The sequence below is a fragment of the Arachis ipaensis genome, chromosome B9 (assembly GCF_059453495.1).
Source record: "Arachis ipaensis isolate K30076 ecotype BB chromosome B9, ASM5945349v1, whole genome shotgun sequence".
In the NCBI taxonomy this organism is placed as follows: Eukaryota; Viridiplantae; Streptophyta; class Magnoliopsida; order Fabales; family Fabaceae; genus Arachis; species Arachis ipaensis.
The window spans coordinates 82,833,169-82,905,257 of NC_142444.1; the positions used below are offsets into that span (position 1 = coordinate 82,833,169).

Here is a 72,089-nt window from a genome sequence, read left to right on the forward strand (position 1 = left end):
TTCCTGAGAGGAGGGTTCTTAGTTCATACATAAACCCAACCTCTGGGAATTGTGGTAGCAGCATCCAGAAACCACCCATTCAGGCCAACAATTTTGAGCTCAAACCACAGCTAATATCACTTGTGGAGAATCATTGTTCATTTAGTGGAAATGCTAATGAAGACCCAAACCAACATCTCAAAAAATTCCTGAGAATTTGTGACACTGTGAAGTCCAATGGAGTCCAGGAAGATGCATATAAACTGCTTTTGTTCCCATTTTCACTTAGGGACAAGGCAGCTAAGTGGCTGGAATCATTCCCAAGGGGGAGCCTAACAACCTGGGATGAGGTGGAAAGCAAGTTTCTGGCACGTTTCTACCCCCCACAAAAGGTCAATAGGCTTCGATCTGAGGTTCAGACGTTTAGACAACAAGATGGTGAAACTCTCTACGAGGCATGGGAGAGATTCAAGGATTTGACAAGGAAATGCCCACCAGACATGTTCCATGACTGGGTGCAATTGCATATTTTCTATGATGGACTGACTTATGAATCAAGGAAGGCTGTAGACCATTCATCAGGAGGTTCATTGAACAGGAAAAAAACTGTGGAAGAAGCCATTGAAGTGATTGAGACAGTGGCTGAGAACGAGTACTACTATGCATCAGAGAGACACAACACTAAGGGAGTCATGGAGCTAAACCATGTTGATACAATTCTAGCCCAAAACAAGGTGTTTGCCAAGCAACTAGCAGAGCTCACCAGGAAATTAGAAACAAAACAAGTGGCTGCAATTCACACACAAGATCAAGAGGAAGAAAGCACTGAAGGAGGTGATTGGGAAGAGGCCAATTATGTAGGAAATCAACAAAGGCAACCATATGATCCACATTCCAACACTTACAACCCAGGCTGGAAAAACCACCCAAACTTTGGGTGGGGAAACCAGCAAAACCAATATAACAAGTCCACATACCAAAACTCCAACCAAAGATCATACCAAGCCACACAAAACACTTACTCTCAACCACCATATCATAGCCAAAATAATCAATCTGCTCAACCTAATCCGAACCAACAATTTCAAGATCAATTAAACAGGATAGAAGGAATGCTTGCAACCATGAGTCAAGACATAACCGAATTGAAAGCTTTTAAGGAAGAAGTGAATTCTAACCTGCAAAACCAAGGAGCTGCCATCCAGAAGCTAGAAAATCAAATCGCTTATTTGTCTAAGCAAACCTCTGGGACAAGCGTTTCTCATGCTGCCAAGGCTATTGCAAGGGAAGAATGTAAGGCCATAACCCTCAGAAGCGGAAAGAATCTAAAGGAGATCTCAAAAGAAACCACAGAGGATGAAGCAAAGGAAAATGTGAGAGATAAGGAACAAGGACAATCTTTTACATCGTCTGCAACAAAAGAAAAAGAAAAAGAGGACCTGAAGCCTTATACACCTAAAGCACCATATCCTCAACGTTTGATGAAAAGTGAAAAGGATGGCCAATTCTCCAAGTTCTTGGAGATTTTCAAGAAGCTTCAAATCAACATTCCGTTTGCTAAGGCAATAGAGCAAATGCCACTCTATGCAAAATTCTTAAAGGAATTAATGACCAAGAAAAGAAGCTGGAGAAACGAGGAAACTGTATTGTTAACTGAAGAATGCAGTGCCATCATCCAGCACAAACTGCCTCAGAAATTGAAGGATCCAGGCAGTTTCCAAATCCCCTGCATCATAGGAGAAGTCATGGTGGAGAAGGCCTTGTGTGACTTAGGGGCCAGTATCAATTTGATGTCTCTAACAATTACGAGAAGAATGAAGATTGAGGAAGCCAAACCAACAAGAATGGCCCTCCAATTGGCAGATCGAACTTTTAAATTCCCTCATGGGATAGTTGAGGATTTGTTGGTGAAGGTGGGAGATTTTATATTTCCTGCCGATTTTGTGGTGTTAGATATGGAGGAAGAAGCCAAAGCTTCAATAATCCTGGGAAGACCCTTCCTGGCTACTGCTGGAGCCATCATAGATGTACAAAAGGGTGAACTCACTCTTAGACTACATGATGAGAAATTGGTGTTTAACGTATTCAAAGCCATGAGCTATCCATCAGAATCACTAAGGGAATGCATGAGGGTGGATGTAGTGGACGTTGCAGTACAAGAAACTTTTGAGAAAACAACAAAGGAAGTGGTAGAGGAGGAGTTCACCAAAGACATAGAAGTTAGTGACATCAAGGCTGCTGAAACAACCATGCCAAACATGCCAGAGATAGTGAAAGAAGAGAAGGAAGCACCAAAACCAGAGCTCAAAGCATTGCCCCCTAATCTCAAGTATGCATACTTGGGTAGTGATGAGAGTCATCCTGTTATCATTAGCTCTGCCTTGAGTCAAGAACAGGAAGAAGAATTGATCAAGGTGCTACAAACTCATCAAGATGCCATTGGATGGACCCTAGCTGATTTGAAGGGGATAAGTTCATCCATATGCATGCATAAAATCTTGTTAGAAGAGGATGCTAGACCATCCATCCAAGCTCAGAGAAGATTGAATCCCGTCATAAAAGAAGTGGTACAAAAGGAGGTCATGAAGTTATGGCAGGCAGGGGTAATCTACCCCATTTCTGATAGCCCATGGGTTAGTCCCATCCATGTAGTTCCCAAAAAAGGTGGCATAACTGTGGTGCCAAATGAGAGGAACGAACTCATACCCACAAGAACTGTCACTGGGTGGAGGATGTGCATAGACTACAGGAAGCTCAATGAAGCCACCAGAAAAGATCATTTCCCACTCCCATTCATGGATCAGATGCTTGAAAGGCTTGCAGGACATGCTTACTATTGCTTCTTGGATGGATACTCAGGCTATAATCAGATAGTAGTTGATCCTAGAGATCAAGAGAAAACATCATTTTTTTGTCCATATGGAGTTTTTGCTTATAGACGCATGCCCTTTGGATTGTGCAATGCACCTGCCACTTTCCAAAGATGCATGCTGTCCATCTTTTCGGACATGATTGAAAACTTTATTGAGGTCTTCATGGATGATTTTTCTGTGTTTGGAGATTCTTTTCCCAGCTGCCTACACCACCTTGCCTTGGTGCTTAAGAGGTGCCAAGAGACTAACCTAGTATTAAACTGGGAAAAATGTCATTTCATGGTCACAGAAGGAATAGTCCTTGGCCACAAAATCTCTAATAGAGGCATGGAGGTGGACAGAGCTAAGGTGGAAATCATTGAAAAACTACCTCCACCAAGTAATGTCAAGGCAGTTAGGAGTTTTTTGGGACACGCTGGGTTTTACAGAAGGTTTATTAGAGACTTTTCTAAAATAGCCAAACCTTTGAGTAACTTGCTTGTCTCTGATACACCCTTTGTATTTGATAAAAATTGCATGCTAGCCTATGAACTTTTGAAGCAAAAACTTTCCTCTGCACCTATCATTGCCCCACCTGATTGGAACTTACCTTTTGAACTGATGTGTGATGCATCAGACCTTGCTATTGGGGCAGTGTTAGGACAAAGGAAAGACAATTTGGTACATGTGATTTATTATGCCAGTAAAGTCTTGAATGCTAACCAAAGGAATTACACAACCACTGAAAAAGAACTCTTGGCAATAGTCTTTGCATTTGACAAATTTAGATCCTATCTCATTGGATCTAAAGTCATTGTCTTCACTGATCATTCAGCTTTAAAATACTTACTTGCTAAACAAGAATCCAAACCAAGACTTATTAGATGGGTTCTTTTGTTGCAGGAATTTGACATTGAAATCAAAGACAAGAAGGGTGTAGAGAACAAGGTGGCAGACCATTTATCAAAGATACCATGTGAAGAAGGAAGCACACAAAGCACACATATAAATGAGTGCTTTCCTGATGAACAACTCATGGTAATTCACAAAGCACCCTGGTTTGCAGACATAGCAAACTCCAAGGCCACTGGGAGTTGGCCGTTGGAATTTAACAAGCATCAAAGGAAGAAATTGGTAAATGATGCCAAATACTTCATCTGGGACGAACCATACTTGTTCAAAAAATGTTCCGATGGCATACTCAGAAGATGCATATCAGAGGAAGAAGGAAGGGAAGTCTTATGGGACTGCCATGGCTCCACTTATGGAGGACATTTTGCAGGAGAAAGAACAGCAGCTAAGGTGTTGCAGTGTGGTTTTTATTGGCCCACTATCTTCAAAGATGCAAAGGAACTAGTGAAGCACTGCCATGAATGCCAGAAAGCGGGGAACCTGCCAAGAAGAAATGAAATGCCACAACAATTCATTCTGGAACTTGAATTGTTTGATGTATGGGGGATAGATTTCATGGGACCCTTTCCCTCCTCATACTCAAATAATTACATTCTTGTGGCAGTAGACTATGTCTCCAAATGGGTTGAAGCAATAGCAACTCCAACCAATGATAATAAGGTAGTCATGAACTTCCTCAGAAAACACATTTTTGCCGTTTTGGGGTTCCAAGAGCAATCATCAGTGATGGAGGAAGCCACTTCTGCAACAAACCATTAGAGGCATTGCTTCTAAAATATGGAGTCAAACACAAGGTAGCCACACCATACCATCCACAAACAAGTGGGCAAGCCGAAATATCTAACAGAGAACTCAAAAGGATCCTGGAAAAGACTGTGGGAACTTCAAGGAAGGACTGGTCGATTAAGCTAGATGATGCTCTTTGGGCATATAGGACAGCTTTCAAAACACCAATTGGAATGTCTCCTTACCAACTAGTATACGGAAAAGCTTGCCATTTGCCACTGGAGTTGGAGCACAAGGCATACTGGGCCTTGAAACTTTTGAACTTGGACAGCAAAGCTGCTAGAGAAAAAAGGATGTTGCAAATTCAAGAGTTGGAAGAATTCAGAGCTGAAGCTTATGAGAATGCCAAAATTTACAAAGAAAGAGCAAAGAAGAAGCATGACAGCAACATAGCCCCAAGGAAATTTGAAGAAGGACAAAAAGTATTGCTCTACAATTCTAGGCTGAAGCTATTTCCACGGAAGCTAAAATCAAGGTGGTCTGGACCATTCCTTGTCACCAAGGTCTCCAAATATGGACAAGTAGAAATCATGGAAGAAAAGTCACAACGAACCTTCATTGTGAACGGTCAAAGACTCAAACATTACTTGGGAGATGTGGAGGAGAAGGACAAGGTTAAATATCACCTCAACTGAGGAAGCTGACCGTCAAGCTAATGACGTTAAAGAAGCGCTTGTTGGGAGGCAACCCAACCTGAGGTAATACCCTTTTGCTGTTTCTTTTATTTGTTTCAATAAAAAAAAAGGTGAAGTAGTTTCTGTGCATTGCAAAGAATTAAGTTTGGTGTTTCACACCAAACAATGAATTCGTGGATCAATAATTCAAAGGGGAATGTGTGACTCTAAGTTTGGTGTTCCACCATAAAGATCAACTGAACACAACAACCTTTGAATTATATGAAAGGAACAACCATTCTAAGCAGTCACAGAAATGCTTAAAACCCTTAGCAGCAACTTCATTCCAGAGAGAACTCAAGGATTCAAAGAACAGAGAAGTAAGTGGGAGACTAAGTTTGGTGTTCACACACCAACTTAAGACTCAGATACTTACCCACACATAATTGAGCTAACCAATCAAGTGCTTGAGAAGCAAGCAACTTCATCACTCTTTGCAGGAAAGGAAACAAGGATCTTAAAACATGAAGCAACAATTAGGAGAAGAAGGAGAAATCAAAGTGTTTCCTGGCAACAAAGAGAAAACAAGGAATTTCACAAGGTGGTATTGTTCCTTGATAATTCTTTAAAAAGGGCAAACAAAAGCATGCTTGTTCTGGTTTAAACTGTAAATGTTGAATCTTTCTGGAATGTGAAGTTTTTAGTATATGAGTGTCTGTTATTGCTTTGAATAAAGTGAATGCCTAGATGTTTGGATATAACTTCACCTTCTTAAACAAGTGCTTGCCATGCTTGTTCTGTTTCCAAAAATAAAAGAAAAGTTTGAACAAAAGTAACTTGGCTAAATTAGTGACAAATCAAGTAGAATTAAGTGGTGGTATGCATGCTTGATTGTTCAGTCAGATCACTGGAAATAGAGTGTAGAATTATCATTTTTTATGTAGAAATTGAAAACTGTCTATGGATCTTGATGAATAAATGTCTTTGGCCATGAAAAAGAAAGAAAAAGAAGAAGAAAAAGCCACTGAAAAAGGGCAACCAAAAAGAAAAAAATTTGAGAAAATAAGCTAGGCACCAATGGTTTGAACTTCTGAGACAAATGCCTGTGGTGTTCATGTATTAAGGATATGCTTGGATGAATAGGTTCTGAGGAGTGTTTCAACACTTGGTAACTTGGGTTAACTAACCCGGGATTATCAACCAAAAGACCATTATCAAGAGCAACCTAAATACAAAACATTTAGTCACACAAAGAGGTACTGGGCACCAATGTCTCAAGAAGAAATGTGAACTAAAATGCCTGAAGTGGATATGTGTAGTGCACTGATAAGAAAAAGAAAATGCCAAAGGCTTGTGCAACACATGACACCAAGCAAACAAGGAGCAAAGGAGCTCTAAGAAAAAGAAAAGAAAAACAAAGAAGAGAAAAGTGCCAAGGACATAAGAATAACAAGAGGCCATAGCAGTGTTTGATGGATGCAATGAAAAAGTGATGATCTTACTTGATAAGTATGGAAAAGTGATGCTGCAACTTTCTGCATAAAACCCTTCTGATGAACTTCAAATGCTTGCTAATATAGCCAATGTAATTGCTTTCTGTTTCATACTTTCTTCTCAAATAACTCAGGACTTGCTTAGGGACAAGAAAGTATTAAGTTTGGTGTTGTTGATGCCAAGGCATCTTAGGCTAGTTTCACTAGCATTTTTTTGATAGTTTTAGATGTTTTATGCATTTTCTTGAGCTTAAAGTAACCAAGAATGGTTAAAAGAAGAACAAAGCAATGAACCATCCAAACAGTATGATTTTGATGCAAATTCCATGAGTTTTTAGTTATATTACTTGAATGCTATGAATGGAAGATTTCTCATGAAATTTTGCAAGACTTTGATGCAATTGTTTGGATGATTTCAGGGAAGAAGAGGCTAGGCAAGGAAGCAACAAAGTCAATAAAGGAAGCTTGAATATCACATGTGGAGTTTAAGTTCCAGTTTAAGCCTAAACTGGAGCTTAAACGCCAGAATCATGAAGGCTAAGAAATGCTGAAACTGAAGTTTAACCTCCAGTTTAACCTTAAACTGGAGGTTAAACGCCAGAATGAAAGTCTCACCAAAGAAGCATTCCACGTTTAACCTCCAGTTTAACCTTAAACTGGAGGTTAAACGCCAGAATGAGAATGCCAATCAGGAAGCATTTCCACGTTTAACCTCCAGTTTAACCTTAAACTGGAGGTTAAACACCAGAAATGGGAAGTGCACCAGGGAGCCAGTTCCACGTTTAAGCTCCAGTTTGACCTTAAACTGGAGCTTAAACGTGTTCGACCAAGTTTTCTCCTCCAGGGTTGCTTTCTCCATTTCCACGTTTAAGCTCCAGTTTAACCTTAAACTGGAGCTTAAACGTGTTCGACACCTCCAGGGCTACCTTTCTCAGCTTCCACGTTTAAGCTCCAGTTTAACCTTAAACTGGAGCTTAAACGTGTTCGACCTCCAGGATGCCTTCTTCCATTTCCACGTTTAAGCTCCAGTTTAACCTTAAACTGGAGCTTAAACGTGTTCGACCTCCAGGGCTGCCTTTTCTATCTCCACGTTTAAGCTTCAGTTTAACCTTAAACTGAAGCTTAAACATGTTCGACTAAGTTACCCTCCAGGGCTGCCTTCTTCCATTTCCACGTTTAAGCTTCAGTTTAACCTTAAACTGAAGCTTAAACGTGCTTCCACAAAAGGCATCACTGGAAGTGTCTGGCGTTTAAGCTACAGTTTAAGCTTAAACTGCAACTTAAATGCCACTCTTGGAAAAGGTTTCTGGGCCAACAATATTGCGGTTTAAGTTAGTATTTGAGCACAAACATTAACTTAAACTTACTCTGGTATGAAACCCAATTGAATATCATGGTTTATGGGATTGGGCCTGAAGGATTGATGAGTCTGAAAGTTCAATTTATTGAGTCATGTGTCATTATTTGATTATCACTAAGTTGGCTCAATGAATGTTACAGATTTTGGATCAACAGCCTCATCAAGATTATGGATCATAAACCCAAGGCAAAAGGAAAGCAGGGAGAGGCCTCAAAGCCCAAGAAACACAACAGAAGCTCAATATAGAAAGTGTATAAATAGGATAGAATTTAAGTTAGGAAGGACTTTTACTTTTTCATTTGGCTAGTTTTCATATCTTTGTAATTGAATTCAGAGCTATGACTCACTAAACCCCCTTTCATTGGGTTAGGGAGCTCTATTGTAATTCAATGAATCAATAATAGTTTATCTTCTTCTTCAATCTTTTCTCTTGAATTTTGTTAGAAAGCTTCTCGATCTAATTCCATTGGGTAGTTGTCTTGGGAAAGAAACTACCCATAATTGGAATCCTTCGGAACCTTGGGAAAGGAATGGAGGATTCATGCTAGAGAAGCTTTCTCGCAGTGAATTGGATTGGGGTTTGGATGGATATTGTGACATGTAATCCTACCAAATTGTGGTTCATGAAACTGTGTGGTATAATCAGTGATCGAGCATCATCTCTTCTTATGAACATTTAAACCAAGGGATTGGGAATTTGTTCGTTTTTAGAGAGAATTGGTGAGCCAAGGGATTGGGATCCAATCATATAAGATTGCCAAGCAAAATTCAATGAACGCATTGGTTGAGGAAGAGATAAACATGTTTTGATTCGGAGATCTCAATATCTCCTATAACCCAATGAATTCCCCATTTCTGATTTCCACTTTCTCTTTACATTCTGCAACTCAATTCATGCAATCACCCCCATTCCCTTTTAATTTCAGCAATTTAGCTTCTGCTCTTTAATTCATGCAATTTAGCTTCTGCTCTTTAATTTTCTTGTCATTTACGTTTCCCGCCAATTTTACATTCCGCAATTCTCATCTAAATCTTGATTCTGCTCAACTAGAACACACTTCTAATCCGAATTGCTCACTCAACCAATCCTTGTGGGATTCGACCTCACTCTATTGTGAGTTTTACTTGACGATAACCGGTGCACTTGCCGGAAGGAATTTTGCCGATCGTGCAATTTCCTAAATCGTAGCATAACAAGTTTATTGATGCGCATAAACGTGTTATGCTACGATTTAGGAAATTGCACGATCGGCAAAATTCCTTCCGGCAAGTGCACCGGTTATCGTCGTCAAGTAAAAACTCACAATAGAGTGAGGTCGAATCCCACAAGGATTGGTTGAGTGAGCAATTCGGATTAGAAGTGTGTTCTAGTTGAGCGGAATCAAGATTTGAGATGAGAATTGCGGAATGTAAAATTGGCGGGAAAAGTAAATGACAAGAAAATTAAATGGCTGAATCTTAAATTGCATGAATTAAAGAGCAGAATGTAAATTGCTGAAATTAAAAGGGAATGGGGATGATTGCAAGAATTGAATTGCAGAATGTAAAGAGAAAGTGGAAATCAGAAATGGGGAATTCATTGGGTTTAGGAGATATTGAAATCTCCGAATCAAAACATGTATATCTCTTCCTCAACCAATGCATTCATTGAATTTTGCTTGGCAATCTTATATGATTGGATCCCAATTCCTTGGCTCACCAATGCTCTCTAAAAACAAACAAATTCCCAATCCCTTGGTTTAAATGTTCATAAGAAGAGATGATGCTTGATCACTGATTATACCACACAATTTCATGAACCACAATTTGGTAGGATTACATGTCACAATATCCATCCAAACCCCAATCCAATCCACTGTGAGAAAGCTTCTCTAGCATGAATCCTCCATTCCTTTCCCAAGGCTCCGAAGGATTCCAAGTATGAGTAGTTTCTTTCCCAAGACAACTACTCAATGGAATTAGATCGAGAAGCTTTCTAACAAAATTCAAGAGAAAAGATTGAAGAAGAAGATAAACTATTATTGATTCATTGAATTACAATAGAGCTCCCTAACCCAATGAAAGGGGGTTTAGTGAATCATAGCTCTGAATTCAATTACAAAGAAAAGGAAAACTAGCTAAAAGTGAAGTAAAAAGTCCAAGTCCCCATCAGGGGCTGGATTCCCCTTCAATCCCCCCCTCTCAAATGTAGAAACTAAGGCCTTTAAATAGGCTCCCTAAATTACAAAATGAAAATGAAATTCAAAGCAAATTACAATCAAATGAAAATAAACTATTCTAGATGATTCTTGTGGCCTTGATTTGGTGTTGTTGATGGGCCTTGCTTGCTTGAAGGGCTGAGTGACATAATTGATCCAAAAAGGATAATGATCCATTAAACTACACTCAAATGTTGCACCCCCTTTCTTGAGTCGTCACTTTGTTCTCTTGTCAACCTTGCCAATTTGATGCCAAATATAGACTATTATACCTTTTTGGAAAGCTATGGATGTCAGCTTTCTAACGCAACTGGAAGCACCTCAATTGGATCTCTACAACTCGAGTTATACTCCATGGAAGGTGAAGAGGTCAGCTGGCCTGATTGCATGTTGGTACTATGCTCTTCTATGCACATTACGGGGCTGTTTTCTCCCTCAATTTTTAGTATCCACCATGCATGCCATATATGCTTGGAAATCTCTAGATGTCTTCTTTCCAATGCATTTTGAATCACCTCATTTGGAGTTTTGTAGCTCAAGTTATTTATGTTTGAAGAAGGCATGGTCAAGCTGTTCCATATAACACGTTTAAGCTTCAGTTTAAGGTTAAACTGAAGCTTAAACGTGGATAAAGGAAGGGCAGCCCTGGAGGTCGAACACGTTTAACCTCCAGTTTGAGGTCAAACTGGAGGTTAAACGTGGAAGCTTAGAATGGTAGCCCTGGAGGTGTCGAACACGTTTAACCTCCAGTTTGAGGTCAAACTGGAGGTTAAACGTGGAGATGGAGAGAGCAACCCTGGAGTAGAAAAGCTATCGAACACGTTTAAGCTCCAGTTTGAGTCAAACTGGAGCTTAAACGTGGAATGGCTCCCTGGTACTCTTCCTGGTTCTGGCGTTTAACCTCCAGTTTGAGGTCAAACTGGAGGTTAAACGTGGAACTCCTCCCTGGGTGGCATACTCATTCTGGCGTTTAACCTCCAGTTTGAGGTCAAACTGGAGGTTAAACGTGGAATGCTTCTTTAGTGAGGCTTTTCATTCTGGCGTTTAACCTCCAGTTTAAGGTCAAACTGGAGGTTAAACTTCAATTCCAGCATTATATGGCTTGGTAGTTTAAGTTCCAGTTTAAGCTTAAACTGGAACTTAAACTCCACATGTGATATTCAAGCTTCCTTTATTGATTTTGTTGCTTCCTTGCATAGCCTCTTCTTCCCTGAAATCATCCAAACAATTGCATCAAAGTCTTGCAAAAATTCATGAGAATTCTTCCATTTATAGCTTTCAAGGAATATAACTAAAAACTCATGGAATTTGCATCAAAATCTTCATGTTGAATGATTTAAGACAAGCATGACTATTTGGCCCAAAATGATTACTTAAGGCTCAAGAAAATGCCTAAAACAACTAAAAATAAAAGAAAAAGGCTAGTGAAACTAGTCTAAGATGCCTTGGCATCACAACACCAAACTTAATCCTTGCTTGTCCCCAAGCAAGTTCTGAATTATTGAGAAGAAAGAATGAAACAGAAAGTAAATTCATTAGCCATATCAGTAAGTAATTGACATTGATTAATGGGGTGTTCATGCAGAAAGTTGTTGCAGCATCACTTTATTGTTTCTTAGGTAAGAATGTCACTTTTTATGTTTCCACTAAAACACTGCTTATGGCCTCTTGTTATTCACATATCCTTGGCAAGTTTCTTTTCTTTGTTTTTCTTTTTCTTTGAGCTTATTTGCTCCTTGTTGCTCAGTGTCATGTGTTGCTCAAGCCTTTGGCATTTTCTTTTTCTTATTAGTGCACTACACATATCCACTACAGGCATTTTAGTTCACATTTCTTCTTGAGACATTGGTGCCCAGCACCTCTTTGTGTGACTAAATGTTTTGTATTTAGGTTGCTCTTGATAATGGACTTTTGGTTGATAATCCCGGGTTAGTTAACCCAAGTTACCAAGTGTTGAAACACTCCTCAGAACCTATTCATCCAAGCATATCCTTAATACATAAACACCACAGGCATTTGTCTCAGAAGTTCAAACCATTGGTGCCTAGCTTAATTTCTCAATTTTTTTTTTTTTTGCTTTTTGGTTGCCCTTTTTCACTGGCTTTTTCTTCTTCTTTTTCTTTCTTTTTCATGGCCAAAGACATTTATTCATCAAGATCCATAGACAGCATTCTAATTTCCACTAAAAGTGACAATTCTAACTTTATTTCTTAGTGAGCTGACTATTCAATCAAACATGCATACCACCACTTAATCTTATTTGATTTCTTACCAAATGGAATTGAGTTACTTTTGTTCAAACATTTCTTTTATTTTATGGAAACAGAACAAGCATGGCAAGCATACATTTAAAAAGATGAAGTTTATCCAGACACTTAGACTATCACTTATTTGGAAATTAAACAAACAGACAAACAAAAACTGCAATGACTCAAACTTAAAGCAGGGGTGCATGCAAACTTCCAATATCAGCAATTCAAAGTACAAGCAATTAAGTGACAATACAACCTTTTAGCATCTTCTTTGTTGTTCATCATCCTTCCTAGCCTTGGTGTTCTCTTTGATGATGATGTATATTCCTTCCATGAGATTGATTGTCTTCCTGCAAAGCTATTAGAAGTTGCTTGTTCCCCAAGCACTTTGGGAATTGGTTAGCATGCATGTATGTTTGTAGGCCTCTGAACTTAGATTGGTGTGTGAACACCAAACTTAGTTCCTTGCCGTATGCAGCAATTTGGATCATATGCAGAAAACCTTATGTGCTTTTATTAAGAAAATAACTATGAACTAGAAAAAGAAACTATGAACTAGAAATTAAACTATTGGTTAAGTAGTTTCCCTGATTGGTTGGAGCTAGTGACTAGTCATGCTGAGGTAGAAATGTGCTTTTAATGAAGTTTTTGGTGGAACACCAAACTTAGAATCTCACATTCACCCTTGAATTGTTTTGGTGTGCAACACCAAACTTAGCTCCTTGCAATACAGATAAATCTACTTAACTCTTTTATTGAAATAACTAGAAAAAAAAAACTACCTTTGGTTGGGTTGCCTCCCAACAAGCGCTTCTTTAACGTCATTAGCTTGACATGCTGTTCCTGACTTTCTTCCTCTTCTTCCAGTTTGTTAAGAGGAATGACTTCAAGTGGATAAAGGAGCTAGTTAGTGCCCCTTGTTGTGAATGCTTCTTTCCAGCAAGCTTTCCCTTGTGATTGGCTTGAGTGAACTTGCTTGTTGGCTCAGGAGTTGGATTGTTCTTCGACCTTCTCTTCTTCATGGATATGATCCTTTGTTTCTCGGTCACAATCCTCATTTTGGTGCTTGTTTCTACTGCCTTCACATCCTTGATCTCAGAACTTGGTTGTTGTTGGACAGTTGGAGTATCCTGTTCATCAAAAGCTTCCTGAATTTGTGGTTCAATGAACCCTTCCTCTTTGCAACTCTCTGTGTCATTGGAGTGTGATCTCCCTTGATTGACTTTCTCCCTTTCTTGTTCTTCTGATTCCTCCCTTGGGTTTGCCATGGTATCACTAGAAGAATTGTGGGTAGGGATTTGCTTTGATAGATATCCAATTTGTGCTTCTAGCTTTTGAATGGCAGCACCATGATTTTGTAAGTTGGATATCAATTCTTCCTTAAAGCCTTTCAAATCGGTTATGTCTTGACTCATGGTTGCAAGCATTCCTTCTATCCTGTTTAATTGATCTTGAAATTGTTGGTTCGGATTAGGTTGATGAGGTTGATTATCTTGGCTGTGATATGGTGGCTGGGAGTATGTGTTTTGTGTGGGCTGATAGAGTCTTTGGTTGGCGTGTTGGTAGTGGTATGACTCTTGTGTGTAGTGGAATGAGTCTTGTGGATAGTGAAATGAATTGTATGAATTTGAGAAGGAATTTTGTGCTGAGAAATGCTCAAGTGATGAAGAATTTGGATATGTAAAACTAGGAGGTGAGGTTGGATAATTCAGAGGTGATGGCTCTTGATGAATGGGGTGTGAATAAGTGAAATCTCTTTGGTTTTGATCTTCCCAGCCACAACTTGAGTAGTGATCAAATTCACCAAAACATGGACCATTTTGTGGCTCTGGGAAGTACCCCGTTTCCTGTTCCTGATACTCCCACCCACCATGAGCATAATAACATGAATCATTCTGTGGTGGTGGAAAGTTTCTCATGAATTTTGATTGACCAAAAGATGATGGATACTCCTTTCTTTTTTGCAATGTGCTCAGTCTCAAACAATACTCATCCAAAGATAGTGGAAATCCCATAGTGAGGCAATATCACAAACAGCTAGTGGTTAGTATGCTAACAAGTGAATAAGCAAAGAAAACAAATTAAAATTTGCAGAAATTAGCAGTAATAAACTGAAACAAAAACTATTAACAAAAGAAAAGAAAAATTGCTCAATCTAGTTAACTTCCAATTGGAGAATTGTCAATCGAAAACCAATCCCCGGCAACGGCGCCATAAACTTGATGCGCATAAACGTGTTATGCTACGATTTAGGAAATTGCACGATCGGCAAAATTCCTTCCGGCAAGTGCACCGGTTATCGTCGTCAAGTAAAAACTCACAATAGAGTGAGGTCGAATCCCACAAGGATTGGTTGAGTGAGCAATTCGGATTAGAAGTGTGTTCTAGTTGAGCGGAATCAAGATTTGAGATGAGAATTGCGGAATGTAAAATTGGCGGGAAAAGTAAATGACAAGAAAATTAAATGGCTGAATCTTAAATTGCATGAATTAAAGAGCAGAATGTAAATTGCTGAAATTAAAAGGGAATGGGGATGATTGCAAGAATTGAATTGCAGAATGTAAAGAGAAAGTGGAAATCAGAAATGGGGAATTCATTGGGTTTAGGAGATATTGAAATCTCCGAATCAAAACATGTATATCTCTTCCTCAACCAATGCATTCATTGAATTTTGCTTGGCAATCTTATATGATTGGATCCCAATTCCTTGGCTCACCAATGCTCTCTAAAAACAAACAAATTCCCAATCCCTTGGTTTAAATGTTCATAAGAAGAGATGATGCTTGATCACTGATTATACCACACAATTTCATGAACCACAATTTGGTAGGATTACATGTCACAATATCCATCCAAACCCCAATCCAATCCACTGTGAGAAAGCTTCTCTAGCATGAATCCTCCATTCCTTTCCCAAGGCTCCGAAGGATTCCAAGTATGAGTAGTTTCTTTCCCAAGACAACTACTCAATGGAATTAGATCGAGAAGCTTTCTAACAAAATTCAAGAGAAAAGATTGAAGAAGAAGATAAACTATTATTGATTCATTGAATTACAATAGAGCTCCCTAACCCAATGAAAGGGGGTTTAGTGAATCATAGCTCTGAATTCAATTACAAAGAAAAGGAAAACTAGCTAAAAGTGAAGTAAAAAGTCCAAGTCCCCATCAGGGGCTGGATTCCCCTTCAATCCCCCCCTCTCAAATGTAGAAACTAAGGCCTTTAAATAGGCTCCCTAAATTACAAAATGAAAATGAAATTCAAAGCAAATTACAATCAAATGAAAATAAACTATTCTAGATGATTCTTGTGGCCTTGATTTGGTGTTGTTGATGGGCCTTGCTTGCTTGAAGGGCTGAGTGACATAATTGATCCAAAAAGGATAATGATCCATTAAACTACACTCAAATGTTGCACCCCCTTTCTTGAGTCGTCACTTTGTTCTCTTGTCAACCTTGCCAATTTGATGCCAAATATAGACTATTATACCTTGTTGGAAAGCTATGGATGTCAGCTTTCTAACGCAACTGGAAGCACCTCAATTGGATCTCTACAACTCGAGTTATACTCCATGGAAGGTGAAGAGGTCAGCTGGCCTGATTGCATGTTGGTACTATGCTCTTCTATGCACATTACGGGGCTGTTTTCTCCCTCAATTTTTAGTATCCACCATGCATGTCATATATGCTTGGAAAGCTCTAGATGTCTTCTTTCCAATGCATTTTGAATCACCTCATTTGGAGTTTTGTAGCTCAAGTTATTTATGTTTGAAGAAGGCATGGTCAAGCTGTTCCATATAACACGTTTAAGCTTCAGTTTAAGGTTAAACTGAAGCTTAAACGTGGATAAAGGAAGGGCAGCCCTGGAGGTCGAACACGTTTAACCTCCAGTTTGAGGTCAAACTGGAGGTTAAACGTGGAAGCTTAGAATGGTAGCCCTGGAGGTGTCGAACACGTTTAACCTCCAGTTTGAGGTCAAACTGGAGGTTAAACGTGGAGATGGAGAGAGCAACCCTGGAGTAGAAAAGCTATCGAACACGTTTAAGCTCCAGTTTGAGTCAAACTGGAGCTTAAACGTGGAATGGCTCCCTGGTACTCTTCCTGGTTCTGGCGTTTAACCTCCAGTTTGAGGTCAAACTGGAGGTTAAACGTGGAACTCCTCCCTGGGTGGCATACTCATTCTGGCGTTTAACCTCCAGTTTGAGGTCAAACTGGAGGTTAAACGTGGAATGCTTCTTTAGTGAGGCTTTTCATTCTGGCGTTTAACCTCCAGTTTAAGGTCAAACTGGAGGTTAAACTTCAATTCCAGCATTATATGGCTTGGTAGTTTAAGTTCCAGTTTAAGCTTAAACTGGAACTTAAACTCCACATGTGATATTCAAGCTTCCTTTATTGATTTTGTTGCTTCCTTGCATAGCCTCTTCTTCCCTGAAATCATCCAAACAATTGCATCAAAGTCTTGCAAAAATTCATGAGAATTCTTCCATTTATAGCTTTCAAGGAATATAACTAAAAACTCATGGAATTTGCATCAAAATCTTCATGTTGAATGATTTAAGACAAGCATGACTATTTGGCCCAAAATGATTACTTAAGGCTCAAGAAAATGCCTAAAACAACTAAAAATAAAAGAAAAAGGCTAGTGAAACTAGTCTAAGATGCCTTGGCATCATTTATGCGCATCAAGCATGCTAGTCTTGGAGCTTTGAACAGAACTTTTCATCACAGTGCTCCAAACTAAGTTTGGTGTCACCCCATGGTGCCGCCAATGGGCATATAAGGATACACAGTTAGTTAGTTAGTTGGAGTTCATGAATAAACAAAATATTTTCTTATTTTTTTTATTCTAGCCGTAAAGTTTAACTTGTTTTTTTATGATATTAATTCTTACTTTTCTTATTAGATCTTTATAGGGAAAATGAGAGGAGCATTGAAGGAGATTGATTGGACAATTAAATGAGAAAGGTTCGGCCACTTCATGAAGAGGAACTACACACTTATCTCAAGATGGAATGCATTGGAAAATGTTGTTGATGCCAGGGTATCTTGACCAGTTTCATTGACCTTTTCTTTACTATTTTTAGGGTAGTTTCATGCATTTCTTTAGGAAATAAGCAAGTTTTGGGTAGATATTTACCTACACCTTGATTCAAGCATACATTGTGCATTTTACATTATTTCATGAGGATTTTGCATGAATTTAGTGACAAATTGTATGCTGCATTACCCATGACTTGGACTAGAACTTTGATGCACTCTGTTGCTTGATTTCAGGACCAAATGAAGCAAGGAAAGGGAGGTAACTTGCAAGGTAAATAAGAAAAGTGATTGCCAATAACACTCTCAAAGCCATCATTGCCCATGTTAAGAGTCACGTTAACTAAGTTAACGTGCACTCTAACGTGGAAAAGGGAAGTTGAGCTAACGTTAGTGACACTTAACATTGTCACTAATGTTGGCAAACACTCATAAGTGGCCACGTTAGAGCCCACGTTAACCTAGTTAACGTGGCCTTTAACGTTAAAGGGGGAAGAGAAGCCAACATTAGTGACATTCAACATTGTCACTAACGTTGGCCTAAGGATGCAACACACAACGTTAACTTCCACGTTAACTTGGTTAACGTGGGAGCTAACATAAGAAGTGAGAGTTGTCGACAACGTTAGTGACACTCAACATCGTCACAAACGTTGGAAGCAACCACACAACCCCCAAGGAGCCACGTTAACTTCCACGTTAACTTAGTTAACGTGAAAGCTAACGATGAGGAATGAATGATGAGCCAACATTAGTGACACTCAACATTGTCACTAACGTTGGGATGGCTAAGAATGGCCATGTTAGAAGCCACGTTAACCTAGTTAACGTGGACTCTAACGTGAGATCTAGGGGCACATTGGAACGTTAGTGACAATGTTGAGTGTCACTAACGTTCTCGAAGTTTGGCAAGGCCACGTTAGAAGCCACGTTAACCTAGTTAACTGGGCTTTAACGTGAAGCAAAAAGGGGCACACTGGAACGTTAGTGACAATGTTGAGTGTCACTAACGTTCTCGAAGGTTGGCAAGGCCACGTTAGAAGCCACGTTAACCTAGTTAACGTGGGCTCTAACGTGAGGCAAAGGGGTACATTGGAACGTTAGTGAAAATGTTAAGTGTCACTAACGTTCTCGAACTTATACTTTCACTAAATGTTAACACCCCTAACGCCCTGAGCTAAAGTCTCTGCCCACTTAGCACTTTCTCTCTGCAAGTAAAGCCAAGCCTAAATGAAGAAAAGAACTGCTACAAACTCAAGATCCAAAGGCCCAAGACTTGAAGAGCAAACTAGAAGCTGAGAAGAGTAGTATATATTGGAGTAGCTTTGAATTTTTAAAGGAGTTCTGGAGGCTGCAAAAAGAGAACTACTCTCTGTATTTTACCTTCTCTGCATTTTCTAGTTTTATGATGTATTCTCCATATTTGTTTTCATTTTCAAGAGCTATGAACAACTAAACCCCTTTCATTGGGTTAGGGAGCTCTGTTGTAATTTGATAGATCAATACTAATTTTCATTATTCTTCTTCTATCTTTTCTCTTGATTTTACTTGAAAGCTTTCGATCTTCATCCCATTGAGTAGTTATCTTGGAAAAGAAGCTATTCAAATTTGGATCTCTTTTGAACCTTGAAAGAGGAATGAAGAGATCAAGCTAGAAATGCTTTCTCATGTTGGACCAAATTGGGTTTGGATGGGTATGTGACTATAACCCTCTCAATACTTGATTTGGGAAATGCATGTGGTATAATCAGTAACCATACTTCATCTCTTCTCATGAGCAATTGACCAAGGAATTGGCTATTGATCAAGACTTGAGAGATTGAATTGCAAGAAATTGTAATTCAATCAATTAAGATTGCCAAGGAGATCAATGAGTGTATTGATTGAGGACGAGATGAAAATGAACTTGATCCGGAGAATTGCAACATCTTCTAAGCCCAATGAACTCCCCATCTCTGATCTTACCCATTCTCTTTAATTTCTGCCATTTACTTTTATGAGCAAATCCCCCATTCCCATTTACAAATTCTGCAATTTATTTTCAGTCATTTACTTCCAGTCCTTTAATTCTAGCATTTACGTTTCTGTTATTTACATTCCCGCCATGTTATTTTCTGCAACTCTCAACCCAAATTCTGGATTCGCTCAACTAGAACATTCTTCTAATTAAGGTTGCTTGATCAATCAATCCCTGTGGGATTCGACCTCACTCTATTGTGAGTTTTTACTTGACGACAAATCCGGTACACTTGCCGAAGGGAGATTTGTTGAGAGACAAGTTTCCACACGTATCAAGTTTATGGCGCCGTTGCCGGGGATTGATTATGCATCAACAATGATTAAATTGGAAGGTCACTAGATTGAGCATTTTTATTTTTGTGAATTTCATTTTCTGTTTGAGTGATTTACTTTTTGTTTTAGTTAAACTTCTTCCCTTCCCCCTATACTCTTTTGTTTTTCTTTGTTATTTTCAATTCTGTTTGCTAACCCACTAACTGTTTGATATATTACATCACCCACAACTAACAGTAATTCTGACACAAATACTTTCTGCACCTATCTTTTCTTGCTTGCACTTGATGGTTGTATGACAGGGAGAAGAAGCGGGGCTTCAACTTCCTTCGATTCTGAACCTGAGAGGACCTTCCTTAGATTAAGGAGGGAGGCAAGAGGAAATAAAGTGGTTGGTACTGAGGAAGAAGAGGAATTCTGTGAAACAAACATGGAAGACAACATGAAAAACCATCATGAAGAAGAGGATCACAACCATGGGGGAGGAGGTAGAGCAAATCATGCTGGGGAGGATAGAAGAGTTTTGGGCTCTTACATCAATCCAAACCCAGGCAATTGTGGAAGTAGCATCAAAAAGCCAACAATCCATGCCAACAACTTTGAACTTAAACCACAGCTCATCACCTTTGTTCAGAACAACTGTTCGTTTGGAGGAGGTGTTCAAGAAGACCCCAATCAACATTTGACCACCTTCCTGAGAATATGTGACACAGTGAAGTCTAATGGTGTTCATCCTGACGCCTATAGACTGCTCCTATTTCCATTATTACTTAGGGACAAAGCAGCCAAGTGGCTGGAATCTTTCCCAAGGGAAAGCTTGACAACTTGGGAAGACGTGGTGAATAAATTCTTAGCAGGATTTTACCCTCCTCAACAAATCAATAGGCTGAGAGCTGAGGTCCAAACTTTCAGGCAACAAGATGGTGAGACTCTATATGAAGCATGGGAGAGGTTCAAGGACTTAACAAGGAGGTATCCACCTGACATGTTCAACAAATGGGTGCAGCTGCACATTTTCTACGAAAGGACTTTCTTTTGAGTCAAAGAAGGCCGTAGACCATTCATCCGGAGGATCTTTGAACAAGAAGAAGACTATTGAGGAAGCCATAGATGTTATTGAAACAGTAGCAGAGAACGACTACTTCTATGCTTCCGAAAGAGGGAACACAAGAGGAGTAATAGAGCTAAACAATGTAGATGCTCTGTTAGCCCAAAACAAGCTCATTACCCAGCAGCTGGCTGACCTTACCAAGAAGATGGAGATGAACCAAGTAGCAGCAATCTCCACTTCATCAACAACCCAAGAAGGAGTGAATGAAGAAGCAGAGGGGAGTCAGGAGCAAGCCAACTACATTCGGAATTCACCAAGGAAAAACTATGATCCATACTCCAAGACCTACAACCCTGGATGGAGACACCACCCAAACTTTGGGTGGGGAAGTGAGCAAGATCTAAACCAAGACCAGAGACATTACAACTCCAACAACAATGCAGCTCACCAGCAATTCACACAGAGGACATCTCAACACCCCACAACAACACTTCTCCACACGCCTATCAAAACCAAAACAGCACATCTGCTCCGAATCACTAATCAATTGATGACAAGCTCTCTAAGATTGAAGCCTTACTTGAAGGAATATGCTAAGAGATTCAAGAAAATAAGGTGTTCAAAGAGGAGGTGTGAGCCAATATTAAGAACCAGGGAGAGACCATCAGGAAGCTGGAATTCCAGGTGGGATATTTAGCTGAGAAGATTCCCAAACCTACTGATAGCTTTCCAAGTGACACGGAGAAAAACCCCAAAGGAGAAGCAAAGAAAGTAAGATGGGAAGATTGCAAAATGGTCACTGCGAGTGATCAAGAGACTGAAGACAAGCAAGGCAAACTTTGCAAACAACCTGAAGATAACTCAACAAAGGAGGAGGATAGAGATCGCCAAGAACCAGAAATCTCACAACAAGAGCTGCTGAAACTCTATGCACCCTTCCCTCAACTGCTCAATGGTGCTGTGGGAAAGAGAATATACTCAAGGTTCCTAGACTTGTTTGCATCTCTGCATGTAAACATACCATTCATCAAGGCAATTCAACAAATGCCTGCATTCATCAAGTATATGAAGGAACTTCTTCCCAAGAAAAGCTTACTCAAAGGAGGCCAGACTATAGTGATGAACAAGGAATGTAGTGCCCTTATTCAACCTGAGTTGCCTACAAAAAGAAGAGACCCAGGGAGTTTTCACATCCCTTGTGCCATAGGTGAAACTATGTTCGATAGAGCACTATGTGATTTGGGGGCCAGCATCAACTTACTGCCCTTATCCCTGGCAAAGAGGCTGCAGATCAATGAGATAATACCCACAGATGTAATCATCAGACTGGCTGACAAAACTCAAAAGCAAGCAATAGGAGTGGTGGAAAATGTGTTGCTAAAGGTTGGGAAATACTTTCTCCCAACAGACTTTGTCATCCTGGACATGGAAGAGAGTCACACTCATCCAATCATATTGGGAACACCATTCCTAGCTACGGCCGGAGCACTTATCGATGTAGAGAAAGGGGAGCTAATATTGAGAATCCATGATGAACGACTCAGCTTCAATGTTTTCAAACTCTCACAAGAAATAGATCAAGAGGACAAGGAACTAAGCACAAATGATAATGAGACACTGAAGGAGGAAACAAGCACTGAAGCACAGCCAGTTCATTCTGAGATCCCCTTAATAGATAAACAAGAAAAATAGCAATTGCCACAGCTCAAGGAAAAGTTAGAGGAACCTAAACCTCTAGAGGCAGGTGAAGACAGCATCACAACTCCTTGGAAAAAAGAGGTCACCAAGGGGAATGCAACCTCAAAAGAAATAAAGAAGAAGGTACCAAGGAGATGGAGGAACAAGAAGATCCATACGGAAGACTTCTCTCCAGGGGATAGAGTTGTCTCAGCTTACTTCCCAGATATTCCCCCTAATCTCCCTACTGTACCATCTCAGTTACCTAAGGTCTTCACTATCAACAGAGTTTTTTCCCTGGAACATGTGGAGATCATTGATCCAACCAATGGATATAAGTCCACAGCAAGAGGGGAGGACTTTAAGCACTACCAACCACCCTGATGAGGGAAAAACGTCAAGCTAGTGACGCTAAAGAAGCGCTTCATGGGAGGCAACCCATGTTTTATATGTTTTTAAAATAATGAATAAATCAATGTTTATGAATTTCAACCCAAACTTGACAAACACTTGGTGCAATCTTTATCATGCAGTATATAGTGAAGAACAAGTTTGGTGTTCAAAGCAAACCAAGATGCATGCTAGTCTTGGGAGCTTTGAACAAAACTTTTCATCACATTGCTTCAAACTAAGTTTGGTGTCCCCCCATGGTGCCACCAAAATGCATAAGGATACACAAGTAGTTAGTTAGTTGAAATTCATAAATAAACAAACTCTTTTTCTTCTATTTATTATTCTAGCCGTAGAGTTTGATTTTTATGATATTAATTTTCTTATTTTAAATCTTTGTAGGAAAGGAAAAGAAGCATAAAAAGGGATTGATTGGACAATTAAATGGGGGAGATTTCGCCACTTAATGAAGAGCACTACACACATGTCTCAAGAGGGAACGCATGGGGAAACGCTGCCATGCAACATTGGAGAAAGAAGACCTTGAAGACCGAACCAATCACTCTCATTAAGTGATGATCTTTGTCCTTCCTTCATACACAACCCCAACCGTCCATCAAGCAACAATCCTTGCAATCCACACCTTCCATCCACTCATGACCTCCCTATATAAGTGAACCTTAGTGCATGATCATTCCTCACACTCAAATTCCCACTCTCCACACTTTATACTTTCGGCTTGCTCAAACCCCTTCATCACACTCAGTCCTAGCCAACCTATTCCTCATCTCTCCATATCCTCCAACCTCCACCTCAAAACAGCAACTCAATTCATGGCATCATCAAGCTCAAAGAGGCAAATGAGGAAGGAACCCATGGAGAGTGTTCCTTTCGATGAAAAAAAATTCAAAACTGCCTTTCATGAACGTGAATTCGAACGGATAAGGGCGAGAAAGATATTGGCAGAGTTAATCTTCCAAATCAATGCAGATGAGTCACCACAAATTATGGAGAAAATCAAACAGAGAGGGTGGCAATTGCTCACAAGTCCAGAGGGGAAGATCAATGAAAACCTCATCAAAGAATTTTATGTGAATGTAGTAAGAGAGGATAAAACCAAGGCCTCAACCTTCAAAAGTTATGTAAGAGGAAAAGTGGTGGACTTTAGCCCAAATGCCTTAACAAGAGTTCTTCACCTGAAATCACCTCGGTTTGATGAGGAAAGTTATCAGGCAAGGATAAGTAGAAGCCCTGATAATAATGAGCTCTCAGAGATAGTGGCAGACATTTGTGTTATAGCAGCTGACTGGGAGAGGTACACAGATGGGAGACCCAAGTTCATCAAGAGAGGAGACCTGAGCCCTGAAGCCAAGGGGTGGTTTGAACTTGTGAGGAGGTCCATTCTACCAGCTGCAAATAATTCAGAGGTAAACATCAATCAAGCTACTATGGTGCATTGCTTAATACAGGGTGGGAAAATCAATGTGAATGAGCTCATCGCCGAGGAGATTCAAGATTCGGCTGAGAAGGTTGATTCAGGTGCCAGGCTTTGGTACCCCAGCACCATTCTCCGCTTATGCAACAAGGCCAAGGTAGTATTTGAGGACAGCAATCCAGACTGGGTGAACCCAGGGAGGCCAGTTACACTCGAGCGATTGGTTTATACTACACCTGCTCAACAACAAAGAAGACCACAAATAGGAAAACCAAAAGCAAAAGAAAGAGTTCACCAAGAGGAACCTCATCAGGAAGAATATCAATAAGGAGAGTATTCTGATCCAGCCAACTTGAACATGAGTCACCTTCTAAGAGCCATTGAGGATTTGGGGATGAGACATATGGAAGGACAAGAGCAAATACTGAACCTTCAAACCAACTGGCTGAGCCAACAAAAAGCATGGCAAAAACAACAAATGGAGCAGCAGCAGGAACACTACTACAGGCTCACTCAAGCCATCAACCAAGTGAATGAGAGGCAAGAGCTTCAAGAGAAGCACTTGCAAGAACTCAACCAGCGGCAGATAGCCCAAATAAAAACTTTCAATGAGTTCAGTGTACTCAATGAAGGAAGGCAACTACATAGGGAGGAGTTCTATGTGAACACTCAAGCCAAGTTGAACTACATGACTAGTAATATGCATCAGCTACACTATGCCATCCCTACATATGATGAGGTCCAAAAAGATTTAGTAGAACAAGAAGAGAGGAAGGTGAAACAGCAAAAGGAGACACTCAAGAAGAAGATGGAAGATGGTGGTTTCTGGAAGAAGCTGCTTGGAAAAGGCAAAGGAAGTGGGAGCACAAGCACTCAAGAGAGACACAATGAGGACAAGCAAGGATGGGAGCATGGGCATCCACATGAATGAAAGGTGGTGGAGTTCTTTCTAGTCCATCGTTTTCTATGCTTTAAATAAGGAAGATCTTGTATGAAATAGAACCTGCTTCCATGTTATGTTTAAACTTTTTAAATTCTGTCTTTTAAGTTTTCTTTCTAAATAGGTCCATGATTTCTGGTTTAAATGTCACTGCATCTTTCCCTTATTTACTTGTAAGCTTGTCCATTTTAAATCAAATGAAGAAGAGAATGTTTATGTTTTTTTAAAAGACCAGAGTAGAGTTCATAATGTGGAAGTGCATTCATGAATATTTGGGGTAGTCATAAGTTAGCTAAGTTGGTTCAACCACAAGGCTAGGAAGTGAAAAACAAAAGAAAAAGAGTAAGCAATAAGGCTAGGCACCAATGGTTTGGACCTTGAGACAAGTGTCTGTGGTGCTCCTGTGTGAGGGATCTACTTGGATGAATAAGCTCTTAGGGGTGCTTTATCACTTGGTAACTTGGGTTAACTAACCCGGGATTATCAGCTGAAAATCCACTATCAAGAGTAACCATCACTACAGAGCATTTAGTAACCCAAAGAGGTGCTTGACACCAAGGTCTCAAGAAAAGAAAATAAATAAACTATATGCCTGTGGTGTGTATGTATGGGGAGAGACTTGAGGGAGTAAGTCCTTAGGGGTGCTTCAACAACTAGCACCTTGAACCAACTGGTTCGGAAGTGTTGGTTGAAAGCTTATCTTAAAGAGTTGCCCCCTTATAGAGCACTTCGCCTAAATAACACAAATAACCCTTGAAATAACAATAAAAGGATCAATGAATAAAAGTCTCATGGGATATAAACAAAGTAAGTGTTTAGGGACATGATAAAAGTCTGAAAGCTAGTAATGGAATGAACCTAAGTTACTATGTATGAAACCACCATAAAATCAGTAACATGAATTCCACAAGAATGACTCATTCCTCTGGATATTCCATTCATCATTCTCTTGTTCCAGTACTTGCTTAGGGACAAGCAAGCTTTAAGTTTGGTGTTGTGATGCCAGGGCATCTTGGCCAGTTTCACTGACCTTTTCTTTACTGTTTTTAGGGTAGTTTCATGCATTTCTTTAGGAAATAAGCTAGTTTTGGGTAGATATTCACCTACACCTTGATTCAAGCATACATTGTCCATTTTACATTATTTCATGAGGATTTTGCATGAATTTAGTGACAAATTGTATGCTGCATTACCCATGACTTCGACTAGAACATTGATGCACTCTGTTGCTTGATTTCAGGACCAAAGGAAGCAAGGAAAGGGAGGTAACTTGCAAGGTTAATGAGAAAAGTGATTGCCAATAACACTCTCAAAGCCATCATTGCCCACGTTAAGAGTCACGTTAACTAAGTTAACGTGCACTCTAACGTGGAGAAGGGAAGTTGAGCCAACGTTAGTGACACTTAACATTGTCACTAACGTTGGTAAACACTCATAAGTGGCCACGTTAGAGCCCACGTTAACCTAGTTAACGTGGCCTCTAACTTTAAAGGGGGAAGAGAAGCCAACGTTAGTGACATTCAACATTGTCACTAACGTTGGCCTAAGGATGCAACACACAACGTTAACTTCCACGTTAACTTGGTTAACGTGGGAGCTAACGTAAGAAGTGAGAGTTGTCGACAACGTTAGTGACACTCAACATCGTCACTAACGTTGGAAGCAACCACACAACCCCCAAGGAGCCACGTTAACTTCCACGTTAACTTAGTTAACGTGGAAGCTAATGATGAGGAATGAATGATGAGCCAACGTTAGTGACACTCAACATTGTCACTAACGTTGGGATGGCTAAGAATGGCCACGTCAGAAGCCACGTTAACCTAGTTAACGTGGAATCTAATGTGAGATCTAGGGGCACATTGGAATGTTAGTGACAATGTTGAGTGTCACTAACGTTCTCGAAGTTTGGCAAAGCCACGTTAGAAGCCACGTTAACCTAGTTAACATGGGATTTAACGTGAAGCAAAAAGGGGCACACTGGAACGTTAGTGACAATGTTGAGTGTCACTAACGTTCTCGAAGGTTGGCAAGGCCACGTTAGAAGCCACGTTAACCTAGTTAACGTGGGCTCTAACGTGAGGCAAAGGGGTACATTGGAACGTTAGTGAAAATGTTAAGGGTCACTAACGTTCTCGAACTTATAGTTTCACTAAATGTTAACACCCCTAACGCCCTGAGCTAAAGTCTCTGCCCACTTAGCACTTTCTCTCTGCAAGTAAAGCCAACCCCAAATGAAGAAAAAAACTGCTTCAAACTCAAGATCCAAAGGCCCAAGAATTGAAGAGGAAAATAGAAGCTGAGAAGAGCAGTATATATAGGAGTAGCTTTGAATTGTTAAAGGAGTTCTGGAGGCTGGAAAAAGAGAACTACTCTCTGTATTTTACCTTCTCTGCATTTTCTAGTTTTATGATGTATTCTCCATCTTTGTTTTCATTTTCAAGAGCTATGAACAACTAAACCCCTTTCATTTGGTTAGGGAGCTCTGTTGTAATTTGATGGATCAATACTAATTTTCATTATTCTTGTTCTATCTTTTCTCTAGATTTTACTTGAAAGCTTTTGATCTTCATCCCATTGAGTAGTTATCTTGGAAAAGAAGCTATTCAAACTTGGATCTCTTTTGAACCTTGAAAGAGGAAAGAAGGGATCAAGCTAGAAATGCTTTCTCATGTTGGACCAAATTGGGTTTGGATGGGTATGTGACTATAACCCTCTCAATACTTGATTTGGGAAATGCATGTGGTATAATCAGTGACCATACTTCATCTCTTCTCATGAGCAATTGACCAAGGAATTGGCTATTGATCAAGACTTGAGAGATTGAATTGCAAGAAATTGTAATTCAATCAATTAAGATTGCCAAGGAGATCAATGAGTGCATTGATTGAGGAAGAGATGAAAATGAACTTGATCCGGAGAATTGCAACATCTCCTAAGCCCAATGAACTCCTTATCTCTGATCTTACCCATTCTCTTTAATTTCTGCCATTTACTTTTATGAGCATATCCCCCATTCCCATTTACAAATTCCGCAATTTATTTTCAGTCATTTACTTCCAGTCCTTTAATTCTAGCATTTACTTTTCTGTTATTTACATTCCCGCCATGTTATTTTCTGCAACTCTCAACCCAAATTCTGGATTCGCTCAACTAGAACATTCTTCTAATTAAAGTTGCTTGATCAATCAATCCCTGTGGGATTCGACCTCGCTCTATTGTGAGTTTTTACTTGACGACAAATTCGGAACACTTGCCGAAGGGAGATTTGTTGAGAGACAAGTTTCCACCCGCATCAGTTGCCATGCAATATTGAAGAAAGGAGACTCTTGAAGACCGAACCAATAACCCTCGTAAAGTGATGATCCTTGTCCTTTCTCCATGCACAACCCCAACCGTCCATCAAGCAACCATTCCATCAATCCACACCCTCCACTCACTCATAATCTTCCTATATAAATGAGTCCTAGTGCATACTTACCCCTCACATTCAAATTCCTACTCTCCACACTTCACACTTTCGACATCCAAAACCCCTTCATCACACCTCGTCTTAACCAACCAAATTCCGCATCTATCCTTACCTTCTAATCCCCTCAAACAGCAACTCAAATTCATGGCATCATCAAGTTCCAAGAGGCAAAAGTGGAAGGAACCAATGGAGAACATTCCTTTCGATGAGAAGAGATTCAAAACTGCCTTCCATGAACAAGAATTTGAAAGGATCAAGATCAAGAAGATACTGCCTGAGTTAACCTTCCAAATCAATGAAGACGAGTGCCCACAGATTCGGGAGAAAATTGAACAAAGAGGGTGGCAAAGGCTCACTTATCCAGAGGGGAAGATCAATGCAAACCTCATCAAAGAGTTCTACGTAATTGTGGTTAGAGAAGACAAAACCAGGGCCCCAACCTTCAAAAGCTATGTAAGAGGAAAGGAGGTAGACTTCATCCCAAATGCTATAACAAGAACTCTTCACTTGAAATCACCACATTTTGATGAGCCCAGTTATCATGCAAGGATAAGTAAGAGCCCTGACAATGATGAGCTCACAGAAATCGTGACTGACATCTGTGTCATAGCAGCTGATTGGGAGAGGTATGCAGATGGAAGACCCCGGTTCATCAAGAGGGGAGACCTTAGCCCGGAAGCGAAAGGGTGGTTTGAACTCGTAAGGAGGTCCATCCTCCCAGCTGCAAATAATTCAGAGGTCAATATTAATCGAGCGACTATGGTACATTGCCTAGTACAGGGTGGAGAAATCAATGTGCATGAACTCATAGCTAAGGGGATTCAAGAGTCAGCTGAGAAGGCTGATTCTGGTGCCAGTCTTTGGTACCCTAGCACTATTCTCAGACTATGTACAAAGGCTAAGGTGGTCTTCGAGGATAGTAATCCAGACTGGGTGAACCCTGAGAGGCTAGTTACAATCCAGCGTCTTGTCTATACTACACCTGCTCAGCAACAAAGAAGGCCACAAATAGGGAAGCTAAAAGCGAAAGAAGGAGCCCACCAAGAGGATCCTCATCAAGAAGAATATCAACAAGAAGAGCATCATGACCCAGCCAACTTGAATATGAATCACCTTCTAAGGGCCATTGAAGATCTAGGGATGAGACATATGGAAGGACAAGAGCAAATACTAAACCTTCAGTCCAACTGGATGAGCCAACAAGAAGAGTGGCAGAAACAACAAATGGAGCAGCAACAAGAACAATACTCCCAGCTCACTCAAGCCATCCACCAAGTTACTGAGAGGCAAGAACATCAAGATAAGCATTTGCAGGAATTCAATCAGTGGCAAATAGCTCAGATGAAAGCATTCAATGAGTTCACTATACTTATTGAAGGACGGCAACTACATAGGGAGGAGTTCAACGTAAACACTCAAGCCAAGTTAAACTACATGTCTAGTAATATGCATCATCTACACTATGCCATCCCTACATATGATGAGGTCCAAAAAGATTTTGTAGAACAAGAAGAGAGGAAGGTGAAACGGCAGAAGGAAACACTCAAGAAGAAGATGGAAGATGGTGGTTTCTGGAAGAAGCTGATTGGAAAAAGCAAAAGGAGTGGGAGTACGAGCAATCAAGAGGGACACAAGGAGGACAAGCAAGGAGGAGAGCATGGGCAACCACATGAGTAAAAGGTGGTGGAGTTCCTTCTTTGGTCCATCTTTCTCTATGCTTTAAATAAGGAAGATCTTGTATGAAATAGAACATGCTTCCATAGTAGTTTGAACCTTTTTAAATTCTGTCTTTTAAGCTTTTTTTGAATAGGTCTATGTTTGCTAGTCTTTATGTTACTGCATCATCTTCTTACTAACTTGTATGCTTGTCCCTTTGAATCAAATGAAAAAAAAAAGAATGAGTGTTTCAAAAGACCAGAAAGGAGTTCATACTATGGAGTAAGTTCATGAGTTTATGGTGAGATCATAAGTTAGCTAAGTTGGTTCAACCACAAGGTGGGAAGACAACTATCTGTCATGAATACTATGCTTTGAATACACCCCATGAGACTAGCTAAATAAGAAGATCGTAATAAGAAAAAGGGAAAGAACAAATAAAGGTTGAAAAATAAAAGAAAAAAGAGTAAGCAATAAGGCTAGGCACCAATGGTTTTAATCTTGAAGCATGTGTCTGTGGTGCTCCTGTGTGAGGGATCTACTTGGATGAATAAGCTCTTAGGGGTGCCTTGTCACTTGGTAACTTGGGTTAACTAACTCGGGATTATCAGCTGAAAGTCCACTATCAAGAGTAACCTTTACTACAGAGCATTTAGTAACCCAAAGAGGTGCTGGACACCAAGGTCTCAAGAAAAGAAAATAAATAAACTATATGCCTGTGGTGTGTATGTATGGGGGAAAGAGACTTGAGGGAGTAAGTCCGTAGGGGTGTCTTAACACCTAGCACCTTGAACCAACTGGTTTGGGAGTGTTGGCTGAAAGCTTATCTTAAAGAGTCGCCCCCTTACAGAGCACTTAGCCTAAGAACACAAGTAAGCCCTGAAATAACAATAAAAGGATCAATGAATAAAAGTCTCATGGGATGCAATCACAGTGAGTAATCTAGGACATGATAAAGGTCTGAAAGCCAGTAAAGGAATGAATCTAAGTTGCTATGCATGAAACCACCATAAAACCAGGGACATGACCTCCACAAGAATGACTTATTTCTCTTGGCATTCCATTCATCAGTCTCTTGTTCCAGTACTTGCTTAGGGACAAGTAAGCTTTAAGTTTGGTGTTGTGATGCCAGGGCATTTTGGCCAGTTTCACTGACCTTTTCTTTACTGTTTTTAGGGTAGTTTCATGCATTTCCTTAGAAAATAAGCTAGTTTTGGGTAGATATTCACTTACATCTTGATTCAAGCATACATTGTGCACTTTACATGATTTCATGAGGATTTTGCATGAATTTAATGACAAATTGGATGTTGTATTTCCCATGACTTGGACTAGAACTTTGATGCACTCTATTGCTTGATTTCAGGACAAAGGAAGCAAGGAAGAACCACGTTAGCAGCCACGTTAATCTAATTAACGTAACTCCTAAAGTGGAATGGGAGTAACTTGCAAAGTTAATGAGAAAAGTAATCGCCAATAACGCTCTCGAAGCCATCATTGCCTACGTTAAGAGTCATGTTAACTAAGTTAACGTGAACTCTAACGTGGAGGAAAGGAAATGGAGCCAACGTTAGTGACACTTACCTTTGTCACTAACGTTGGACCAAGCTCATAAGTGGCCACGTTAAGAGCCACGTTAACTTAGTTAACGTGACCTCTAACGTTAAAAAGTAAAGGGGAAGCCAACGTTAGTGACATTCAACTTTGTCACTAACATTGGCCAAGTCATAATAAGCCACGTTAAATTCCATGTTAACCTAGTTAACGTGGAAGCTAACGTGAAGAAAGTAGGTGATCGACAATGTTAGTGACACCAAACATTGTCACTAACGTTGGGATTAACCCACACAAGCCCCAATAAGCCATGTTAACTCCCACGTTAACCTAGTTAACGTGGAAGCTAACGTGAAGAAGGAAGGTGATCGCCAACGTTAGTAACACCTAACATTGTCACTAACGTTGGAAGGAGCCCACACAAGCCACAATGAGCCACGTTAACTCCCACGTTAACTTAGTTAACGTGGAAGCTAACGTGAGGAGGAGAGATGATGAGCCAACGTTAGTGACATTCACCTTTGTCACTAACGTTGGAGATGGCTAGCACAGCCACGTTAAAGGCCACGTTAACCTAGTTAACGTGGACTCTAACGTGGGAGCTAGGGGCACATTGGAACGTTAGTGACAAAGGTAAGTGTCACTAACGTTCTCGAAGGTTGGCAAGCCTAAATTAAGGAGCCACGTTAACTAAGTTAACGTGGACTCTAACGTAGGGAAGGAAGAGGCTTCTCAACGTTATTGGGAATGGTAAGTCCCAATAACGTGTGCGAAGGACAAAGAGGCAACGTTTGTGGCAACGTTTGTGCCACTAACGTTGAGGTTAACGTGGCTCTTACTTGGGTGAGGAATGTTAGTGAAAAAGGTGATTGTCACTAACGTTCTCGAACCCATATTTTCACTGAACGTTAACACCACTAACGTCCTGAGCTAAAGTCTCTGCCCACTTCACACTTTCTCTCTGCAAGTAAAGCCAAGCCCAATGAAGAAGATAACTGCTTCAAACTCAATATCCAAAGGCCCATATCCAAGAGTTGAAGAGCCAACTAGAAGATCAGAAGAGTAGTATGTATAGGAGTAGCTTTGAATTAAAAAGGGAGTTGGAAAATATAGGGAGCCTCTTGGCATAGAACTACTCTCTGTATTTTACTTTCTCTGCACTTCTAGTTTCATCATGTATTCTCCATCATTATTTTCATTTTCCAGAGCTATGAACAACTAAACCCCTTTCATTGGGTTAGGGAGCTCTGTTGTAATTTGATGGATCAATACTAGTTTTCATTATTCTTCTTCTATCTTTTCTCTTGATTTTACTTGAAAGCTTTCGATCTTCATCCAATTGGGTAGTTATCTCGGAAAACAAGCTATTCAAACTTGGATCTCTTCTGAACCTTGAAAGAGGAATGAAGAGATCATGCTAGAAATGCTTTCTCATGCTGGACCAAATTGGGTTTGGATGGATATGTGACTATAATCCTCTCAACACTTGATTTGGGAAATGCATGTGGTATAGTCAGTGACCATACTTCATCTCTTCTCATGAGCAATTGACCAAGGAATTGGCTATTGATCAAGATTTGAGAGATTGAATTACAAGAAATTATAATTCGATCACTTAATATTGCCAAGGAGATCAATGAGTGCATTGATTGAGGAAGAGATGAAAATGAAATTGATCCGGAGAATGCAACACCTCCTGAGCCCAATGAACTCCCCATTTCTGATCTTACCCGTTCTCTTTAATTTCTATCGTTTACTTTTATGAGCAATTACCCCATTCCCATTTAAGATTCTGCAATTTACTTTCCATCATCTACATTCAGCTCTTTATTTCTAGCATTTACTTTTCTGTTATTTACTTTCCCGCCATTTAATTTTCTGCAATTCTCAACCCAAATTCTGATTCGCTCAACTAGAACATTCCTCTAATTAAAGTTGCTTGATCAATCAATCCCTGTGGGATTCGACCTCACTCTATTGTGAGTTTTTACTTGACGACAAATTCGGTACACTTGCCGAAGGAAATTTGTTATGAGACAAGTTTTTCGTGCATCAGTAGTTATCTTGGAAAAGAAGCTATTCAAACTTGGATCTCTTCTGAACCTTGAAAGAGGAATGAAGAGATCATGCTAGAAATGCTTTCTCATGCTGGACCAAATTGGGTTTGGATGGATTTGTGACTATAATCCTCTCAACACTTGATTTGGAAAATGCATGTGGTATAATCAGTGACCATACTTCATCTCTTCTCATGAGCAATTGACCAAGGAATTGCCTATTGATCAAGATTTGAGAAATTGAATTACAAGGAATTGTAATTCGATCACTTAAGATTGCCAAGGAGATCAATGAGTGCATTGATTGAGGAAGAGATGAAAATAAAATTGATCCGGAGAATGCAACACCTCCTGAGCCCAATGAACTCCCCATTTCTGATCTTACCCATTCTCTTTAATTTCTGTCATTTACTTTTATGAGCAATTACCCCATTCTCATTTAAGATTCTGGAATTTATTTTCCGTCATCTACATTCAGCTCTTTATTTCTAGCATTTACTTTTCTGTTATTTACTTTCCCGCCATTTAATTTTCTACAATTCTCAACCCAAATTCTGGTTCACTCAACTAGAATATTCCTCTAATTAAAGTTGCTTGATCAATCAATCCCTGTGGGATTTGACCTCACTCTATTGAGAGTTTTTACTTGACGACAAATTCGGTACACTTGCCGAAGGAAATTTGTTATGAGACAAGTTTTCCGTGCATCAAGTTTATGGCACCGTTGCCGGGGATTGATTGTGCATCAACAATGATTAAATTGGAAGAGTAACTAGATTGAGCATTTTTGTTTTGTTTGATTTAATTTTCTATTTGAGTAATTTACTTTCAGTTTTAGTTAATTTCTTCCCTTCCCCCTACTTTTTCGTTTTTAGTTATTTACCATTCATTTCACTAACCCACTAACTGTTTGATATATTGCATCACTCGCACTAACAGTCATTCTGATAGAAATACTTTCTGCATCTATTTTCCTTGCTTGTACTTGTTGGTTGTATGACAGGGAAAAGAAGCAGGGCTTCAACTTCCTTTGATTCTGAACCTGAGAGGACCTTCTTTAGATTAAGGAGGGAAGCAAGAGGAAAAAGAGTAGTTGGTGTCGAGGAAGAGGAGGAATACTTTGAACCAAACATGGAAGACAACATGGAAAACCATCGTGAAGAAGAGGCTCACAACCATGGCGGAGGAGGTCAAGCAAATCATGCTGGGGAGGATAGAAGAGTTTTAGGCTCTTACATCAATCCAAACCCAGGAAACTGTGGAAGTAGCATTCAAAAGCCAACCATCTATGCCAACAATTTTGAACTAAAACCACATCTCATCACTCTTGTTCAGAACAACTGTTCGTTCGGAGGAAGTGTCCAAGAAGACCCCAATCAACATCTAACCACTTTCCTGAGAATATGTGACACAGTGAAGTCTAATGGTGTTCATTCTGACGCCTATAGACTGCTCTTATTTCCATTCTCACTCAAGGATAAGGCAGCCAAATGGCTGGACTCTTTCCCGAAGGAGAGCTTGACAACCTGGGATGATGTGGTGAACAAATTCTTAGCAAGATTTTACCCTCCTCAACGAATCAATAGGATGAGAGCTGAGGTCCAAAATTTCAAGCAACAAGATGGTGAGACTTTTTATGAAGCATGGGAGAGGTTTAAGGACCTAACAAGGAGGTGCCCACCAGATATGTTCAACGAATGAGTGCAGCTGCACATTTTCTATGAAGGCCTGTCATATGAATCAAAGAAGGCAGTAGACCATTCATCCGGAGGATCTTTGAACAAGAAGAAGACCATTGAGGAAGCCATAGATGTCATTGAAACAGTAGCAGAGAATGATTATTTCTATGCTTCTGAAAGAGGCAACACTAGGGGAGTAATGGAGCTAAACAATGTAGATGCTCTGCTGGCCCAAAACAAGCTCATTACCCAGCAGCTGGCTGACCTCACCAAGAAGATGAAGAGGAACTAAGTAGCAGCAATCACTACTTCATCAACAACCCAAGAAGGAGTGAATGAAGAAGCAGAGGGTAGTCAGGAGCAAGCCAACTACATTGGGAATTCACCTAGGCAAAACCATGATCCATACTCTAAGACCTATAACCCTGGATGGAGGAATCACCCAAACTTTGGGTGGGGAAATCAACAAGACCAAGGCCTAGATCAAAGACGTTCAAATCCCAACAACAATGCAGCCCACCAACATTTCACATCTAGACCATATCAACACCCCCATAAAAACACCTCTCCACATTCATATCAAAACCAAAATAACTTACCTCATCCTTCTACCTCTAATCCCAATCTACCATCATTTGATGATAGACTCTCAAGGATTGAGAATCTACTTGAAGGCATAGGCAAAGAGATTCAAGACAACAAGGCATTCAAGGAGGAAGTGCGAGCAAATTTTAAGAACCAAGGAGATACAATCAAGAGATTGGAATATCAAGCGGGGTATCTCTCTGAGCAGATTCCCAAACCCACAGATGGATTCCCAAGTGACACAGAGAAGAATACAAGAGGTGAAACAAAGAAAGTAAGATGGGAAGATTGTAAGATGGTCACTATAAGTGATAAGGAGACTGAGGACAAGCCAAACAAGTCGGCAGAACAACCTAGAGACACCTCAGCAGAGAAGGAGGAAAAAGATTACCAAGAACCAGAAATCTCAAAATCGGAGCTACTGAGACTCTATGCACCTTTTCCCCAACTGCTCAATGGTGTTGTGGAGAAGAGAATATACTCAAGGTTTCTAGATTTGTTTGCATCTCTGCATGTCAACATACCATTCATCAAGACTATTCAACAAATGCCTGCATACATCAAGTATATGAAGGAGCTGCTTCCCAGGAAAAGCTCACTCAAGGGAGGCCAAACTATAGTGATGAACAAGGAGTGCAATGCCCTCATTCAACCACAGTTGCCTACAAAAAGAAAAGATCCAGGGTGTTTTCATGTCCCCTGTGCCATAGCAGAAACAATGTTTGATAAAGCACTCTGCAATTTGGGAGCAAGCATCAACTTATTGCCCTTATCCCTGGTGAAGAGGCTGAAGATCAATGAGATAATGCCCACAGATGTAGTCATCAGGCTGGCAGACAAAACTCAAAAACAAGCAATAGGAGTGGTGGAAAATGTGTTGGTAAAGGTTGGGAAATACTTTCTTCCCACAGACTTTGTCATTCTGGACATGGAAGAGAGTCACACTCACCCAATCATATTGGGAAGACCATTCCTAGCTACAGCCAGAGCATTCATAGATGTGGAGCGAGGGGAGCTAATAATGAGGATCCATGATGAACGAATCAGCTTTAATGTCTTCAAACTCTCACAAGAATCAAACCAAGAGAACAAAGAACCAAGCAAAGATCATAATGAGATGCTGACAGAGGAAGCAAGCACAGAAGCACAACCAGCCCATCTGGGAAAGCCCTTGGTTGATGAACAAGGAAATAAGCAGTTGTCACAGCTCAAGGAAAAGCTGGAGGAACCTAAACCACCAGAGACATGTGAAGACAACAACAAAATTCCCTTAGAAGAAGAAGTCACAAAGAGCAAGGAAACATCAAAAGGGACAAAGAAGAAGGTACTAAGGGGGTGGAGGAACAAGAAGATCCCTACAGAGGACTTCTCTCCAAGGGATAAAGTGATCTCAGCTTACTTTTTAGATATCCCCCCCTAATCTCCCCACTGTACCATCTCAGTTACCTAAGGTCTTCACTATCAACAGAGTTCTCTCCTTGGAACATGTAGAGATCATTGATACAACCAATGGATATAAGTCCACAGCAAGAGGGGAGGACTTTAAGCATTACCAACCACCCTGATGAGGGAGAAACGTCAAGCTAGTGACGCTAAAGAAGCGCTTCATGGGAGGCAACCCATGTTTTATATGCTTTTAGAAAATAGTGAATAAGTCAATATTCATGAATTCTAACCCAGACTTGACAAACACTTGGTGAAATCCTTAATAGGCAGTATATAGTGAAGAACAAGTTTGGTGTTCAAAGCAGGCCAAGAAAGCATGAATGCAACTGAGAGCATGCTAGTCTTGGAGCTTTGAACAGAACTTTTCATCACAGTGCTCCAAACTAAGTTTGGTGTCACCCCATGGTGCCGCCAATGGGCATATAAGGATACACAGTTAGTTAGTTAGTTGGAGTTCATGAATAAACAAAATATTTTCTTATTTTTTTTATTCTAGCCGTAAAGTTTAACTTGTTTTTTTATGATATTAATTCTTACTTTTCTTATTTGATCTTTATAGGGAAAATGAGAGGAGCATTGAAGGAGATTGATTGGACAATTAAATGAGAAAAGTTCGGCCACTTCATGAAGAGGAACTACACACTTATCTCAAGAAGGAATGCATTGGAAAATGTTGTTGATGCCAGGGTATCTTGGCCAGTTTCATTGACCTTTTCTTTACTATTTTTAGGGTAGTTTCATGCATTTCTTTAGGAAATAAGCTAGTTTTGGGTAGATATTCACCTACACCTTGATTCAAGCATACATTGTGCATTTTACATTATTTCATGAGGATTTTGCATGAATTTAGTGACAAATTGTATGCTGCATTATCCAAGACTTGGACTAGAACTTTGATGCACTCTGTTGCTTGATTTCAGGACCAAATGAAGCAAGGAAAGGGAGGTAACTTGCAAGGTAAATAAGAAAAGTGATTGCCAATAACACTCTCAAAGCTATCATTGCCCACGTTAAGAGTCACGTTAACTAAGTTAACGTGCACTCTAACGTGGAAAAGGGAAGTTGAGCCAACGTTAGTGACACTTAACATTGTCACTAATGTTGGCAAACACTCATAAGTGGCCACGTTAGAGCCCACGTTAACCTAGTTAACGTGGCCTTTAACGTTAAAGGGGGAAGAGAAGCCAACATTAGTGACATTCAACATTGTCACTAACGTTGGCCTAAGGATGCAACACACAACGTTAACTTCCACGTTAACTTGGTTAACGTGGGAGCTAACATAAGAAGTGAGAGTTGTCGACAACGTTAGTGACACTCAACATCGTCACAAACGTTGGAAGCAACCACACAACCCCCAAGGAGCCACGTTAACTTCCACGTTAACTTAGTTAACGTGGAAGCTAACGATGAGGAATGAATGATGAGCCAACGTTAGTGACACTCAACATTGTCACTAACGTTGGGATGGCTAAGAATGGCCAAGTTAGAAGCCACATTAACCTAGTTAACGTGGACTCTAACGTGAGATCTAGGGGCACATTGGAACGTTAGTGACAATGTTGAGTGTCACTAATGTTCTCGAAGTTTGGCAAGGCCACGTTAGAAGCCACGTTAACCTAGTTAACTGGGCTTTAACGTGAAGCAAAAAGGGGCACACTGGAACGTTAGTGACAATGTTGAGTGTCACTAACGTTCTCGAAGGTTGGCAAGGCCACGTTAGAAGCCACGTTAACCTAGTTAACGTGGGCTCTAACGTGAGGCAAAGGGGTACATTGGAATGTTAGTGAAAATGTTAAGTGTCACTAACGTTCTCGAACTTATACTTTCACTAAATGTTAACACCCCTAACGCCCTGAGCTAAAGTCTCTGCCCACTTAGCACTTTCTCTCTGCAAGTAAAGCCAAGCCCAAATGAAGAAAAGAACTGCTTCAAACTCAAGATCCAAAGGCCCAAGACTTGAAGAGCAAACTAGAAGCTGAGAACAGTAGTATATATTGGAGTAGCTTTGAATTGTTAAAGGAGTTCTGGAGGCTGCAAAAAGAGAACTACTCTCTGTATTTTACCTTCTCTGCATTTTCTAGTTTTATGATGTATTCTCCATATTTGTTTTCATTTTCAAGAGCTATGAACAACTAAACCCCTTTCATTGGGTTAGGGAGCTCTGTTGTAATTTGATAGATCAATACTAATTTTCATTATTCTTCTTCTATCTTTTCTCTTGATTTTACTTGAAAGCTTTCGATCTTCATCCCATTGAGTAGTTATCTTGGAAAAGAAGCTATTCAAATTTGGATCTCTTTTGAACCTTGAAAGAGGAATGAAGAGATCAAGCTAGAAATGCTTTCTCATGTTGGACCAAATTGGGTTTGGATGGGTATGTGACTATAACCCTCTCAATACTTGATTTGGGAAATGCATGTGGTATAATCAGTGACCATACTTCATCTCTTCTCATGAGCAATTGACCAAGGAATTGGCTATTGATCAAGACTTGAGAGATTGAATTGCAAGAAATTGTAATTCAATCAATTAAGATTGCCAAGGAGATCAATGAGTGCATGGATTGAGGACGAGATGAAAATGAACTTGATCCGGAGAATTGCAACATCTCCTAAGCCCAATGAACTCCCCATCTCTGATCTTACCAATTCTCTTTAATTTCTGCCATTTACTTTTATGAGCAAATCCCCCATTCCCATTTACAAATTCTGCAATTTATTTTCAGTCATTTACTTCCAGTCCTTTAATTCTAGCATTTACGTTTCTGTTATTTACATTTCCGCCATGTTATTTTCTGCAACTCTCAACCCAAATTCTGGATTCGCTCAACTAGAACATTCTTCTAATTAAGGTTGCTTGATCAATCAATCCCTGTGGGATTCGACCTCACTCTATTGTGAGTTTTTACTTGACGACAAATTCGGTACACTTGCCGAAGGGAGATTTGTTGAGAGACAAGTTTCCACCCTCATCAGTTGCCATGCAACATTGAAGAAAGGAGACTCTTGAAGACCGAACCAATAACCCTCGTAAAGTGATGATCCTTGTCCTTTCTCCATGCACAACCCCAACCGTCCATCAAGGAACCATTCCATCAATCCACACCCTCCACTCACTCATAATCTTCCTATATAAATGAGTCCTAGTGCATACTTACCCCTCACATTCAAATTCCCACTCTCCACACTTCACACTTTCGACATCCAAAACCCCTTCATCACACCTCGTCTTAACCAACCAAATTCCGCATCTATCCTTACCTTCTAATCCCCTCAAACAGCAACTCAAATTCATGGCATCATCAAGTTCCAAGAGGCAAAAGAGGAAGGAACCAATGGAGAACATTCCTTTCGATGAGAAGAGATTCAAAACTGCCTTCCATGAACAAGAATTTGAAAGGATCAAGATCAAGAAGATACTGCCTGAGTTAACCTTCCAAATCAATGAAGACGAGTGCCCACAGATTCGGGAGAAAATTGAACAAAGAGGGTGGCAAAGGCTCACTTATCCAGAGGGGAAGATCAATGCAAACCTCATCAAAGAGTTCTACGTAATTGTGGTTAGAGAAGACAAAACCAGGGCCCCAACCTTCAAAAGCTATGTAAGAGGAAAAGAGGTAGACTTCATCCCAAATGCTATAACAAGAACTCTTCACTTGAAATCACCACATTTTGATGAGCCCAGTTATCATGCAAGGATAAGTAAGAGCCCTGACAATGATGAGCTCACAGAAATCGTGACTGACATTTGTGTCATAGCAGCTGATTGGGAGAGGTATGCAGATGGAAGACCCCGGTTCATCAAGAGGGGAGACCTTAGCCCGGAAGTCAAAGGGTGGTTTGAACTCGTAAGGAGGTCCATCCTCCCAGCTGCAAATAATTCAGAGGTCAATATTAATCGAGCGACTATGGTACATTGCCTAGTACAGGGTGGAGAAATCAATGTGCATGAACTCATAGCTAAGGGGATTCAAGAGTCAGCTGAGAAGGCTGATTCAGGTGACAGTCTTTGGTACCCTAGCACTATTCTCAGACTATGTACAACGGCTAAGGTGGTCTTCGAGGATAGTAATCCAGACTGGGTGAACCCTGAGAGGCTAGTTACAATCCAGCGTCTTGTCTATACTACACCTGCTCAGCAACAAAGAAGGCCACAAATAGGGAAGCTAAAAGCGAAAGAAGGAGCCCACCAAGAGGATCCTCATCAAGAAGAATATCAACAAGAAGAGCATCATGACCCAGCCAATTTGAATATGAATCACCTTCTAAGGGCCATTGAAGATCTAGGGATGAGACATATGGAAGGACAAGAGCAAATACTAAACCTTCAGTCCAACTGGATGAGCCAACAAGAAGAGTGGTAGAAACAACAAATGGAGCAGCAACAAGAACAATACTCCCAGCTCACTCAAGCCATCCACCAAGTTACTGAGAGGCAAGAACGTCAAGATAAGCATTTGCAGGAATTCAATCAGTGGCAAATAGCTCAGATGAAAGCATTCAATGAGTTCACTATACTTATTGAAGGACGGCAACTACATAGGGAGGAGTTCAACGTAAACACTCAAGCCAAGTTAAACTACATGTCTAGTAATATGCATCATCTACACTATGCCATCCCTACATATGATGAGGTCCAAAAAGATTTTGTAGAACAAGAAGAGAGGAAGGTGAAACGGCAGAAGGAAACACTCAAGAAGAAGATGGAAGATGGTGGTTTCTGGAAGAAGCTGATTGGAAAAAGCAAAAGGAGTGGGAGTACGAGCAATCAAGAGGGACACAAGGAGGACAAGCAAGGAGGAGAGCATGGGCAACCACATGAGTAAAAGGTGGTGGAGTTCCTTCTTTGGTCCATCTTTCTCTATGCTTTAAATAAGGAAGATCTTGTATGAAATAGAACATGCTTCCATAGTAGTTTGAACCTTTTTAAATTCTGTCTTTTAAGCTTTTTTTGAATAGGTCTATGTTTGCTAGTCTTTATGTTACTGCATCATCTTCTTACTAACTTGTATGCTTGTCCCTTTAAATCAAATGAAAAAAAAAAGAATGAGTGTTTCAAAAGACCAGAAAGGAGTTCATACTATGGAGTAAGTTCATGAGTTTATGGTGAGATCATAAGTTAGCTAAGTTGGTTCAACCACAAGGTGGGAAGACAACTATCTGTCATGAATACTATGCTTTGAATACACCCCATGAGACTAGCTAAATAAGAAGATCCTAATAAGAAAAAGATAAAGAACAAATAAAGGTTGAAAAATAAAAGAAAAAAGAGTAAGCAATAAGGCTAGGCACCAATGGTTTTAATCTTGAAGCATGTGTCTGTGGTGCTCCTGTGTGAGGGATCTACTTGGATGAATAAGCTCTTAGGGGTGCCTTATCACTTGGTAACTTGGGTTAACTAACTCGGGATTATTAGCTGAAAGTCCACTATCAATAGTAACCTTTACTACAGAGCATTTAGTAACCCAAAGAGGTGCTGGACACCAAGGTCTCAAGAAAAGAAAATAAATAAACTATATGCCTGTGGTGTGTATGTATGGGGGAAAGAGACTTGAGGGAGTAAGTCCGTAGGGGTGTCTTAACACCTAGCACCTTGAACCAACTGGTTCGGGAGTGTTGGCTGAAAGCTTATCTTAAAGAGTCGCCCCCATACAGAGCACTTAGCCTAAGAAAACAAGTAAGCCCTGAAATAACAATAAAAGGATCAATGAATAAAAGTCTCATGGGATGCAATCACAGTGAGTAATCTAGGACATGATAAAGGTCTGAAAGCCAGTAAAGGAATGAATCTAAGTTGCTATGCATGAAACAACCATAAAACCAGGGACATGACCTCCACAAGAATGACTTATTTCTCTTGGCATTCCATTCATCATTCTCTTGTTCCAGTACTTACTTAGGGACAAGTAAGCTTTAAGTTTGGTGTTGTGATGCCAGGGCATTTTGGCCAGTTTCACTGACCTTTTCTTTACTGTTTTTAGGGTAGTTTCATGCATTTCCTTAGAAAATAAGCTAGTTTTGGGTAGATATTCACTTACATCTTGATTCAAGCATACATTGTGCACTTTACATGATTTCATGAGGATTTTGCATGAATTTAATGACAAATTGGATGTTGTATTTCCCATGACTTGGACTAGAACTTTGATGCACTCTATTGCTTGATTTCAGGACAAAGGAAGCAAGGAAGAACCACGTTAGCAGCCATGTTAATCTAATTAACGTAACTCCTAAAGTGGAATGGGAGTAACTTGCAAAGTTAATGAGAAAAGTAATCGCCAAAAACGCTCTCGAAGCCATCATTGCCTACGTTAAGAGTCACGTTAACTAAGTTAACGTGAACTCTAACGTGGAGGAAAGGAAATGGAGCTAACGTTAGTGACACTTACCTTTGTCACTAACGTTGGACCAAGCTCATAAGTGGCCACGTTAAGAGCCACGTTAACTTAGTTAACGTGACCTCTAACGTTAAAAAGTAAAGGGGAAGCCAACGTTAGTGACATTCAACTTTGTCACTAACGTTGGCCAAGTCACAATAAGCCACGTTAAATTCCATGTTAACCTAGTTAACGTGGAAGCTAACGTGAAGAAAGTAGGTGATCGACAACGTTAGTGACACCAAACATTGTCACTAACGTTGGGATTAACCGACACAAGCCCCAATAAGCCATGTTAACTCCCACGTTAACCTAGTTAACGTGGAAGCTAACGTGAAGAAGGAAGGTGATCGCCAACGTTAGTAACACCTAACATTGTCACTAACGTTGGAAGGAGCCCACACAAGCCACAATGAGCCACGTTAACTCCCACGTTAACTTAGTTAACGTGGAAGCTAACATGAGGAGGAGAGATGATGAGCCAACGTTAGTGACATTCACCTTTGTCACTAACATTGGAGATGGCTAGCACAACCACGTTAAAGGCCACGTTAACCTAGTTAATGTGGACTCTAACGTGGGAGCTAGGGGCACATTGGAACGTTAGTGACAAAGGTAAGTGTCACTAACGTTCTCGAAGGTTGGCAAGCCTAAATTAAGGAGCCACGTTAACTAAGTTAACGTGGACTCTAACGTAGGGAAGGAGGAGGCTTCTCAACGTTATTGGGAAAGGTAAGTCCCAATAACGTGTGCGAAGGACAAAGAGGCAACGTTAGTGGCAACGTTTGTGCCACTAACGTTGAGGTTAACGTGGCTCTTACTTGGGTGAGGAATGTTAGTGAAAAAGGTGATTGTCACTAACGTTCTCAAACCCATATTTTCACTGAACGTTAACACCACTAACGTCCTGAGCTAAAGTCTCTGCCCACTTCACACTTTCTCTCTGCAAGTAAAGCCAAGCCCAATGAAGAAGATAACTGCTTCAAACTCAATATCCAAAGGCCCATATCCAAGACTTGAAGAGCCAACTAGAAGATCAGAAGAGTAGTATATATAGGAGTAGCTTTGAATTAAAAAGGGAGTTGGAAAATATAGGGAGCCTCTTGGCATAGAACTACTCTCTGTATTTTACTTTCTCTGCACTTCTAGTTTCATCATGTATTCTCCATCATTGTTTTCATTTTCCAGAGCTATGAACAACTAAACCCCTTTCATTGGGTTAGGGAGCTCTGTTGTAATTTGATGGATCAATACTAGTTTTCATTATTCTTCTTCTATCTTTTCTCTTGATTTTACTTGAAAGCTTTCGATCTTCATCCAATTGGGTAGTTATCTCGGAAAACAAGCTATTCAAACTTGGATCTCTTCTGAACCTTGAAAGAGGAATGAAGAGATCATGCTAGAAATGCTTTCTCATGCTGGACCAAATTGGGTTTGGATGGATATGTACTATAATCCTCTCAACAGTTGATTTGGGAAATGCATGTGGTATAGTCAGTGACCATACTTCATCTCTTCTCATGAGCAATTGACCAAGGAATTGGCTATTGATCAAGATTTGAGAGATTGAATTACAAGAAATTATAATTCGATCACTTAATATTGCCAAGGAGATCAATGAGTGCATTGATTGAGGAAGAGATGAAAATGAAATTGATCCGGAGAATGCAACACCTCCTGAGCCCAATGAACTCCCCATTTCTGATCTTACCCATTCTCTTTAATTTCTATCGTTTACTTTTATGAGCAATTACCCCATTCCCATTTAAGATTCTGCAATTTACTTTCCGTCATCTACATTCAGCTCTTTATTTCTAGCATTTACTTTTCTGTTATTTACTTTCCCGCCATTTAATTTTCTACAATTCTCAACCCAAATTCTGATTCGCTCAACTAGAACATTCCTCTAATTAAAGTTGCTTGATCAATCAATCCCTGTGGGATTCGACCTCACTCTATTGTGAGTTTTTACTTGACGACAAATTCGGTACACTTGCCGAAGGAAATTTGTTATGAGACAAGTTTTTCGTGCATCAGTAGTTATCTTGGAAAAGAAGCTATTCAAACTTGGATCTCTTCTGAACCTTGAAAGAGGAATGAAGAGATCATGCTAGAAATGCTTTCTCATGCTGGACCAAATTGGGTTTGGATGGATTTGTGACTATAATCCTCTCAACACTTGATTTGGGAAATGCATGTGGTATAATCAGTGACCATACTTCATCTCTTCTCATGAGCAATTGACCAAGGAATTGCCTATTGATCAAGATTTGAGAGATTGAATTACAAGGAATTGTAATTCGATCACTTAAGATTGCCAAGGAGATCAATGAGTGCATTGATTGAGGAAGAGATGAAAATAAAATTGATCCGGAGAATGCAACACCTCCTGAGCCCAATGAACTCCCCATTTCTGATCTTACCCATTCTCTTTAATTTCTGTCATTTACTTTTATGAGCAATTACCCCATTCTCATTTAAGATTCTGGAATTTATTTTCCGTCATCTACATTCAGCTCTTTATTTCTAGCATTTACTTTTCTGTTATTTACTTTCCCGCCATTTAATTTTCTACAATTCTCAACCCAAATTCTGGTTCACTCAACTAGAATATTCCTCTAATTAAAGTTGCTTGATCAATCAATCCCTGTGGGATTCGACCTCACTCTATTGAGAGTTTTTACTTGACGACAAATTCGGTACACTTGCCGAAGGAAATTTGTTATGAGACAAGTTTTCCGTGCATCAAGTTTATGGCACCGTTGCCGGGGATTGATTGTGCATCAACAATGATTAAATTGGAAGAGTAACTAGATTGAGCATTTTTGTTTTGTTTGATTTAATTTTCTATTTGAGTAATTTACTTTCAGTTTTAGTTAATTTCTTCCCTTCCCCTTACTTTTTCGTTTTTAGTTGTTTACCATTCATTTCACTAACCCACTAACTGTTTGATATATTGCATCACTCGCACTAACAGTCATTCTGATAGAAATACTTTCTGCATCTATTTTCCTTGCTTGTACTTGTTGGTTGTATGACAGGGAAAAGAAGCAGGGCTTGAACTTCCTTTGATTCTGAACCTGAGAGGACCTTCTTTAGATTAAGGAGGGAAGCAAGAGGAAAAAGAGTAGTTGGTGTCGAGGAAGAGGAGGAATACTTTGAGCCAAACATGGAAGACAACATGGAAAACCATCATGAAGAAGAGGCTCACAACCATGGCGGAGGAGGTCAAGCAAATCATGCTGGGGAGGATAGAAGAGTTTTAGGCTCTTACATCAATCCAAACCCAGGAAACTATGGAAGTAGCATTCAAAAGCCAACCATCTATGCCAACAATTTTGAACTAAAACCACAGCTCATCACTCTTGTTCAGAACAACTGTTCGTTCGGAGGAAGTGTCCAAGAAGACCCCAATCAACATCTAACCACCTTCCTGAGAATATGTGACACAGTGAAGTCTAATGATGTTCATTCTGACGCCTATAGACTGCTCTTATTTCCATTCTCACTCAAGGATAAGGGAGCCAAATGGCTGGAGTCTTTCCCGAAGGAGAGCTTGACAACCTGGGATGATGTGGTGAACAAATTCTTAGCAAGATTTTACCCTCCTCAACGAATCAATAGGATGAGAGCTGAGGTCCAAAATTTCAAGCAACAAGATGGTGAGACTCTTTATGAAGCATGGGAGAGGTTTAAGGACCTAACAAGGAGGTGCCCACCAGATATGTTCAACGAATGAGTGCAGCTACACATTTTCTATGAAGGCCTGTCATATGAATCAAAGAAGGCAGTAGACCATTCATCCGGAGGATCTTTGAACAAGAAGAAGACCATTGAGGAAGCCATAGATGTCATTGAAACAGTAGCAGAGAATGATTATTTCTATGCTTCTGAAAGAGGCAACACTAGGGGAGTAATGGAGCTAAACAATGTAGATGCTCTGCCGGCCCAAAACAAGCTCATTACCCAGCAGCTGGCTGACCTCACCAAGAAGATGGAGAGGAACTAAGTAGCAGCAATCACTACTTCATCAACAACCCAAGAAGGAGTGAATGAAGAAGCAGAGGGTAGTCAGGAGCAAGCCAACTACATTGGGAATTCACCTAGGCAAAACCATGATCCATACTCTAAGACCTATAACCCTGGATGGAGGAATCACCCAAACTTTGGGTGGGGAAATCAACAAGACCAAGGCCTAGATCAAAGACGTTCAAATCCCAACAACAATGCAGCCCACCAACATTTCACATCTAGACCATATCAACACCCCCATAAAAACACCTCTCCACATTCATATCAAAACCAAAATAACTTACCTCATCCTTCTACCTCTAATCCCAATCTACCATCATTTGATGACAGACTCTCAAGGATTGAGAATCTACTTGAAGGCATAGGCAAAGAGATTCAAGACAACAAGGCATTCAAGGAGGAAGTGCGAGCAAATTTTAAGAACCAAGGAGATACAATCAAGAGATTGGAATCTCAAGTGGGGTATCTCTCTGAGCAGATTCCCAAACCCACAGATGGATTCCCAAGTGACACAGAGAAGAATATAAGAGGTGAAACAAAGAAAGTAAGATGGGAAGATTGTAAGATAGTCACTATAAGTGATAAGGAGACTGAGGACAAGCCAAACAAGTCGGCAGAACAACCTAGAGACACCTCAGCAGAGAAGGAGGAAAAAGATTACCAAGAACCAGAAATCTCAAAATAGGAGCTACTGAGACTCTATGCACCTTTTCCCCAACTGCTCAATGGTGCTGTGGAGAAGAGAATATACTCAAGGTTTCTAGATTTGTTTGCAGCTCTGCATGTCAACATACCATTCATCAAGACTATTCAACAAATGCCTGCATACATCAAGTATATGAAGGAGCTGCTTCCCAGGAAAAGCTCACTCAAGGGAGGCCAAACTATAGTGATGAACAAGGAGTGCAATGCCCTCATTCAACCACAGTTGCCTACAAAAAGAAAAGATCCAGGGTGTTTTCATGTCCCCTGTGCCATAGCAGAAACAATGTTTGATAAAGCACTCTGCGATTTGGGAGCAAGCATCAACTTAATGCCCTTATCCCTGGTGAAGAGGCTGAAGATCAATGAGATAATGCCCACAGATGTAGTCATCAGGCTGGCAGACAAAACTCAAAAACAAGCAATAGGAGTGGTGGAAAATGTGTTGGTAAAGGTTGGGAAATACTTTCTTCCCACAGACTTTGTCATTCTGGACATGGAAGAGAGTCACACTCACCCAATCATATTGGGAAGACCATTCCTAGCTACAGCCAGAGCACTCATAGATGTGGAGCGAGGGGAGCTAATATTGAGGATCCATGATGAACGAATCAGCTTTAATGTCTTCAAACTCTCACAAGAATCAGACCAAGAGAACAAAGAACCAAGCAAAGATCATAATGAGATGCTGACAGAGGAAGCAAGCACAGAAGCACAACCAGCCCATCTGGGAAAGCCCTTGGTTGATGAACAAGGAAATAAGCAGTTGTCACAGCTCAAGGAAAAGCTGGAGGAACCTAAACCACCAGAGACATGTGAAGACAACAACAAAATTCCCTTAGAAGAAGAAGTCACAAAGAGCAAGGAAACATCAAAAGGGACAAAGAAGAAGGTACCAAGGGGGTGGAGGAACAAGAAGATCCCTACAGAGGACTTCTCTCTAGGGGATAAAGTGATCTCAGCTTACTTTCTAGATATCCCCCCTAATCTCCCCACTGTACCATCTCAGTTACCTAAGGTCTTCACTATCAACAGAGTTCTCTCCTTGGAACATGTAGAGATCATTGATACAACCAATGGATATAAGTCCACAGCAAGAGGGGAGGACTTTAAGCATTACCAACCACCCTGATGAGGGAGAAACGTCAAGCTAGTGACACTAAAGAAGCTCTTCATGGGAGGCAACCCATGTTTTATATGCTTTTAGAAAATAGCGAATAAGTCAATATTCATGAATTCCAACCCGGACTTGACAAACACTTGGTGAAATCCTTAATAGGCAGTATATAGTGAAAAATAAGTTTGGTGTTCAAAGCAGGCCAAGAAAGCATGAATGCAACTGAGAGCATGCTAGTCTTGGAGCTTTGAACAGAACTTTTCATCACAGTGCTCCAAACTAAGTTTGGTGTCACCCCATGGTGCCACCAATGTGCATATAAGGACACACAGTTAGTTAGTTAGTTGGAGTTCATGAAAAAACAAAATTTTTTCTTCTTTTTATTATTCTAGTCGTGAAGTTTAAATTGTTTTTTTTATGATATTAATTCTTACTTTCTTATTTTATCTTTATAGGAAAAAGGAGAGGAGCATTGAAGGAGATTGATTGGACAATGAAATGAGGAAGGTTCGGCCACTTCATGAAGAGGGACTACACACTTGTTCCCAAAAGGGAACGCATTGGAAAATGTTGCCATGCAACATGGAAAAGAATAGGACCCTTGAAGACCGAGCAATCCCCATCATAAAGTGATGATCCTTGTCCTTTCTCCATGCACAACCCCAACCGTCCATCAAGCAACCATTCCATCAATCCACTCCCTCCATTCACTCACAACCTCTCTATATAAGTGATCCTTGTTCCTCCGTACCCTAGCTTCACACTCCACACCCACTCTTCACACTTATCCATTTCGGAGCAAAGCATTTCCTAACCCATTAAAAACATTCTCCCTTACTCCCTTCATTGCACTCAACCCTAAACAACCGAAAGTCTCCACACCCTTGCTAACTTCACACATTAACCCTCATTCATGGCATCTTCGAGCTCTAAAAGAAGGAAGGGAAAGGAACCTATGGAGCAACACCCGTATGATGAAAAGAGATTTAGAAGTGATGTGGGTGGAAACTTGTCTCTCAAAAAATCTCCTTTCGGCAAGTGTACCAAATTTGTCGTCAAGTAAAAACTCACAATAGAGTGAGGTCGAATCCCACAGGGATTGATTGATCAAGCAACTTTAATTAGAAGAATGTTCTAGTTGAGTAAATCCAGAATTTGGGTTGAGAGTTGCAGAAAATAAAATGGCGGAAATGTAAATAACAGAAAAGTAAATGCTAGAATTAAAGGACTGGAAGTAAATGACTGAAATTAAATTGCAGAATTTTAAATGGGAATGGGGGATTTGCTTATAAAAGTAAATGGCAGAAATTAAAGAGAATGGGTAGATCAGAGATGGGGAGTTCATTGGGCTTAGGAGATGTTGCAATTCTCCGGATCAAGTTTATTTTCATCTCTTCCTCAATCAATGCACTCATTGATCTCCTTGGCAATCTTAAGTGATTGAATTACAATTTCTTGCAATTCAATCTCTCAAATCTTAATCAATAGCCAATTTCTTGGTCAATTGCTCATGAGAAGAGATGAAGTATGGTCACTGATTATACCACATGCATTTCCCAAATCAAGTATTGAGAGGGTTATAGTCACATACCCATCCAAACCCAATTTGGTCTAGCATGAGAAAGCAATTCTAGCTTGATCTCTTCATTCCTCTTTCAAGGTTCAAAAGAGATCCAAGTTTGAATAGCTTCTCTTCCAAGATAACTACTCAATTGGATGAAGATCGAAAGCTTTCAGGTAAAATCAAGAGAAAAGATAGAAGAAGAATAATGAAAATTAGTATTGATCCATCAAATTACAACAGAGCTCCCTAACCCAATGAAAGGGGTTTAGTTGTTCATAGCTCTAGAAAATGAAAATAAAGATGGAGAATACATCATAGAACTAGAAATTGCAGAGAAAGTAAAATACAGAGAGTAATTCCGTTTTTCCAACTTCCAGAACTCCTTTATCAATTCAAACTACTCCTATATATACTACTCTTCTCAGCTTCTAGTTTGCTCTTCAAGTCTTGGGCCTTTGGATCTTGAGTTTGAAGCAGTTCTTTTCTTCATTTGGGCTTGGCTTTACTTGCAGAGAGAAAGTGCTAAGTGGGCAGAGACTTTAGCTCAGGGCGTTAGGGGTGTTAACATTTAGTGAAAGTATAAGTTTGAGAACGTTAGTGACACTTAACATTTTCACTAACGTTCCAATGTACCCATTTGCCTCACGTTAGAGCCCACGTTAACTAGGTTAACGTGGCTTCTAACGTGGCCTTGCCAACCTTCGAGAACATTAGTGACACTCAACATTGTCACTAACGTTCCAATGTGCCCCTAGATCTCACGTTAGAGTCCACGTTAACTTGGTTAACGTGGCTTCTAACGTGGCCATTCTTAGCCATCCCAACGTTAGTGACAATGTTGAGTGTCACTAACATTGGCTCATCATTCATTCCTCATCGTTAGCTTCCACGTTAACTAAGTTAACGTGGAAGTTAACGTGGCTCCTTGGGGGTTGTGTGGTTGCTTCCAACGTTAGTGACGATGTTGAGTGTCACTAACGTTGTCGACAACTCTCACTTCTTACATTAGCTCCCACGTTAACCAAGTTAACGTGGAAGTTAACGTTGTGTGTTGCATCCTTAGGCCAACATTAGTGACAATATTGAATGTCACTAACGTTGGCTTCTCTTCCCCCTTTAACGTTAGAGGCCATGTTAACTAGGTTAACGTGGTCTCTAACGTGGCCACTCATGAGTGTTTGCCAACGTTAGTGACAATGTTAAGCGTCACTAACGTTGGCTCAACTTCCCTTCTCCACGTTAGAGTGCACGTTAACTTAGTTAACGTGACTCTTAACGTGGGCAATGATGGCCTTGAGAGTGTTATTGGCAATCACTTTTCTCATTAACCTTGCAAGTTACCTACCTTTCCTTGCTTCCTTTGGTCCTGAAATCAAGCAACAGAGTGCATCAAAGTTCTAGTCCAAGTCATGGGTAATGCAGCATACAAATTGTCACTAAATTCATGCAAAATACTCATGAAATAATGTAAAATGCACAATGTATGCTTGAATCAAGTTGTAGGTGAATATTTACCCAAAACTAGCTTATTTCCTAAAGAAATGCATGAAACTACCCTAAAAACAGTAAAGAAAAGGTCAGTGAAACTGGCCAAGATGCCCTGGCATCACAACACCAAACTTAAAGCTTGCTTGTCCCTAAGCAAGTACTGGAACAAGAGAATGATGAATGGAATATCCAGAGGAATGAGTCATTCTTGTGGAAGTCATATCACTGATTTTATTGTGGTTTCATGCATAGCAACTTAGGTTCATTCCTGGCTTTCAGACCTTTATCATGTCTTAAAATACTCACTTTGCTTACATCCCATGAGACTTTTATTCATTGATCCCTTTATCGTCATTTCAGAGCTTATTGGTGTTCTTAGGCTAAGTGCTCTGTAAGGGGGCAACTTTTTAAGATAAGCTTTCAGCCAACACTCCCGAACCAGTTGGTTCAAGGTGCTAGGTGTTGAAGCACCCCTAAGGACTTACTCCCTCAAGTCTCTCCCCCATACATACACACCACAAGCATATAGTTCATTTATTTTCTTTCTTGAGACCTTGGTGTCCAGCACCTCTTTGGGTTACTAAATGCTCTGTGGTGATAGTTACTCTTGATAGTGGATTTTCAGCTGATAATCCCGGGTTAACTAACCTAAGTTACCAAGTGATAAAGCACCCCTGAGAGCTTATTCATCCAAGTAGATCCCTCACACAGGAGCACCACAGACACTTGTCTCAAGGTCCAAACCATTGGTGCCTAGTCTTATTGCTTACTCTTTTTCTTTTGTTTTTCACTTCCATTGTTCTTTCCCTTTTCTCTTATTAGGATCTTGTTATTAACTTAGTCTCATGGGTATATCCAAAGTCAAGTATTCAGGATAGATAGTTGTCCTCCTAGCCTTGTGGTTGAACCAACTTAGCTAACTTATGATCATACCACAAACTCATGAATGTACTCCATAGTGTGAACTCCACTCTGGTCTTTTGAAACATGAACATTCTCTCTTCATTTGATTAAAAAGGACAAGCTTACAAGAAAGTAAAGTAAGGATGCAGTGACATAAAGACTAGTGCACATAGACTTTCTTCAATACCAAAAACTTAAAAGACATAATTGAAAAAAGTTTAAACATAACATGGAAGCAAGTTCTATTTCATACAAGATCTTCCTTATTTAAAACATAGAGAAAGATGGAAAAAAGAAGGAACTCCACCACCTTTTACTGTTGTGGATGTCCATGCTCTTTTCCTTGCTTATCCTCCTTGTTTCCCCTTGCACTTCCTCGCATCCGTGCCAATCTTGCTTGCTTCCAATCCTCAAGTGCTTTCCTCACTGACTCATGACTCTCTTCCACCCTTTGTCTTTCCTTTCGTGCTAATTCATCCTTCATTTCGTCATACTTGGCTATTCCTGGATGCAATATTGGCAGCTGTCCCACTAAGTAACCGAGCCTGGCTTGAGTGTTTATATGATGTCCTGTTTCGCTCATGTAAACTCCTTCTGCGAATGCCCTTTGCTCGTCCAATAGTTCTGCCTGTTCTATTTGTCTTCGATGCATCTCATGTATGTGCGCCCCTTGATGTGCTTGGATGTTGATTAGCCTCTGGGTGGATTCTTGTTGCTCGTTTTGCCTTTGTTCCATCCTGTTGAATGTTTCTCCCCATTGTTGTCCTTGACTTAGTTGTTGTTCCATCATTTGCCTTTGCCACTCACCTTGCTGAGTCATCCATCTTGAAAGTGTTTCCTCCTGCTGCCCCATCATCTGTAGTTGAAGCTCTTTCTGTGCTCCATGACTTTCCAAATATTGTCTAGACAAGCCATCAATGGCCTCCTGCAATTGGTGCATGTCCAAGGTCTGTTGTGCTTGACCCTCTAAGACTTGTCCTTCCACTACTTGAGGGGCTATTTTCTTCCTTTGCTTCCGCTGAGGCAAAGGGGATGCTGCAGCTTTCATCCTTCGTACAGTTATTGGGATGCCTTCCTTTATCCACATGGGGTTCTCATCTTCAAAAACTACCCTAGCTTTCTTGTATATTCGGTAAATAGTGCTGGGGTAACCTAACGTTCCTCTTGAGTCGCTTTTCTCTGCCATCTTTCTAATACCTTCAGCTATGAGTTCATGAACCTTGATTTCTCCTCCCTTCAGTATACAGTGCACCATTGTGGCTCTCTTGACATTCACCTCCGAGTTGTTTGCAGCTGGGAGAATAGACCTTCTCACTAGCTCAAACCACCCCTTGGCTTCAGGAGTGAGATCTGTTCTCTTGATAAACTTTGGGTTATTTCCCGCACCCCTTTCCCAGTCAGCTCCTGGTACACAAATATCTTGCAGAATCTGGTCATAATTGGGGTTGTCCAATCTTGAGTGATAGCTTTCTTCTTCAAATTGTATAGACCGTAGCTTCAATGCCCTCATGACACTCATGGGACCAAAGTCCACCATCTTTCCTCTCACAAAGCTTGTGTAAGACTCATCCTTCTTATCATATCGAACCGCATTTGCATAAAATTCTCTTATGAGATTTGCATTCACCTTAATGACCGGGTCAGTGAGGAGATCCCATCTTCTCCTTTCTATGTTCTCTGTGATTTCGGGGCACTCAGTCTTTGTAACTTGAAATCCCAGCTCATAAATGATTTCCTTATCAACCATCTACTCGTATTGCAATGCATGATGCAAGCTTCTAAATCTCCATTCATCATATGGGTGTTCTTCCATGGGTTCCTTTCCCTTCCTTCTTTTAGAACCCGAAGACACCATGAATGATAGTTAATATATGAAGGTGGTAAGGTTGTGGAGACTTTTGGTTGTTTAGGGTTTTATGGCAATAAAGAGAGTGAGGGGAGGAATGTTTATAATCGGATAGAGGGTGTCTTGTACCGAAAGGAAGAGTGGTGAAGGGTGTGTGATGACAATGAAGGGTGGTACGGACAAGGGTCGTTTATATAGAGAAGTTGTGAGAGAATGGAGGGTGTAGATTGATGAAGTGGTCAGTTGATGGACGGTTGGGGTTATGCATGGCTAGAAGACAAGGATCATCACTTTATGATGGGGATTGCTCGGTCTTCTAGGGGTGCCATTTTTTCAATGTTGCATGGCAACATTTTCCGATGTATTCCCTTTTTAGAACAAGTGTGTAGCCCCTCCTTTTGTGGTGTCCGAACCTTCTTTGTTTGGTTGTCCAATCTATCCCTTTTAATGCTCCTTTTCTATTCCTATAAAGAGAAACTAAGAAAAGTGAGAAAATATATTAAAATGACCATATGAACTTTACGGCTAATATTAATAAAAGGGAAAAAAGGATTTGATTGTTTATTTATGTATTCCAACTAACTAACTAACTATTGGTGGGTCCTTATATGCATTTTGGTGGCACCATGGGGTGACACCAAACTTAGTTTGAAGCAATGTGATGAAAAGTTTTGTTCAAAGCTCCCAAGACTAGCATGCATCTTGGTTTGCTTTGAACACCAAACTTGTTCTTCACTATATACTGCATGATAAAGATTTCACCCAGTGTTTGTCAAGTTTGGGTTGAAATTCATAAACATTGATTTATTCATTATTTTAAAAACATACAAAACATGGGTTGCCTCCCATGAAGCGTTTCTTTAGCGTCACTAGCTTGATGTTTTTCCTTCATCAGTGTGGTTGGTAGTGCTTAAAGTCCTCCCCTCTTGCTGTGGACTTATATCCATTGGTTGGATCAATGATCTCCACATGTTCTAGGGAAAGAACTCTGTTGATAGTGAAGACCTTGGGTAACTGAGATGGTACAGTGGGGAGATTAGGGGAAATATCTGGGAAGTAAGCTGAGACAACTCTATTCCCTGGAGAGAAGTCTTTCGTAGGTATTTTCTTGTTCCTCCACCTCCTTGGTACCTTCTTCTTTGTTTCTTTTGATGTTGCCTTCCCCTTGGTGACCTCTTTTTCTAAAGGAGTTGTGGTGCTGTCTTCACCTGCCTCTAGAGGTTTAGGTTCCTCCAACTTTTCCTTCAGCAGCTCTTGTTGTGAGATTTCTGGTTCTTGGCGATCTCTATCCTCCTTCTTTGTTGAGTTGTCTTCAGGTTGTTTGCAAAGTTTGCCTTGCTTATCTTCAGTCTCTTGATCACTCGCAGTGACCATTTTGCAATCTTCCCATCTTACTTTCTTTGCTTCTCCTTTGGGGTTTTTCTCCGTGTCACTTGGGAAGCTATCAATAGGTTTGGGAATCTTCTCAGCTAAATATCCCACCTGGAATTCCAGCTTCCTGATGGTCTCTCCCTGGTTCTTAATATTGGCTCGCACCTCCTCTTTGAACACCTTATTTTCTTGAATCTCTTGGCATATTCCTTCAAGTAAAGCTTCAATCTTAGAGATATTGTCATCAATTGATGAGTGATTCGGAGCAGATGTGCTGTTTTGGTTTTGATAGGCATTTGGAGAAGTGTTGTTGTGGGGGTGTTGAGATGTCCTCTGTGTGAATTGCTGGTGAGCTGCATTGTTGTTGGAATTGTAACATCTTTGGTCTTGGTTTTGATCTTGCTCACTTCCCCACCCAAAGTTTGGGTGGTTTCTCCATCCAGGGTTGTAGGTCTTGGAGTATGGATCATAGTTTTTCCTTGGTGAATTCCCAATGTAGTTGGCTTGCTCCTGACTACCCTCTGCTTCTCCATTCACTCCTTCTTGGGTTGTTGATGAAGTGGAGATTGCTGCTACCTGGTTCGTCTCCATCTTCTTGGTGAGGTTAGCCAGCTGCTGGGTAATGAGCTTGTTTTGGGCCAACAGAGCATCTACATTGTTTAGCTCCATTACTCCTCTTGTGTTCCCTCTTTCGGAAGCATAGAAGTAGTCGTTCTCTGCTACTGTTTCAATAACATCTATGGTTTCCTCAATAGTCTTTTTCTTGTTCAAAGATCCTCCGGATGAATGGTCTACGGCCTTCTTTGACTCATAAGAGAGTCCTTCATAGAAAATGTGCAGCTGCACCCATTCGTTGAACATATCTGGTGGGCACCTCCTTGTCAGGTCTTTAAACCTCTCCCATGCTTCATATAGAGTCTCACCATCTTGTTGCCTGAAAGTTTGGACCTCAGCTCTCAGCCTATTGATTCGTTGAGGAGGGTAAAATCTTGCTAAGAATTTGTTCACCACGTCTTCCCAAGTTGTCAAGCTTTCCCTTGGGAAAGATTTCAGCCACTTGGCTGCTTTGTCCCTAAGTGAGAATGGAAATAGGAGCAGTCTATAAGCATCAGGGTGAACACCATTAGACTTCACTGTGTCACATATTCTCATGAAGGTGGTCAAATGTTGATTGGGGTCTTCTCTAACACCTCCTCCAAACGAACAGTTGTTCTGAACAAGGGTAATGAGCTGTGGTTTAAGTTCAAAGTTGTTGGCATGGATTGTTGGCTTTTGGATGCTACTTCCACAATTGCCTGGGTTTGGATTGATGTAAGAGCCCAAAACTCTTCTATCCTCCCCAGCATGATTTGCTCTACCTCCTCCCCCATGGTTGTGATCCTCTTCTTCATGATGGTTTTCCATGTTGTCTTCCATGTTTGTTTCAAAGAATTCCTCTTCTTCCTCAGCACCAACCACTTTCTTTCCTCTTGCCTCCCTCCTTTATCTAAGGAAGGTCCTCTCAGGTTCAGAATCGAAGGAAGTTGAAGCCCCGCTTCTTCTCCTTGTCATACAACCATCAAGTGCAAGCAAGAAAAGATAGGTGCAGAAAGTATTTGTGTTAGAATTACTATTAGTTGTGGGTGATGCAATATATCAAACAATTAGTGGGTTAGCAAACAAAATTGAAAATAACAAAGAAAAACAAAAGAGTAGAGGGGGAAGGGAAGAAGTTCAACTAAAACAAAAAGTAAATCACTCAAACAGAAAATGAAATTCACAAAAATAAAAATGCTCAATCTAGTGATCTTCCAATTTAATCATTGTTGATGCACAATCAATCCCCGGCAATGGCGCCATAAACTTGATGTGGGTGGAAACTTGTCTCTCAACAAATCTCCTTTCGGCAAGTGTACCGAATTTGTCATCAAGTAAAAACTCACAATAGAGTGAGGTCGAATCCTACAGGGATTGATTGATCAAGCAACTTTAATTAGAAGAATGTTCTAGTTGAGCGAATCCAGAATTTGGGTTAAGAGTTGCAGAAAATAAAATGGCAAGAATGTAAATAACAGAAAAGTAAATGCTAGAATTAAAGGACTGGAAGTAAATGACTGAAATTAAATTGCAGAATTTTAAATGGGAATGGGGGATTTGCTCATAAAAGTAAATGGCAGAAATTAAAGAGAATGGGTAGATCAGAGATGGGGAGTTCATTGGGCTTAGGAGATGTTTCAATTCTCCGGATCAAGTTCATTTTCATCTCTTCCTCAATCAATGCACTCATTGATCTCCTTGGCAATCTTAAGTGATTGAATTACAATTTCTTGCAATTCAATCTCTCAAATCTTGATCAATAGCCAATTCCTTGGTCAATTTCTCATGAGAAGAGATGAAGTATGGTCACTGATTATACCACATGCATTTCCCAAATCAAGTATTGAGAGGGTTATAGTCACATACCCATCCAAACCCAATTTGGTCCAGCATGAGAAAGCAATTCTAGCTTGATCTCTTCATTCCTCTTTCAAGGTTCAAAAGAGATCCAAGTTTGAATAGCTTCTCTTCCAAGATAACAACTCAATTGGATGAAGATCGAAAGCTTTCAAGTAATATCAAGAGAAAAGATAGAAGAAGAATAATGAAAAATAGTATTGATCCATCAAATTACAACAGAGCTTCCTAACCCAATGAAAGGGGTTTAGTTGTTCATAGCTCTAGAAAATGAAAATAAAGATGGAGAATACATCATAGAACTAGAAATTGCAGAGAAAGTAAAATACAGAGAGTAATTCCCTTTTTCCAACTTCCAGAACTCCTTTATCAATTCAAAGCTACTCCTATATATACTACTCTTCTCAGCTTCTAGTTTGCTCTTCAAGTCTTGGGCCTTTGGATCTTGAATTTGAAGCAGTTCTTTTCTTCATTTGGGCTTGGCTTTACTTGCAGAGAGAAAGTGCTAAGTGGGCAGAGACTTTAGCTCAGGGCGTTAGGGGTGTTAACATTTAGTGAAAGTATAAGTTTGAGAACGTTAGTGACACTTAACATTTTCACTAACGTTCCAATGTACCCCTTTGCCTCACGTTAGAGCCCACGTTAACTAGGTTAACGTGGCTTCTAACGTGGCCTTGCCAACCTTCGAGAATGTTAGTGACACTCCACATTGTCACTAACGTTCCAATGTGCCCCTAGATCTCACGTTATAGTCCACGTTAACTAGGTTAACGTGGCTTCTAACGTGGCCATTCTTAGCCATCCTAACGTTAGTGACAATGTTGAGTGTCACTAACGTTGGCTCATCATTCATTCCTCATCGTTAGCTTCCACGTTAACTAAGTTAACGTGGAAGTTAACGTGGCTCCTTGGGGGTTGTGTGGTTGCTTCCAACGTTAGTGACGATGTTGAGTGTCACTAACGTTGTCGACAACTCTCACTTCTTACGTTAGCTCCCACGTTAACCAAGTTAACGTGGAAGTTAACGTTGTGTGTTGCATCCTTAGGCCAACGTTAGTGACAATGTTGAATGTCACTAACGTTGGCTTCTCTTCCCCCTTTAACGTTAGAGGCCACGTTAACTAGGTTAACGTGGGCTCTAACGTGGCCACTTATGAGTGTTTGCCAACGTTAGTGACAATGTTAAGTGTCACTAACGTTGGCTCAACTTCCCTTCTCCACGTTAGAGTGCACGTTAACTTAGTTAACGTGACTCTTAACGTGGGCAATGATGGCTTTGAGAGTGTTATTGGCAATCACTTTTCTCATTAACCTTGCAAGTTACCTCCCTTTCCTTGCTTCCTTTGGTCCTGAAATCAAGCAACAGAGTGCATCAAAGTTCTAGTCCAAGTCATGGGTAATGCAGCATACAATTTGTCACTAAATTCATGCAAAATCCTCATGAAATAATGTAAAATGCACAATGTATGCTTGAATCAAGGTGTAGGTGAATATCTACCCAAAACTAGCTTATTTCCTAAAGAAATGCATGAAACTACCCTAAAAACAGTAAAGAAAAGGTCAGTGAAACTGGCCAAGATGCCCTGGCATCAAGAAGCTTGCATCATGCATTGCAACACGAGTGGATGGTGGATAAGGAGATCATTTATGAGCTGGGATTTCAAGTTAATAAAACTGAGTGCCCCGAAATCACAAAGAAGGTAGAAAAGAGAAGATGGGAGCTCCTCACTGATCCGGTCATTAAGGTGAATGCAAATCTTGTAAGTGAATTTTATGCAAATGCGGTCCGATATGATAAGGCTGACGAGTCGTATACAAGCTTTGTGAGTGGAAAGATTGTGGATTTCGGTCCCATGAGTGTCATGATGGCATTAAAGCTTCGGTCCATTTCGTTTGAAGAAGAGAGTTATCATTCAAGAATGGACAACAACCCCAATCATGACTAGATTGTGCAAGACATTTGTGTACCAGGAGCTGACTGGGAAAGATATGCGGATAGGAGACCAAGGTTCATCAAGAGAGCAGATCTCACCCCGGAAGCAAAAGGGTGGTTCGAAATTGTAAGGAGGTCCATCCTCCCAGCAGGGAACAACTCGGAGGTGAATCTCAAGACAACCACAATGGTGCACTATATACTCAAAGGAGGAGAGATCAAGGTTCATGAACTCATAACAGAAGGCATTAGAAAAATGGCAGAGAAAAGTGACTCAAGAGGAACGTTAGGTTACCCCAGCACTATTTATCGACTGTGCAAGAAAGCTGGGGTGGTGTTTGAAGATGAGGACCCCGTGTGGATAAAAGAGGGCATTCCAATAACCGTTCAACGAATGCATGCTACCGCATCCTCCCTGCCTCAACAGAAGCAAAGGAAGAGGCCAGCCCCTCAAGTAGTAGAAGGACAAGTCTTAGAAGGGCAAGCGCCAGTCACCTTAGATATGCACCAACTGCAGGAAGCTATTGATGGCCTATCTCGACAATATTTGGAAAGCCAAGGAGCACAGAAAGAGCTTTAACTACAGATGATGGGGCAGGAAGAGGAATCACTCTCAAGATGGATGACTCAACAAGGGGAGTGGCAAAAGCAAATGATGGAGCAACAACTGAGTCAAGGACAACAATGGGGTGAAACATTCCACAGGATGGAACAGAGGCAAAATGAACAACAAGAATCCATCCAGAGGCTAATCAACATCCAAGCACATCAAGGTGCACACATACATGAGATGCATTGAAGACAAATAGAACAGGCAGAACTACTGGACGAGCAAAAGGCATTCGCAGAAGGAGTTTACCTGAGCGAGACTGGGCATCATATAAACACTCAAGCCAGGCTCGATTACTTAGTAGGACAGCTGCCTATATTGCATCCAGGAATTACAAGGTACAAAGAAATGAGGGATGAATTAGCACGAGAAGAAAGACAAAAGGTGGAAGAGAGTCATGAATCAGTAAGGAAGGCACTTGAGGATTGGAAGCAAGCAAGATTGGCACGGATGCGAGGAAATGCAAGAGGACACAAAGAGGACAAACAAGGAAGAGAGCATGGGCAACCACACGAGTAAAAGGTGGTGGACTTCCTTCTTTGGTCCATCTTTCTCTATGCTTTAAATAAGGAAGATCTTGTATGAAATAGAACATGCTTCCATAGTAGTTTGAAACTTTTTAAATTCTGTCTTTTAAGTTGTTTTTTTGAATAGGTCTATGTTTGCTAGTCTTTATGTTACTGCATGATCTCCTTACTAACTTGTATGCTTGTCCCTTTCAATCAAATGAAAAAAAAAGAATGAGTGTTTCAAAAGACCAGAGAGGAGTTCATACTATGGAGTAAGTTCATGAGTTTATGGTATAGTCATAAGTTAGCTAAGTTGGTTCAACTACCAGGTGAGAGGACAACTATCTGTCATGAATACTATGCTTGAGACACACCCCATGAGACTAGCTAAATAAGAAGATCCTAATAAGAAAAAGGGAACGAACAAATAAAGGTTGAAAAATAAAAGAAAAAAGAGTAAGCAATAAGGCTAGGCACCAATGGTTTTAATCTTGAGGCATGTGTCTGTGGTGCTCCTGTGTGAGGGATCTACTTGGATGAATAAGCTCTTAGGGGTGCCTTATCACTTAGTAACCTTCACTACAGAGCATTTAGTAACCCAGAGAGGTGCTGGACACCAAGGTCTCAAGAAAAGAAAATAAATAAACTATATGCCTGTGGTGTGTATGTATGGGGGAAAGAGACTTGAGGGAGTAAGTCCGTAGGGGTGTCTTAACACCTAGCACCTTGAACCAACTGGTTCGGGAGTGTTGGCTGAAAGCTTATCTTAAAGAGTCGTCCCCTTACAGAGCACTTAGCCTAAGAACACAAATAAGCCCTGAAATAACAATAAAAGGATCAATGAATAAAAGTCTCATGGGATGCAATCATAGTGAGTATTCTAGGACATGATAAAGGTCTGAAAGCCAGTAAAGGAATGAATCTAAGTTGCTATGCATAAAACCACCATAAAACCAGGGACATGACCTCCACAAGAATGACTCATTTCTCTTGGCATTCCATTCATCATTCTCTTGTTCCAGTACTTGCTTAGGGACAAGCAAGCTTTAAGTTTGGTGTTGTGATGCCAGGGCATTTTGGCCAGTTTCACTGACCTTTTCTTTACTGTTTTTAGGGTAGTTTCATGCATTTCCTTAGAAAATAAGCTAGTTTTGGGTAGATATTCACTTACATCTTGATTCAAGCGTACAGTGTGCACTTTACATGATTTCATAAGGATTTTGCATGAATTTAATGACAAATTGGATGTTGCATTTCCCATGACTTGGACTAGAACTTTGATGCACTCTATTGCTTAATTTCAGGACAAAGGAAGCAAGGAAGAACCACGTTAGCAGCCACGTTAATCTAATTAACGTAACTCCTAACGTGGAATGGGAGTAACTTGCAAAGTTAATGAGAAAAGTAATTGCCAATAACGCTCTCGAAGCCATCATTGCCCACGTTAAGAGTCACGTTAACTAAGTTAACGTGAACTCTAACGTGGAGGAAAGGAAATGGAGCCAACGTTAGTGACACTTACCTTTGTCACTAATGTTGGACCAAGCTCATAAGTGGCCACGTTAAGAGCCACGTTAACTTAGTTAACATGGCCTCTAACGTTAAGAAGTAAAGGGGAATCCAACATTAGTGACATTCAACTTTGTCACTATTGTTGGCCAAGTCACAATAAGCCACGTTAGTGACACCAAATAACGTGAAGAAAGTAGGTGATCGACAATGTTAGTGACACCAAACATTGTCACTAACATTGGGATTAACCCACACAAGCCCCAATAAGCCACGTTAACTCCCACGTTAACCTAGTTAACGTGGAAGCTAACGTGAAGAAGGAAGGTGATCGCCAACGTTAGTGACACCTAACATTGTCACTAACGTTGGAAGGAGCCCACACAAGCCACAATGCGCCACGTTAACTCCCACATTAACTAAGTTAACGTGGAAGCTAATGTGAGGAGGAGAGATGATGAGCCAACATTAGTGACATTCACCTTTGTCACTAACGTTGGAGATGGCTAGCACAGCCACATTAAAGGCCACGTTAACCTAGTTAACGTGGACTCTAACGTGGGAGCTAGGGGCACATTGGAACGTTAGTGACAAAGGTAAGTGTCACTAACGTTCTCGAAGGTTGGCAAGCCTACGTTAAGGAGCCACGTTAACTAAGTTAACGTGGACTCTAACGTAGGGAAGGAGAAGGCTTCTCAACGTTATTGGGAAAGGTAAGTCCCAATAACGTGTGCGAAGGACAAAGAGGCAACGTTAGTGGCAACATTTGTGCCACTAACGTTGAGGTTAACGTGGCTCTTACTTGGGTGAGGAACGTTAGAGAAAAAGGTGATTGTCATTAACGTTCTCAAACCCATATTTTCACTAAACGTTAACACCACTAACGTCCTAAGCTAAAGTCTCTGCCCACTTCACACTTTCTCTCTGCAAGTAAAGCCAAGCCCAATGAAGAAGATAACTGCTTCAAACTCAAGATCCAAAGGCCCATAACCAAGACTTAAAGAGCCAACTAGAAGATCAGAAGAGTAGTATATATAGGAGTAGCTTTGAATTAAAAAGGGAGTTGGAAAATATAGGGAGCCTCTTGGCATAGAACTACTCTCTGTATTTTACTTTCTCTGCACTTCTAGTTTCATCATGTATTCTCCATCTTTGTTTTCATTTTCCAGAGCTATGAACAACTAAACCCCTTTTATTGGGTTAGGGAGCTCTGTTGTAATTTGATGGATCAATACTAGTTTTCATTGTTCTTCTTCTATCTTTTCTCTTGATTTTACTTGAAAGCTTTCGATCTTCATCCAATTGGGTAGTTATCTTGGAAAAGAAGCTATTCAAACTTGGATCTCTTTCGAACCTTGAAAGAGGAATGAAGAGATCATGCTAGAAATGCTTTCTCATGCTGGACCAAATTGGGTTTGGATGGATATGTGACTATAATCCTCTCAATACTTGATTTGGGAAATGCATGTGGTATAATCAGTGACCATACTTCATCTCTTCTCATGAGCAATTGACCAAGGAATTGGCTATTGATCAAGATTTGAGAGATTGAATTACAAGGAATTGTAATTCGATCACTTAAGATTGCCAAGGAGATCAATGAGTGCATTGATTGAGGAAGAGATGAAAATGAAATTGATCCGGAGAATGCAACACCTCCTGAGCCCAATGAACTCCCCATTTCTGATCTTACCCATTCTCTTTAATTTCTGTCATTTACTTTTATGAGCAATTACCCCATTCCCATTTAAGATTCTGCAATTTACTTTCCGTCATCTACATTCAGCTCTTTATTTATAGCATTTACTTTTCTATTATTTACTTTCCCGCCATTTAATTTTCTGCAATTCTCAACCCAAATTCTGATTCGCTCAACTAGAACATTCCTCTAATTAAAGTTGCTTGATCAATCAATTCCTGTGGGATTCTACCTCATTCTATTATGAGTTTTTACTTGACGACAAATTCGGTACACTTGCAGAAGGAAATTTGTTATGAGACAAGTTTTCCGTGCATCACTATGAAAAGAACACTACCTCAGGTTGGGTCGCCTCCCAACAAGCGCTCTTTTATCAATTCAGGTTTTTAACCTTCTTTTCTTTGTCCCATTGCCCTCCCAAATAGTACTTTGTCCTGTGACCATTGGCTGTGAAATGACTCTTTGTTACTTCATCTAATAATTCTAGGTTCCATAAGGAAAAACCTTTGTCACCACATATGGACCAGTCCACTTTGATTTGAGCTTGCCAGGGAAGATCTTGAGTCTTGAATTATATAGCAGTACTTGCTGTCCTGGTTTGAACTCCTTCTTTGAGATCTTCTTGTCGTGCTACCTCTTAGCTCTTTCCTTGTATATCTTAGCACTCTCATAATCTTCTAGCTTAAACTCATTTAGTTGTAGCAGCCTCTTTTCTCATGCTGCTTGAGAATCAAGGTTGAGGAGTTTAGTGGCCCAAAAAGCTTTATGTTCAAGCTCTACAGGGAGGTGACAAGATTTTCCATATAACATCTGAAATGGGGACTTCCCAATAGGAGTTTTGAATGCTGTCCTATATGCCCAGAGTGCATCCTCAAGCTTCCTGGCCCAATCTTTCCTAGTTTCTACTACAGTCTTCTCCAAAATCCTCTTCAATTCCCTATTTGCAAGCTCTACTTGGCCATTGGTCTATGGGTGATATGGTGTGGCTACTTTATGCATTACCCTATATTTGTGAAGGAGTTTCTCCATCTGTTTGTTACAAAAATGGCCACCACCATCACTTATAATTCCCTTAGGTACTCCATATCTGGTGAAGATGTGCTTCTTTAAGAATTGAAGAACAATTTGTGCATCACATGTGGTTGTGGCTATTACTACCACTCATTTTGAGACATATTCCACTGCTACCAAAATATATTTGAAGGAATAGGAAGGGGGGAAAGGTCCCACGAAATCTATGCCCCAATGATCAAATAGCTCCACTTCAAGAATGAAATTCTGAGGCATTTCATTCCTTCTTGTCAATCCTCCGGCCCTTTCGCATTCATTACACTGGTGAACAAACTCCCTGGCATCCTTGAAGATGGTTGGCCAGTAAAATCCACTCTGCAGTATTTTAGCAGATGTTCTCTCTGGTCCAAAGTGTCCACCATATGCTGAACCATGACAATGCCACAATATATCTTTCATTTTATTTTCAGGGACACACCTCCTAATCATTCCATCAGAGCATCTCTTGAATAAAAAAGGTTCGTCCCACAAGAACTTCCTTGCTTCATTGAGTAGCTTCTTTACTTATTGCTTGGAGAATTCTTGAGGTATCTTCCTTCCTACTTTGTAATTTGCTATGTCAGCAAACCAAGGTACTTGTTGAACTTGGAAAAGGTGCTCATCGGGGAAATTCTCATTTACTTGTTGTGGTCTCTCTTGATTGGCTTCTTGTGGCACTCTTGATAAATAATCTGCTACTTGATTTTCACTTTCCTTTCTATCTCTCACTTCAATATCAAATTATTGTAGCAGCAGCACCCACCTAATAAGCCTTGGCTTTGAATCCTGTTTAGACATTAAATACTTGAGAGCAGCATGGTCAGTATACACTATAACCTTTGAACCAATCAAGTATTGCCTAAACTTATCAAATGCATATACAATTCCCAAAAGTTCTTTCTCAGTGGTGGTATAATTTTTTTGTGTTTCATTTAACACCTTGCTGGCATAATATATGACATGGTGCAACTTGTCTTTCTTTTGCCCCAGCACAGCACCAATAGCAAGGTTACTTGCATTACACATAAGTTCAAAAGGTAGGTTCCAATCAGGGGGTGTGATAATTGGTGCTGTAATGAGTTTTCTCTTTAGAGTTTCAAAGGCATGTTTACAGTTGTCATCAAAGATGAAGGGGGTATCAATCATTAGTAAATTGCTCAATGGTTTTGCTATTTTTGAGAAATCTTTGATAAACCTCCTGTAAAAGCCAGCATGCCCAAGAAAACTCCTTATTGCTTTCAAATTAACAGGTACAGGGAGTTTTTCAATAATTTATATTTTAGCTTTATCAACTTCTATATCTTTGCATGACACTTTATGCCCAAGAACTATTCCTTCCGGAACCATGAAATGGCATTTCTCCCAATTCAATACCAGGTTAGTTTCTTGGCATCTTTTCAAAACAAGAGTTAAATGATGCAAGCAAGTGTTAAATGAATTGCCAAAGACAGAAAAATCATCCATGAAGACTTCTAAAACCTTTTCCACCATATCAGAAAAAATAGAAAGCATACACCTTTGAAAGGTGGCTGGGGCATTGCATAGCCCAAAGGGCATCCTCCTGTAGGCAAAAACTCCAAATGGGCATGTAAAGGAAGTCTTCTCTTGATCCTTGGGATCCACCACTATTTGATTGTATCCAGAGTATCCATCCAGGAAGCAGTAGTAAGCATGGCCTGCCAATCTTTCTAACATTTGATCAATGAAGGGCAGAGGGAAGTGATCTTTTCTTGTAGCATCATTCAGTCTCCTGTAATCTATGCACATTATCCACCCTGACACTGTCCTGGTGGGGATCAACTCATTCTTCTCATTGGTGATGACTGTCATTCCTCCCTTTTTTGGTACAACTTGAACCGGACTCACCCATGAACTGTCAGAGATTAGAAAGATTATCCCAGCATTCCATAGCTTCATCACTTCTTTTTGAACCACCTCTTTCATGGTTGGATTGAGTCTTTGAAGAGAGAACTTTTGTGTGGTCTAGAAATTTGCAGATAAATCCTCGTTGTAGGTATAGCTTCTAAACCAACAAAAGTCCTTTCTTACAAAAGTTTTGGTTGTCACAAGTAACAAACCCCTTTAAAATTGATAACTGAAGTATTTAAACCTCGGATCGTCTTCTCAAGGAACTGCAGGGAGGTGTTCTTATTATTGGTTATGAGTTTTGTAAATTAGGGGTTTTGAAAGTAAGGAACAAGTAATTTAAATGACAAATAAAATAAATAAATAACTGTAAAATAAACTCTTGGCAAGGTATGAAAATTCGGAAGTCCTATCCTAGTTACTCCTATGAGAATGGAAGTTAATCCCACTTAGTTAACCCTTATGAAAGCAAGAGAAAGTCAAGTGAACTAATTAGTTAGATTCCCAAGTCCTAGACAACTCCTAAGGAAAGACTAGAGTTAGTGGAATACCAGTCAATGTAGCCGACATAACAATAAATCACGGATAGTTGATAACTCAAGAGATTCCAGTTAATCAATTAAAACCAATAACATAAAAAGCTAAATAAGAATCAAGGATCTGAAATACCTCAATTGCATTAATAAGAGAAAATCAATTTAAACATAAAGAGTTCATAAGCCAATCTGGCAACATACGTAATTAAAAGATAGCTTTAAAATATCTGAAAGTAAAAGAGAAATATAAAGTAAAAGGAATATTGAACCTGATGAAGAGTTGAAATTCTAAATCCTTTAAGAGGAATCCTAATCCTAAAAACCTAAGAGAGAGGAGAGAACCTCTCTCTTTAAAAACTACATCTAAACTATGAAAAGTGAATAATTGAAGACATCCTAATGAATGGATGCATTCCCCTACTTTATAACCTCTAATCTGTGCCTTCTGGACTTGGATCTGGGCCTAAAAGGGTTTCAGAAATCGCTGGGAGTGTTTTCTGTAATTTCTGGTGTGTGGCGTCTGTCACGCGTCCGCGTGGGTCACGCGGTTGCGTCATCTGGAGTTTTCCTTGTCCCGCGTTCGCTTCGGTCACACGTACGCGTCATCTGTGTTCTGCTCTTGGCGCGCGTCTGCGTCAGTCACGCGTTGGCGTCGCTGCCTTTTCACGCTGGGCATGCGACCGCGTCGTCCATGCGTTCGCGTCGTTGCCAGTTTCTTCAAAAACTCCATTTTGTGCTTTCCTTCCATTTTTGTATGTTTCCTTTCCATCCTTTAAGTCATTCCTGCCTTAGAAGATCTAAAACTTCTCAACACACAAATCACGGCATCGAATGGTAATAAAGGGTAATTAAAAATAAATAATTTCAAAGCATAAGAAATATATATTTCACATATATCACATAATAAGGAAGGGAAAGTGAAACCATGCAATTTACATGAATAAGTGGGTGAAGGGTTGAATAAATCACTTAAATTGAGCACAATATTTATCATAAAATATGGGTTTATCAACCTCCCCACACTTAAACAATAGCATGTCCTCATGCTAAATCCAAGATAAAGAGTAAGGTGAGGTGGTGGGATCTCATGCAATGTAATCTACCCTAAATGCAACTACCTGAATCATGCAATTCTAATTGTTATTCACTTGTATATAAAACTTACATGTAGTTAAATTAATTCACATTCTCAAGGAATCATATATGCATAGCCAAACCCTAGATAATGTTAAAGCACTTTTACAATTGAGATGGGTAAAAATATTTTTCAAACTTGCAAGACAATTAACAATTTAAGCATAGATATACGGTGATGAGCTATTGAACCCTCACTGGATTTTGTGTTTACTCTAGTCACTCAATGTTTATTGGGTTAATCACTCTATTCTTCTTTTTATCCTTACTTTCTATAACTTTGTTCTTCATCTAACCAATTAACAATTATAGAATATAGGCATACAAAAATCATGAGGTCTTTTTCAAGGTTGTAATGGGGCCAAGGTAAAGGTAAAGGTATATATATAAGGCTAAGTGAGCTAATAAGTGAATCCTTGATTAGTCTAAGATCTCATCTAACATACATATTTTGTAATTCAAAGTTTCTTAACATATTTGCCCAACTTTTCTCACTTTGTATTGCAAGCTCGTGCATTAACTTTAATTTTATCCCATGTGCATTGATTCTTTTTATTTTGCATTTGGGGAATTTTTGTATCCCCTTAATTAAATACCGAAAATAATTTTTTTTAATGCACATGGTAATTCAATTGTTTTTATTTCACATGAGCATGCTTCCCAAATTTTTATTTTAAAACATCTTTATTCTTTTTAACTTTTCACCTTTGTTTCTATCATCCATGTTCCCATAAAGTTCCCCACACTTAAACAATACACAATTTCTATCTTAAGGTAACCAAGGATTTAACTTGGGATTTTTATTTTGTTTTTCTGTTTAAGGCTAGTAATGTGGTTTATAGAACAAGAGGGGGTTAAAAAGCTCAAGGGGGCTAACAAGGGTGATGTAAAAGGTAGGCTAATTTGGGATAAGTGAGGAAAAATTCAAATGATGGCCTCAATCATCTCTTAGTATGTATCTATACTCTATAATTGGACATATAGATTAAAACAAAGTAAAGAACACTAGAATGAAAAAGAAAGGCAAAATATACAGGAATAAAAATTATGGTTTGAATGTGACCATACAATTAAGCTCAAAACTCACAGGCTGTGTGTTCTCTAGCTCAAAAATCATATATCAGTTATACATGTCATGCAAGTAAAAATTAAGAGTTCCCATTATTCTCAATGTAAAATTTTTTGGGTGGCTTTAAAGTTTTAGTGTTTCTCCTTGAAGAAATGTTGTTAACTAACTAACATGTAATGCTATATATACAAGGTGTGTGGATTGTTTTGATTATGTTAAAGTCTCTAGTTTAATTCCTTTTTATTTTCAATTTAAACCAAACTATCATATGCTAAAAGGGTAAACTATACTAATTAATCCACATATTCTATAACTAATAAGTTTAGAATTACAAACTAAACTAAATGGCTAAAATATAAACTAAAGTGCAAAATGCGGAAATAAAGTAAAAATATAGCAAAAGAACAGTGTGGAAGTACTGAAAAATAAAAACAAAGATAAAAATACAGAAAAATAAACAAAATAAGATAAAAAGAGTCTGTAGTGATTCACCAAAAAGATATGCCAGGGATGGCTACCTCTCCACACTTAAAATAAAGCATCGTCCTCGATGCTCACTCAAGCTGGGTGTGAAGGAGTGTCATCACCAGAAGGATGGGCTATTGGAGTCTCTATGGTAGCCTGA

At 40.0% G+C, this 72,089-nt stretch overlaps 5 non-coding genes across 5 annotated transcripts; 1 reads left to right on the forward strand and 4 right to left on the reverse strand.

Annotated features, from left to right (window-relative positions):
• Positions 1–377: 377 nt before the first annotated feature.
• Positions 378–481, reverse strand: LOC148545234 (small nucleolar RNA R71). The gene has a single exon (XR_015901930.1). It is a non-coding gene; the product is annotated as a small nucleolar RNA R71 (small nucleolar RNA).
• A 20,174-nt stretch (positions 482–20,655) lies between these two features.
• LOC148545235 (small nucleolar RNA R71) lies at positions 20,656–20,759 on the reverse strand. Its single transcript, XR_015900296.1, has one exon. It is a non-coding gene; the product is annotated as a small nucleolar RNA R71 (small nucleolar RNA).
• Positions 20,760–35,588: 14,829 nt separating this feature from the next.
• LOC148545236 (small nucleolar RNA R71) lies at positions 35,589–35,695 on the reverse strand. The gene has a single exon (XR_015901868.1). It is a non-coding gene; the product is annotated as a small nucleolar RNA R71 (small nucleolar RNA).
• Positions 35,696–47,715: 12,020 nt separating this feature from the next.
• Positions 47,716–47,822, reverse strand: LOC148545237 (small nucleolar RNA R71). Its single transcript, XR_015902088.1, has one exon. It is a non-coding gene; the product is annotated as a small nucleolar RNA R71 (small nucleolar RNA).
• A 10,150-nt stretch (positions 47,823–57,972) lies between these two features.
• On the forward strand, positions 57,973–58,079 carry LOC148545238 (small nucleolar RNA R71). The gene has a single exon (XR_015901506.1). It is a non-coding gene; the product is annotated as a small nucleolar RNA R71 (small nucleolar RNA).
• Positions 58,080–72,089: the final 14,010 nt, after the last annotated feature.